This window comes from Paramormyrops kingsleyae, chromosome 18 (genome assembly GCF_048594095.1).
Source record: "Paramormyrops kingsleyae isolate MSU_618 chromosome 18, PKINGS_0.4, whole genome shotgun sequence".
NCBI lineage: Eukaryota > Metazoa > Chordata > Actinopteri > Osteoglossiformes > Mormyridae > Paramormyrops > Paramormyrops kingsleyae.
This window is the reverse complement of record NC_132814.1, coordinates 23,600,335-23,672,423: the sequence shown is the minus strand read 5'-3', so window position 1 is coordinate 23,672,423 and position 72,089 is coordinate 23,600,335. Positions and strand designations below refer to the sequence as shown.

The window sequence follows — 72,089 nt, the reverse complement described above, 5'->3', positions numbered from 1 at the left end:
GATATGGATGTGTCACAACAGAGGATTGTCCTCCCTTTACTTGGCAAAGGAGTACATTGCCTGTGATGTAGACTAAGTCCTCTGCCCTGACCCTCCCAGATCTGTGATCCTGAGGCAGAATGAACGATATCACAGTTGCACAACATTTTACTTCAGTACAGAAAAAGTGTTTTTCATGTGTTTGGTCTTATGATATGAAATGAAATTATATGAAATATAATTGAAAGATAAGAAATTGCTACATTTAAACAAGGACATTTTGCATTGTAATGTGGTATTAATGTATTCAGGTAGAATCTAAATGATTTTGTGAAAATGACAAATAACCTAGGCCTAATGGGTATGTTATATAGTTGTATGGAGCACAAGATCAAAGCCAAAGTAGAGGAGAGCCAAACTAATAATGACTCCGTACTTGATTTGATTATATTTTACTTCATGTTGGAAATGAGACTGCAGTCAACCCATCCACACATAGTTTGCATGTGCGTGAATATTATGGGCTTTAGTAATAAATATATAGTTTAATAGGCATGTGTCTCACTGATGTGTATATTTTCAATATCCCTCATGTATGATTACATTTTCTGGTTGTAAACTTCTACTAAATGAAGGACATAGTGTCCCAGGGAACAAGATGTGTTGTCTGTGAGTTTAGTAGCAGTTAATTATATTTACCCACTTACTAAGGTATGTGTCCTGAGAGCCACATCACAGCCTTTTCTGCGGTTATGATGCTTTCCAAATGGGCTCAAAATAACTAATTTAATTTCTATCAACACTAGGGCTTGAACCAACACTTCTTCCCAACAAATGGCAATGCAGCTTTCCCTTGGCTGAGAAGAGCGAATCTGGATTATCTTTCCCTGGACTTCAACTCTGCCTCTACCTCGCCTGTCCAGATGGTCAGTGTGAATTTAAATGAGCAGAATAAATCTCCCTAAACGTGAAAGAAATGAAAGTTCATAATTTCCTTTCCTTTTATCTGCATGACAGTGAGCAATTCTGTGAAGACAAGCACATGTTAAAATGTATGTGACCTATCATTTTTAGCACACAGTGGACATAATATATTAACATTGCTCCACATTGTCCAAAAATAACGAACATAAAGCCATAACCTAAAAATCATCAAAAATTGATTTCACATTTATATCATCTCCCTGTGACCTTATATTAGATAAGAGATTGGAGGGGGGATGGATGGATGTTGGTTTAATAGGTTGGTTCTCAATTTTTTTTCCTGGACATTTTTCAAGGGGGGGGGTGGTCCCAAGATAAATTTAACCCAAAATTTGTTAACTTTTGTAACATGGCGGCAATGACCAATGAGAACTGAAAAAACATTCATAAAATCATCTTGCACCGTTTCCAATTATTTGGAGATCTGCAGTTTCAGAAACGCTGGTTAAATATTCAGCAAGTTAGTATGAATTTTTTGTTATGTATGTTCTGTTTTGGTTGTATGCTGTTATGTGCAACAGACTATAGCTTTTCAACAGAACAGATTTTAAGCGTTTTAATTTGTCATATGCATAATTAATTCTGTGGATCCATTAAACTGTCTGGTTACTGTAGATAGCCAATTATTAATGCAATTATTAACCTGGTTTTTCCTGTTAACCGTATAATAAACACATTATTACATTTAATTAGTGTTAGTATTACATTTTGATTACATATATATATATATATATATATATATGTGATGTTCTTTTGTTTTCAGAAGCCCATTTTTGCTGATGAAGACAGAGTGGATTATGTACAAGTGGATGAAAAGAAGACACAAGCCCTGCAGAACACTAAAATGGAGTGGAAGGATGTCCGACAGTCTAAAGTGTAATGCGTCCTGGGGCACAAGAAGTATATGTTTCATATACGGTACATCAGCTACATATGCTGTACACCACAATTGTGATTACTTTGTAATAAAAAGTGATAATTCATATTTTCAAAATAAGAGAAATATCGAAATATTTGTATGCCGATTCTGTGGCAGTAGTAATCACAGTACACACATTATGGCTTGGGGCTGTACAAAATTGCACGGTTAAAAGAATATGAACCTAAGAGACACTTGACACCGACTCATAGATATCACAAAAAGCTAGCAGTGCGTGTCCTGTGATATGTAAATCAAATTCTAAAACATATATCATTTCTATGACAAGTCATTCCATCTCGGTCTTTCACACTTACCCATCTCCTCCGAAAACCTAGATCTTATCCACTTAATATCTGTTTGCGAGATGAGAGCCATTTGTGAGAAAGTCACACAAGGCAATGATTACAGCACACTGCGTCTTCCCTCATAGTCTGCTACATCATTTAATGTCATAGTACATCAATGGTGTATTACTGTAACGCTCACACTCAAATTCCCTTTATATTTAAGGGAGTTTTTGGGTTTCTTTCAATGTACAGTGGTGCCTGTGGTTCACGAACACAATCCATTCCAGGAAAGTGGTCGTGAACCAATTTGGACGCGAACCAAGGCAATTTTTCCCATAAGAAAGAATTGAAATTTGATTAATTCGAATAATCCCACCAAATAATAATTTTTGTTAATTAATTTTATAGTAAAAACTTTAAAGAAAAATACAATAGTGTGTGCGGACCGAGGCATGGTGGGTATATCTGGTCCGATCCTCACGTGTATTTAACGTGTGTAAATCTTCCACCGTATGTGCATCTTACAGTTCGGCGTCTTACAACCTTGCGTTCCCCGTCTGTGTATTTGGGCTCGGTGCTCTTTGGGTGCCTGTTGTGGTCCTACTATTTACAATTGCACGTGGGGCATGCTGGGACATGCTGGGACATGCTGGGGCATGCTGGGACATGCTGGGACATGGCCCCGCCGGTGCTACACTAGTAAAAAAAAATAATCTGGTTGAGGAATCTGTTCGTCAACCAAATTTTGTACGCGAACCAATGCATTTTTTTCACAAAATTTTTGGTCGTGAACCAAATTGTTCATAGACCACAGCGTTCGTGAACCGCAGGTACCACTGTATTATATAGTATATTTTTAAATATTAATTATATATGAAGGAAAATTCTTGCTTATGCTTATGTGCATAAAATAAAATGCAAGTATATTAACTAAAGCTACTTTGTTCTACACATATGTTACAATGTTCTCATGCCTGAGACTATAACCCTCTCAAAAGGTATTACTGAGCACTGGAAAGGGTACATGATGTTCTGGAAATGTTTTCTAATCTATTAAAATATCTATACACTGTTAAAATACATATTTATTTCTTTTGGATTTTCACTTTGCCAGTAGTAAAATGTATGTACAATACTTATGTTTTTAACAACTAAAGAAGGTTGCTGATAGTTTAAACAGATAGTTTAAAAATGTATCAGCTCTATAGCATACTATGATAATGATGTGGGCAGCTGATGATTAAAAAGCATTCGCCATTAAAATATTTTCACTACACCATTTTTGTTTTATAAATGTTGTATTTTATGTTATATGGTACAGAACGCTTCACAGTTCATGTTTACTGCCAAAAAGAGGAGATGTTTTCAAACAGTACCTAAAATAAATTTTATTTTGGCAATGATGTGTAACACATACAGTACATAACTAGTAAATATTTTTTTTAAAGGCTATGTAAGTTACAAAATTTAAAAACTGTATATGTTTATAAAAAATAAACAATATAGCCAAGTCTACTGACTCTTGTTTGATCTATCTGTCCTGTGGAAATATACAAGGTACAATGATGTCAGATGCTATTTTTCTGTAGAAGCAATGCTTAATCATGGGGTAAAATGGGGGACAAGAGTTAATTAATATGAATTCCCATAGACATTTAGGTAATTAAATTTTTTCCAAATACACTGTAGCTATCATCAATACTATAATTGTAAGGCACACGCTATTCCCAAATACAGACAATTTGGCTACTCCCATTCACCTTAGCGTCTTTTTGCACTGTGGGAGGAAACCAGAGAGAACCCCACAGTTCCCTAATTTTCGGATTGCAGCTGTCCGCGTTTCCCTCGGATCGCTCCCTGTTTACTGCTCCCGCTCAAGTGGCTGACTGCTGCGTGCGAGGCTGGGGCATTTTTTGTGTCAGTTTTACCACAGAGATAAAGTGGGTGTTTGACCGCTCTACTCATGGCAGAGAGGCAGCAAGTCAATTTCTCCGGCTCCGTCGGGGCAGCCAATCGATATCTGATTTCGCGTTTCAGACCCTAGCGCTCTCTACTGATTGGAATCGGCAGGCTCAGTTCGATGCCTCTTATAACGGACTGTCGGAGGTCATAAAAGATGAATTACCCACCCTTGAACTGCCAAGCACTTTTGAAGATCTGGCCAACCTCACAGCACAGTAAAGAACGTTGCGGAGGAACTGAGCTCCTGAGTGTCACCAACTCAACTGGGATGCCTCCCATGGACCAGACCCATTTATTTCCCGCTGATTGGCAACGGTGATGGTCCTCCAATGCGCGTCTGTACTGTGGGCAGGTGGGGCATTATATTGCAAACTGTCCAGTAAAAGGACGCACCCACCAGTAAGGAGGAGGGCCCTGGTGGGTGTAGCCCCAGTTTTTCCCTGTTGTCCTGTGGTGATATCCAGCAGCTCCTAGCAACCCTTACTGATTCAGGGGCGGACGATATTTTTGTTGACTCACTTGTCTACCAGCGGGGGCTGCCAACCAATTCCATACAGACGCAGCTGGTGGCCCATGCTCTCGATGGGCGTTGGATGGCCTCCATCACCCATGCCACTTTCCCGGCGAGTCTCGCCATGGGGGGTAATCATGTGGAGGAGGTCTCCTTTTATGTGACTGACTCGCCTCATGCGCCTTTAGCGTTAGGTCACCCTTGGTTTGTAAACATAATCCCCACCTAGATTGGAAAATGGAAGTCATTTTGGGCTGCATGTCCATACTAGAGATGTTCGACTGATAGTCAACCGCAACAGACGGTATACAGAGCACAGTTTTCCCATACCATATAAGGAGTACAGTGCAGTTGTCAAAGCTATTCCACAGAGCCTGATTCCGCTTGTGAAAAATCATATAAGTGTTAATGTAGGATAAGCATCTGCTGTCTATTCAAACCTGTATATAAATGGAATAGTGATATATGATAAAAAATGTACGAATAAGCATATCCGCCAAACTTTACAGTATAGAAACAAAGCTATCCCTAGAGGGAAATTTTTCTGGAATTCTCATTTGGGGGACATTAATTGGAGGAAGGCCTGGCTTCTGCCTCATAAATTTTGTTTCTCCAATAAAGTACAAGAAGTTCATTTTAAGATTTTACGTAAGATATATCCAGTTAACTTGTAAATTGCCAAATTTGTAGACATAGACAGTGGCTGTACCTTCTGTGGCCTGGTGGATGAAACGCTTACCCACCTTTTCTTCCAGTGTGACGTGATTAGAGCATTTTGGTCTGAGTTGTATTCCTATATATTTCAAGCTCCTCAATCTATTGATATCTTTACCCTTATAGATATAATTTGTTATTACTGTAATGCCAACGATAGGGCATTATGTGATGTAATTAATTTCTTTATTTTAATGGGAAAAATTTTCGTTCACAACCACAAATTTGCAGGTTCTTTGCCCTTATTTTCCATCTTCTTTATTTAGCTAAAAAATGTTATTAAGTCGCTTTCCTTGATTTAAAAAAAAAAAACAAGAAAACCCAAAGATTTTTTAAATATTACAAGGACTTGTGCTTGCTTGCTTAAGCTCAGTGTCCCAAACTTTAACTTTTTAAAGAAAAGCCAGAGCATGCCGAATTTTTAAGCAAGCAAGCAAGTGACCAAGTAGACGTAGCCATGTAATTATCTGTCGCTCCACTATTTAAAATTGGACGAAACATAGCAGTATTGCGAAGTATTGTTGCCATGTACTGGAGCTATACCGAGCATTACTTTGTCTTGTGTCTTCCCCACTTGTCTCGCCCGTCCTGCCCGTCTCGCCTGCCCTGTCAGATCCTATTGACGTGACTATTCCAGAACTCTTTCTTGTAAGCCATTCCTTGGTAGATTTACTGGAATGTTTTGAGTCATTGTCATTTGCATGATCCACCCCAACTTCAGCTTCAACTTTTGGACAGATGATCTCACATCAATAGTGATATGTTGATATTTCTTAATAAAGACCTAAACATTTAATGGGGTACGTGTCCTAATTTTCCCAGTCTTGCTTTGTTTCCCTGCCCGCGTGGCTGAAAAAAGCCCCTTTTGTCTGTCTAATGTCTGTATATTTTAGATTGTTAGGTGTAGCAACACAGACGGCTCACAAGAAGTCATCCTCAAACAAGGGCATGAGTAGCATGTGGTGCAAAATGAAAGTAAAGCTCAAGTAAAGGAAATTCAGTAAGGTGGCCTTACTTACACATTCCAAAGTAAGGTACTGTAAGTAGAGCTTTGTTGTGGGTATGTTTAGGATAGGTTTGGCACACATTGTGAAAATAAAATATAGATTTCGTTGAAATTTGTGTTTTTTTCTGAGAAAATATTATGAACCATATTTGATAATGTATTTAGAACAATGGGATTGTCCTCTGAAGTATTTCCTGTCACATTTTAGCCATTATGGGTATGTTTTGGATGGGTTTGGCACACAGGGATACGAAAGTGCATCATTTCCTCAGTAAAGCTTGTTAGGTTCCATCAAATGAAGTCAAATATCTCCACTGTATTAAAATATTCACAAAATACCATAACACAAAGGTGCCATTTTGTCTTTGTTCAACATTTTTAATTTTCTACTGTCCCGATCTCCCGATCTTCCCTCCTGCATGGATCCACCCGGCTTGACGTCTCCCCGTCTCGTCGCTACCCGTAGGACTGACCTTCGCGGATACTGGACCTTGGCGATCTCCCCGGCTATTCTCTTGGATCATCCCATCTGGCTTTGGTGTTTTCGGTTATAATAATAACGGCTGGTTGTACGGTTGTACCGCATATTGGGGTCCGCTCCTGTTCTGTCCTCTTGGCGTAACACTCAGTATTTGCTCTTCTGACAGCGTTTCGTTCGGGCATGTTTGTACTTGTTTAAATTCCGTCTGCTCTGCCTTTTTCTTTAAAAAGTTTATGTGTTTTAGCTTAAAAAACGTTAAAAGCGCTGCACAGCCCTAAATGCTATTATAGCATAAATTATAAACCCTCTAAATATCACATTAAGAAATATAACCATTGTTTTTAATACAAGGCTTAAAATTACTAATTTTATTTTTAGCTAGGATTGTGGAGGAGGGGGTCGGAAGGAAGGGGGGGGGGGGGCGCTTTTAATTACCATGCCACTTTTGTAATCGGTACATCATCTGTGTCATGATTTAACCTTAGTTCTAGTTCAGTTTACAGTCATGTGAAAAAATTAGGACACCCCATTAAATGTTTAGTTCTTTATTAAGAAATATCAACATATCACTATTAAATCTTCTTTCAAATCATATGTGTAGATAAAGGTGATGTAACTGTATCAAATATTATGAACCATATTTGATAATGTATTTAGAAAAATGGGATTGTCCTCTGAAGTATTTCCTGTCACATTTTAGCCATTATGGGTATGTTTTGGATGCGTTTGGCACACAGGGATACGAAAGTGCATCATTTCCCCAGTAAAGCATGTTAGGTTCCATCAAATGAAGTCAGATATCTCCACTGTATTGAAATATTCACAAAATACCATAACACAAAGGTGCCATTTTGTCTTTGTTCAACATTTTTAATTTTCTACTGTCTCTAAATTATGGAAAAAAGTTATGAGTTTCAATTATTCAAGAAATTGAAATAGATGTACAGTTGTCAGCTTTGATTTGAGAAATTTGAAAATTGGACTAATTCATCATACACAAAAATAGGCTAGGTAAAAGCAGAACACAGCAACATTATATTACAGTACATTACCCTGGTAGAATAATAATAATAATATGGACAGCATTAATAATTAACCTGAACAGTATGATCAACATCTGTCATATGTCTACAAACAAATTGTTAACATTCTGTAATGCTTTAGTCATAATTATTTATTAAGAAAGGCTTGATTTTAAAATGATTAAATACATTAGATAGATTCGTTTGTGCTATTTAATACAGCCCGGGTCTCCAGCTTGCTGTCCTGGATTTAGTTCATGGTTCATGCCTGGACCAGGAATCCAGGTCATCATAGATCTTTCTGGGTGGCAAACGTTCATATATTTCACATATTTTGCAAAATCGCTCTGACCAGCTGTGGTACCTTTTAACATCATAATCACTGCGCCAACGGAAGTATGAGTCGTATCGCTCTTTGTCTGAGGCTAACTCGTTTAAGAAAGTGGCCAGTTCTTTAATGGAGGCGAAGTCGTCCACATGGATGAAGGAGTCTTTAGGAATGTAGGCCTCGTAGTTAGCACGAGGTGGGCCCAACACCACCGGCACAGTGCCAGCCAGAAAGGCATTGTACCACAGCTTCTCTGTTATGTAGTCTGTATGCACTGAGTTCTCAAAGGCCAGGTAGAAGTAGCACTGAGAAATAGTAGGTAACACCTGGTCGTGATTTAGTGGCTTATTAGCCCACCGTCCATAAACCTCCACAGGGATCAAGCTCTTCAGACTCATGTACACTTTAGATCTTTTGTGACTTGACTGGTAGTTGCTGACCACCCAGCAGGCCAGGGTTTTCTTAGCAGGGATAGTATAATTGCCTTTGGTTCTTCTGGGAACCAGCTTCCCATAGGGTACGGAGATGTCAGCATCACTCTGGTATGTCATGGTCCAGTTGAACAGGCCTCCATAACGTCTCAGGTCCCCATTATGGGTTGGAGACTCCAGGGAAAACCACACCCACTTTTGTGCTGGTGGGCGAGGAAGGTCAAGGGGCAGCTTGGTAACTCCATGTTGCAGTTCACGGTTGTGGTAGATCACCACGTCAGCCTGAGAGAAAAGACTGCGGTTGTTCACAAGGTTGCAGTCAGGGACATGGTAACTGTCCCAGCACTCGTCCTTCCGCAATGTGGAGATGACTCTAACGGGCCAGCTCCAGATCAGAATGGTGACCTTGCTGCGTCCTGCGTCCTGCGTCCTGCCACTGATCAACCACTTGTATGAGGCGCTGTAACTGATGACAAAGACCAGGACGAGAACCAAAAAGACATGGAACTTTCTGCATTTCTTGAAATCCATGGATGAGACAGCAGAGACAGCTTTTGACACTGTGGGGTATAGCAGGATGTGTTAGGAAGCAGACAGACCTTTGTAATTAAGGTCTAGACTTCAAGTAAGAGCATTTCTGTAGAACAATATAATTGGGAAACTTTATCACTTTTGACATTCTGAAAAGTAAATTCTTCATTCTCATAATGCCAATTTGTACCATGGACACAGCATTTAATGGAGAAGACTTTTCTGAATTTTAAGAAAATCAGTTCAATAAGTGTTTTGTAATTAAATTTCCATTATAATAATCAATTCAATTCAGTTTACTTTTATATAGCACCAGTAACAACACAGTCACCAAGACACTTGATAAGAGAGTGTGGCAATCCATTACAAGACTACATTGTTTGAACAAAATGGTGCATGAAACAGGGGAAAGAGAAAGAGGGAAAGAGGGAAAGCCAGAAGACAACAGAGTAGAGGAACCAAAAACTACCAAGTAGGGAGAAAAAAAAACTCTAAGTGTCTAAGGTCGACTGGCTGCCCAACATGCATCATAGAAAAGAGAGAAGATGGGTCTGCTTTAATAAGATCAAAGTGCAGCCTGTGGTCACAGTCATGGTCCATCAGTGAGCCAGCTCTCCATGCAGGTCTGTGTTAGATGATAGACATCTAAGTTGTCATGGTTTTTAAACCACATTCACAATGTCACGGACAATAAGCCACACCCACAATGTCAAGGTCTGTAAGCCACACCCATGAAGTCATGTGTTGTAAGGCACAGTCACGCTTCCCTGATCGTCCCGTCGGTTTATCAGATACACCAGTGCTTCATATCCTGTTTGATCAATGAAATATTACTTCTTTCCATCATTTCCTTGTGAAGTTTTCTGAGTTTCTGCCATAGTGAGTATTTCTGTGATTTCCATTGTTAGCTGCCTTTCTTTATCAGCCTTCTTCCTGTTTCTTTCCTTTGTCACTTGAATTCCGATTCTGCTGTTCTGTCCTGTCCTGGTTTTTGATGATTGCCTGTTTGCAACTTCAAGTATTGGATCCTGTTTTGGCTTTGGTTAATAAATGGCCATGAAATGCTCCACCTTTGCCTAGTAAGTTACTCCATTACAGTGATGCATTTATGTGGAGACAGACTATTGTGATTAAGCTTAGCTGGGTCTGGTAGTATTGAAAAACAGGAATGCTCAAGGAAGCCTCAGAATACTCAGAGACACTTTAGCAACTGAGGTCAGCAGTGCAGAAATTATTAACTCATTAGTACTTGAATATGACATTTTACAAGTGTAACTTCGTCAGGGAAATCCCATTTTTAATAAAATAATGAAGTGAATGATTTACAAATTATACATAACGAAAAAGTTGTAATGTGTTTTTCCCATAATATGAATATATAACCTCATAAAAGTGAAGGAAGTATTACATTATTTCTTTTACTGTAATATATATAATTGTTATGTCCTGTTGGTCACGTCTGCCTGTCTCCTCCCTAATGTGACCCTCATAGGCTGTGCTTGTTGCTTGTTAGTCTTTGTATCTAAGTACCTATGTGTCTCATTATCCCCAGTCTGGTCATTAATGTCGTTCCTCCTGTAAGCCCCTGTCCTTCCCCATACTAGCCTTCTCGTTTTGACCCCTCCCAGTCTTGCTTTGTTTCCCTGCCCGCGTGGTTTAAAAAAGCCCCTTTTGTCTGTCTAATGTCCGTCTTTGAGTCCTTCGTCCTGCATGTCGTGACAATAGCTACATGTCATTACTTTCATTTTTAACATAAATAAAATTCACCTTCTTTTTGTGCAATAATCATGTACTTTGTTTTATTACCTCCATTTCAATTACTTGAAAAGCAGAACTTCAATATAAGTAACTGATCAGCTCTAAGTTGAACATGAAGGTGGCTTCTCTCTGATGAAGTGTGTAATCTGTACCTTCCTCTCTGCTTACCTGCTATTTCCCCTTTGTGCTGATGACCAGTCTGTAGTCAGTGCCTGGACTCTGGGCTCCTTTATCTTGCTCAACTCAGGTTATGGGCTTCCAGAGAGGAGCTGAACATCTCATCACACATACACAACTGAAAAGTGTATTCTATGGCATCTTAATCTCTCTCTCTCTCTCTCTTTTCTCTCTTTCTTGCTCAACATAACTCAAATACCACAAGTGAAGAGCCAAACATAACCATGGAACTTGCTGTGCTAGTTATATGAGTTTATATTTTTATTTGTACTGTATTAGACTTTCTTTGAAGTCTAATAATGGTATATCATTTAAAAAATCTAAATCAATATCAAAGTAATGTAATTTCTGAACTTATTAAAGAAGTGTGAAACATCGATAGACAAATGGAACTCTTGTGGAACCAGTTTCACAGTCACAAAAATGGTATGGAGACACACTTGTATAAGACGGGGATGGTTCAGATGCGGGGCAAATCTTAGATTCAGCTGAAGCTATTTTACTAAAAATTCAAATAAATGAAAATGAAATAATATATAGATAGATAGTTCGATAGATATCTAGGAATTCAGGTAGTGATACCCCTTCCTGGCTGGTGCAAGAGCAAATTTATTGATTAGTACACTATGCCCTTCATCAGAAGAGTGTTGGTTTGAATCCCATGGGCCCTTGAGAAAGGTCCTTAACCCCAATTGATAAAAAAGGACTGGTGACCCTACTTTCTCAGTTGTTCATTGCTTTGTATATACGCTCCATTGTTTGTCTTATATGAGTTGATGGCCAGTATGGGATTGTAGAACCTGTTTGTTCCAAATTGTTATTTGTAAAGTTCTTTGTCACTGGTATGATAAGGTACAGAGTGTAATGTGAAGTCATACTTGCTTTGCTTACAAGGTGATGTTTATGTTGACTGGTTGCCAAGAAATGGACAATTTATGCTGATTGACTACTGAGAAGGTTTATATTTGCTAATCTCTGCCAAAAGAGAAAAGATTAATGCAGTTCTCCTAAGGCATAGTTTTCCTGTTTCTCCTGTTTCCCAACATTGTCATGGGGCCAACGTAAGTATGACTCAGATCATATTTCCCGAGTGGTCATCAGGTTCATGAAATGGGCTGCATGTTTAGTGGATTTGACTCTCTGGGAATGCTTCATTAGTAAGCTCGAGGTGAGCACCTTTGCTTCTCCTTTTAACTGGCTCGCTGTAGGAATGAAGATGTCTGAGGCAGCTCAAGGGGCAACATGGGTCTGTTTGAAGGGCACCACATTAGCCCAAGGCAGGGAATGCTACTGCACCTCAAAATCCCCAGTCTGTTTATGGTTGTGACAACTGATTAAACCTGTTTGTACTTTTATGACTTAACTTATGAGAAGTAAGCTGATGAAATAAAATTGGTTGGTTTTTAAAATACATACCTTAAATGCCATTCTCATCCTTTCACAAATCAGCTACTATATACAGAGGGACCATTGACTGGACACCAATAATGAACTTGGGTGCGATGTCAGGCGGGGAGGGGTCGGGTTGTGGCGTTCCTTACAACGTAAGTTTTTTCAATGCTTGCATCTCCTTACGCGCCCGACTGTCCTTGAACAGCGTGTGGAAGTAACCGCTCTTTTCTTCACCCAAATCACGCACGGCAGGGGTGGCCAATCTTACCCGCAAAGGGCCGGTGTGTATGCAGGTTTTCGGGATAATCTGTAGGTCAGCTGTTCAAACCCAGTTGTGAGGACTCTTCAGCCAATCAGTCCTCTAATTAGTAATTTAATTAGGGAGTTGCAGCGAAAACCCGCATACGGACCAGCCCTTTGCGGATAAGATTGGCCACCCCTGACGTACGGTATTCTCATTCCAAAACAGCAACATTTATGCTGCTGACATATATTCACCATTCTCTCCCACAGCTGCACGGTCACGTTCCACTTCATAAAGGTGGTCCGTTCTTTACCATCGTTAGCATTTTTATACTGCATATCCATACTAGAGATGTCCGACTGATAGTCAGGTTCGGTGCTCTATTTCACCATCGCGGTGATGATAGACTTTTTTCCCATTCCACTACCGATAAACTCACCAGATGCAGGTCGCCTTCTCCAGTGACCTGAAAGATTTGCCCCCCGATTCCGCGAACAATCTGGTCTATACTTGTCACTTTGTCGAGAGTTTGTTGAGTGATTCGCTGACCTCCTGTCGAACTTACGAAGTTCAGTTATAATAGTAACATTAATGTCATCGTCAGGAGTTTGACCGGGATGACCTACGGGGATGTAAATATCGGCTGTATGTGAAAACCTGCTCGCCCCAACCTCAAAAAAGCTTTTTATATTTCTTAAAGCTTCTTCAGATAACATTAAAGAAAAATTGGGGTCACCCTCACTGGACTGTTGCGGGGCTCAGACATTACCCCTCCCCTCCCTGCCACTTTCACAGACACAGACACATGGCCAAACTGCTGCAGGGGGGTGCAAAGCGTTTATTGGAGGATAGCGTCAGACACACCTCTAATTCTATGCTCCAACTCTCTAATTTTCCCAGAGTTTCTTTCAGACTCGTGCAACACCGGGAAAAGCGCCAACACCGCTCTCAGAATGTCCAAGTCCTTTGCAGACACAGCCAGCCTCAGAGGGCAGTATTATTCCTTATCCACAACATTTCCAGGCTCCAGGCCGACGGGGACATCATTCACCAGCATACGGTCACACTCGATCAGGTAACCAGCCCGCACAGCACCGCCAGCCATGCCCCCCGTCACATACTCCAAAATCAGAGGGTCGTCCTGGATCATGTCAATAATCACCGTAGGACAATCATATTCCGGTACAGACACCCCACGTCAACAACTTCACCCTCATAGCACGGGCTGTTCAGACAAACCCCATTCTCTGTAAACCCTAGTGATGGTTGCGCATGAAAATCCCAATAGATCAGCAGTTTCATACCAGCCTGTCTGGCACCAATAACAATGCCACATTCAATGTCAATTAAATCACCTTTCTTCCTCATTCTCTGTTTTGATGTGAACATTAACTGAAGCTTCTGACCTGCATCTGCATGATTTTATACATTGTACTGCTTACATATGATTAGATATCTGTTTCAATGAGTATTTGAACAGGTGTACCTAATAAAGTAGGCAATGAATATATATAAGCAGCTATACAGTATACACCAAGAGCTTATGACAAAAGGTGAAATAAGTCCCAAATAATGTTGCATTTCACATCACTGAAAGTGTTCTCTTTTCAAAATCAGTTTTAAGAATTAATGATTAATTAATGATTAATGAACATTTGTCTTTAGAACAAGAATATTTAAGTGTAATAACTGAACAACACTTCTTACACTGTTAGAGTATATAGCCTTTATTTAGTGTGGATAATTTGGGAGTTTAACATTTTTTTAATAGATACATAAGTTTTGAGGGGAACAATGGAGCTAAAGATTAGTGAAATGAGTCTAGTTAAGGATTTATTGTAAATACTGTGATATGTGCAAAACATAACAGCAACTAACATGGGATGCAGATATATGCTATTTGAAATGTCTAGAAAAAATTAAACCACTAAACTGAACACAAAATTATTATTATTTACACAAAGGAATTTATAAGTTGCAGAACTGGACAGAAAATAAAAATATCATTACCATTTTCTTTCATATAATAGATATATTTAAGAATTAATTTTCATAAAACATACAAAACACACTCGCTGACAACAGAGCTTACTGTTTAGGCAGAAAGGTCAATTGAAGATTAATAAAACACAAAGAAATAGCTTTTTAGCAAAAAAAATTGATAGCTAATAGTTGTTACAGAAGTTTCAAACAAGCATGAGGATTGCTTATGGATATTTTACTTAAAACATCTAAAGAACATGCTTCTTGATTTTCAATCATGATTCACAAAATGACAAAATAAAAGAAAGAAGGCCTAAGGTTTCTCTTAAAAGTCTGGATCAGGGGTGGCCAATCTTATCCGCAAAGGGCCGGTATGTATGCGGGTTTTCGCTGCAACTCCCTAATTATATTACTAATTAGAGGACTGATTGGCTGAAGAGTCCTCACACCTGGGTTTGAACAGCTGACCTACAGGTTATCCCAAAAACCTGCATACACACCGGCCCTTTGCGGGTAAGATTGGCCACCCCTGGTCTGGATTGTTTTATGTTTGTCTTATATTGTTTTATATGTAATATACAGCCAACATTAAATTTGGGCAGTGTAGTAATATGGATTATATCATCAAATGAGCCACAGAGGCATTCACATACATAGTTAATTCACAAATTGCAAGTAATGCCTTTAATATAGCTTGATCAACAGCCAAAACAAAAACAATGTCTTGAAATGAATTTTACAACTTAAGTATTTATTTACGTTATATTTAAAACTGTAAAATATTATGTTCTGAAAATTACAACTGAATATCAAGATTTTATATCAAGATTTTAAATTATACTCGCCATTCCCAAACTAGCTTGGATTTTTTTTTTATTACTGCCATTTTTAAAACTTTTTTCTCCCAATCTTTTTAAGAGTAAGAATGATTCAAACCTATTCAAAGAATCATTTTGTTTATCATTTACAACTTACAGTAGCTACAAAAGGCCGAACAGACCTTAAATATATACATATACTTTGCAACCCTGACCTGGATAAGCAGCTAGAAGAAGATGAATGGTTATCTATGTGCATTACTTTACACGTAGTATTTTAATTATAAAAATTCATTTACTACTGAATAAAAAAATTATTACTGAATATTTTATATCTTTTAATTAGAAACATGTCATGCAAAATTGAAAATGGCAGAAAATAATAATAAAAATTATGCACAATTTTTAAGCACTTGAGGCAAACCTGAGATATTGAGGCAGATGGTTATCTTTTGTAGTACAGTCAAATCCCGTTATAGTGGACTCGCTTATAACGGAATATCGTCTATAACGGACAAACAATTTGGTCCCCAGGGCCGCTTTTAGCTGTAGTTTTCTTCGGTTATAACGGACATGCAGCTCCGCCTACAAGGTGTGTGGCGTGCCGGTGATATTCAGCGCAGATACGGAGTCGGGATTATTAATAGTCACGCATCTGGTCAGGTAAAGTTGGATTACTACATGTACAATACATAATAATCTATACCACAAGTGTGTCTGCTGGGGTGTGGCATGAGTAAATGGTGTGCTGTAGTTGTGTTCTGGGCATACAGCAACTCTGGATATAACGAACTTTGGATATAACGGACTGTTTTGCCAGGTCCCTTGAAGTCCGTTATAAATGGATTTTACTGTAATGCATTTTACTGTTCATCCTGCAAGATTAAAAAGGAAGAAAAAATATTGCATTTTAAAATGTATTTTTTTAATAAATTGATGCTAATATGAATAAAAAGTGTCAGGTAAACATATGATTAAATAAGTAAGGGATAAACCGTGACAAGGTGTGTGGTGTAACCGCATACCTGGAAGTGGTTTATCCTGCCTATTCCTTAGCTAACAAACAAAAAAATTATAGAATAAACTACTCATGGTTAATTTTTCAAAAGTAAATTATTTCAATTATTTAAAAATTGTTTCAATATGCTTTTAAAAATATAGTCCCTAAAAGGGTAAAACGTCAGGTTAGGCTACTCACTGGAGGCAAGTTGGTGAAGTTACCATAGAAACCATCAACAGACAGTTTTGAAAACTAAGATTGATTATACTGTTCAGAATGACTGCTTATTTATGAGTAAAAACTCACACGGTTTTTATATTTACATGTTTAATAAAACATCAAAACGCATTAATATAGAACTGGACTTAGGCTCCCGCGGAACTACCTATGCAATTACACAAAAATAATCAACACCCACATGGCATAAGAAATAGTATTTACTAAAGCTGTGGCATAAGGAATAACAAATATTTTATCATCAGTCCTTTACAATTTATGCAATACAGGGTTCAGTTGATCTTGGAGCCTATTATAGCGGGAACACAAGGTATGAGGCAGTGGGCACTCTGGAAGCAATGCCAGTCCATTGCAGGGCACACAGTCACACACTACAGGTAATTTACAGACACCAGTTTACCTGACTGCATGTGTTTGGACTACAGAGGGAGATCCAGAGAAACACCACAAGAACATCCAAACACAAAGACCCAGCAGCCGGAATCTAACGCGCAACTGAGTATGAAACAAGAGTTGTAACCAGAGTGGGATGATCCCATGATATAGTGATCTAAGGGTGGCTTTCCCGAAAGCTTCGTAACGATTAGTAGTTCGTTATCTAGTACTTAAGATCAATCGTTAATTAGCGAGTGTTTGCCGAAACCCTTTGTAGCTAAAGTAGTCTTGTTTGTTATCTCGTTCGTAGATTTACGAGTGCTCTGACTCACTCGTTATTTTCTATGTCATTCTTTACTTGTACATTTGCTTGTTGCCCTGTCACAGAGATACAGAAATCAGCCAAAATACATGACAAAAATACATTGACACTCTTTTTTTGTACAATATAACAATGCTGATGATATAATAAGAGGTCAATATTGCAGTAACTTCAGTCCTGGAGAGCTGGAGCCCTGTGTGGCTTAGTTCTTTCCCTGTTCCACCATAAATGATTCAGCTCAAGAACTGTGTGGTAATTAGCACAAGGAGTAGAATCAGGTGTGTTAAATGAGTGGAAACCCAAAAATGTGCAGGGCTCTGGCCCTGCAGGACTGGAGTTGGGCTCTCCTGGTGTAGAGTATAAAATAGCGCAAAAGGGGCTCATTGTCATAACACCTGTATGCAATTTCAGTACATAACAGGGTTGTGCACCATTCAGAACTGACTTGAGAATGACGTTGAAAATCAAATTCAATTCATAAACTGGTTGAAAACACGGTGCAGAATCGCAATTCAACTTTGAATATAAGGAAGCACAATTAAAATGGAATTGATTTCACATAAATTCCTAAATACACTGAATCCTGCCCATGCCCCCCACCATGCAAACACGAATATTTATGGCAGCAAGAACTACCCTTCGGCCATGCCCAACCCTGGGTCAAGCACCTGCCAGAATGGTCTGTGCATCTCATTGTTATTTATAATGAATACCACATTTGAAGTGTCACCAACAGAATAAATAATTTAACTGTCATTTTGTGTACCATGGTGAAAGAGCACTTCATACAGTCATACAAGTACCCATTCACAACCCTATCCATCTGACAACCCACCGGCACTCACAAGAAAAGCTACTACAGACTCCTCACAAATGGTAACACACAGAAACTGTTAAATATGCAAAATCAATAAATATATGCCCATGGCAAATACCTTAGAGGGCTTATATAAACCAAGTGCATAGTTCACTCACCAGTACATATATAATGTCAATATATACATGTACCATCTTGGAAGTAAATCTGTTATGTAATTATTCATGGTTTGCTAGATTAAATGACATTCATGTGCAGTATGATTACATTGAATTGAAATGAATTAAATTCTTACTGTCATTCCAATTCATAATTTTACAGGGTGTGGCCAAGTCAATTCAAAATCCAATTCATAAATTCTGAACAACCCTGGTAGGCTACATAATGAGCTAACCAATCAAACTTGATATGTGTTCAGTCATATCTTTTGAATTGGGAAGGTGAATCACCCCTCACGGCCAGCAATGGCAGAGAATTGTGCAAGCCAACAGAAGACAGTATTTGAGACAGCGCCATCCAGGAAATCAACTTGATCATGAACTCTTTGGACTGTCAGTAATGAACAATTCATAGAGAAATACAGGCTGACCTGGGGTGAAATAATGAGCTTCCGCGGTTGGGTGCTGGATAAATCGTACACAGGAATTTTGCCCTCAGTGCACCATGCAGCTTCTGACAGTTCCCTGCTTCTACACCCGTCGTGGGTTCCTGCAGACCTACAGAAGCACATGGCCTCACCAAGGCTGCTGTGTCCTGCATCTGTGCATTGATCAAATTTCTGTTGCACCGTGTGCACAAATACCTACAATGTCCAGCAGGCGGGGGTGCCTTACTTGACACTAAAATTGATTTTCATGCCATTGCAGGTGTACCTGGCATTGTAGGTGCAGAGGATGGAGCCCTCAGCCCTATTCATACCTGCAGCCTATAGAATCCCACTTGCCTGTCAAAAAGGGTTCTTGACACTAGGCCTTAATGTCCAGGTGATATGCAGCCACCAAGGACATTTTACAGACATTGATACCAAGTGGCCTGGGAGTCCACAAGATGTTTATATCTGGTCCAGCTATGGAGTGTCAGATGGCAAAGGATGGTGTGTTTGCTGGTGGCTGGTTCCTGGGAGACAGCAGGCATCCTCTTAGCTAATAGCTGCTGATTCCAGTGTTGAATCCCCAAACGGTGACAGCACACCAAAGAACACACACTGCTGTAGAGAGGCTTTGGGCATGTGGATGATCCGATTCTGGTGTCTACATGAGTCTTTGGCAGCTCTAAGTTTTCCCCCTGAATGTTGCTCTGCTATTCTTGTTATGCGTAGTATGCTGCACAATATTGCAGTAACTGTTTTACTAAAATATATTTTTGACCCCCTCAACAAGTTGTTTTACGGCTTCTTTTGAGAAATGTTACTTCCTTTTCCTATTGCTGCTCACCATTGCACTTTTTTATAAGGAAGCAACATTACATTTTGAGCCTATTTATATTTTCAACAGACGGGTTGAGGTATTGTGGTCTTAATTATGAGTGCTTTGATGTGTTTTTATTGATTTTTCTAATTAGTTGGTGTTTTTTTACATTTGTATATATGTGGTATGACAAACATAACATATGTCACCATTCAAATACATGGAATCGGTGTTCCTGTTAACGTCAGTCTGTGCTTTTCTCATACGGAGGCTGGGGAGAAGCCAACAGAGTTTGTCTGTTAATTCTGAAATAATGAAGGGTTTTGGGAAACACGTAGACCTCACTCATTCGTTACCTACGTCATTCTTTACCTTGTTCGTTATTCATTAAGACCGATCCCTTTAGGGAAAGCCATCCTAGAACAGAACACACTTTTTCCCTTCAATTTTAGAAGGTTTGTAATGTTTTAGACACGTCAGGATGGAAAACAAAGAAAGAGGAATGATTTGTAGTATGCCTGAGTATGCTTGTTTTTTTCTACTAGTGGAACCTGATATATGGAAAGCTGATAATGTAAAGATCAAATCAATCAATGAAATCAATCAAAGAACTCATATAAATGGCATAAAAACAGCAGCTAGCATAATACCTGCGTAACGTGAAAGAGCTTCTGGGGAGAACTAACCATGTGAATCCTAAATAGTGATCAGATTCCAGTCCTGACAATTTACACTGGACTGAGCAGTTCAGAGCTTGCTGTATAGCAATATGTGCTTGCATGTGAGAAAATCACTTTTGTGATTAATGTAGCCAAATCAAATAATGATTAAAACTGACATCTCTTCTGAAGGGATTTCCAAGTTAGTGTTGCACTCTGGGACAGTCTTTTCAAAAATAAATAAAATAAAACTTTAACATTTTACTTGAGGGGACACAAATAATGTATATTCTTCAGTCACTTTGCATTACTTTTAAGATAATTACAATATTTTTTGTTGGTTTCTAATGAATGCATTTTTCAAACACAATGTATATATTATAACAATATAAAATATTATATCCCATTATATTTTCATATCCATTTAAAAATTTATTAAAGTTACTGGTCTATTACAAAAGATCGATTATACAATATTTTTCATGCTTTTAAAATATATTACTTTCAATATGTGTAACATGTATGAAGTAAAAACATATACTATATGATACTGTACTTATCAACAAATCCTTCAAAAAACAAAAAAAAATAGATCTAAGCAGCAGAAGGGAATCCTCAGACCTCTACTGCGATGATTGCTTCATGAATTTTGTAGAACCATCTAGTTAAGTGGCAGGCAGAATTGCAAAAGCTATTGAAAGGCTACAGTTCTAAGTCTAAGAGAGGCCTGGCAATTAAGGTACCTTACCTGAACTGATTTAAAGCTAAGCCTAACAATGCAAGCTGTAGATTTGTCTTTGGATTAAAGTGCCTGCTGAGCAAATAAAAACAATTAGGTAAATTGGAAATTTCATGGTAGCAGAATTTAATACTTTTTGAAAAGCCAATAACATAGAACCAATATTGCTGGCACATACAAGTAAGTAATTCAATCTGAAAAAAATACATTTTTAACTTGAGCTGAAACTTCAAAACGACTTGCATAAAAGTCACAAATGTCATACTCCTGTAAAATACCCTGTCATCTCGATTAAATATACCTGTAATAAAATAGGATTTACTATGACTGGTGTTTTTTGACAGAAAAAAATTAATTTTACATGGAATAACTGCATGTGAAGCTGTTCATGCAGAAATCATGGAAACAGGAAACATTTTTGCAAAACAAACTAACAAATAAATAAGCTTGAAACAATACCAATATAAACTTTGATTTGCCAGAATCAGCCTTCACAAATAATGACAAACACAGAGCGAGAAAAACAGGAGCAACAAAAATGTCCAGAATTTTCACAGTGGGCTAAAGTGCACAACCAAAATGGCACAATCAATTCATTGATTAGTGCGTTTTTATCTTACAAGAGGGATCTGACAATTGTTAATTAAGAAAATAATGCTGAAGTGTTTTTGTTTCCAATGTCCATAGGGTACAATTTTCACAAAAACAGTCTCACAAAAAAAAATAACATAGGTGTTTTGGTTAAGATTCTAAAAGATTCCAGGGATATACTTTGATATAAATAGCAGCTGTAGTACCAGTAATTCACACTACGTAGCCAGAAATTCAATAGTACAGTCACAAATCAGTCATATTTTTACAAATCTCTATCAATCCAAATAGCTTTGGTCCTTGTTTAGGTCTTCCCCTTGAACTCGCAGCACATTCTCATAAATTCATGTAGTTCTTATAAAATATTTGATATCTGACTTCTTGATTTCTATTTTTTAAATGGTGTTAACCTTTGCCAGAAGGGAGATGGGCTCCTTTTAAAATCATTTATTTCAAAAATTTCTGATTGTGCCAAGCTGCCTGGTAACATGTACTGTCCTGGATCCATGGTGCTCCCAGATGGGGCATAAAAAGGAGGCATTGATCTGTTTTGACTTACACCTGGATTTGAAGAAGAAAAAGAAACAGACGTGTAGAAAAAGAGACAGAGCCAGAAAAAACAAGGAAGACCAAAAAGAACACTGTTATTACTAATTGAAATGTATACATATATACACCCATATACATATATGGGTGTTTCCATACTGTATATGTATATATATATATGGTGGAAAATCGTCAAAGAAACAGACAAATAAGCATTTAGGCAAATTTTGATTACAATACTTAGTATTGTATGTCAGTAGACACCTTCAGTTTTGCAGAGCACAGAGGAAAAAGCAATTCTTCACTGGTAAAGGATCGCTACATAAAATATTCTGGGTGTTTCTTGACGCTTTTCTGTATTCACTTCTGGATTATTACTTAATAAATAATCACAAAAGTGAACTATTTACACTATTAACAAAAAAGTCTAAAAGGTGCCATGGCATCTTAAAAGTATATTATTCAGAAGTTTTTGAGCATTAACATTTGTTGTAACTTCCACTAAATTTATATTTAAAATCATAACAAAACTGTACACATTTACTTATACATGTACTGGGCCTAATAAATTAAAGTTACACAGGGATGCTCCGTCCTGGTCTTCCCAGACCTTTCCGGTTTTGTTCAACTCTGCTTTTAATATATGAAATTAATGACATTATTTTGAATGATAAGATTTCCTACATGCTATTTCATGTATCAGGGGAAATTGAGAATAACTGGACTCTCAAAAGCCAAGCCTAGGTGCCCCTAATGTCCCCATGATGTGATGTAAACCTGTTGTTTTGACTTGTGCAGATGTTCTTTCGGCACCCACAATGGGACACTCCATTTTCTAAAAATCTTAGAATTAGATAAAAAAACTTGCATTTGTATTGGTTACTTATGGTTAAGGTTACTTACTTGTGGTTAAGGTTAAGGGCTGAGTAGGGGTTAAGGTTGCTATAGTTGGGAATAAGGTTTTGCCCATAGAAATGACTGGAGAGTCCCAACAAAGCTATAGATACCTAATCTACTTGAGTGTGTCTCTGTGTGGAGAATGAATTTCTCAGACTACACAACAGCTGCCATGGCATCTTGATTAAGCAAAGTTTTATAAGCAGGGTAACTTACTGTCTACAACAGGGGCCGCCAATCACTTCATTATTGTTTGCAAAAATTGCTTCAAGATGAACATGTATTAATATGTATTAATAGAAATGTGCTCAAGGTTTTAGCTAAACAAATGAAAAAAATGTAAAGTGAGTCTAGATAGAGAAGAATTTTTTTCTGCAATATGTAAATCCACATATTAGAAATTATTAATTATTAATTATTAATTCTGCCTAATCTGACCACAGCACACATAAAAAATGAAACTGTTCCTTATCTCCTTTTGGCATATTGTAAAATGACATAAGAGTACGGATATTTTAATTTCCTCAATATTCAGGCATGGATTTTCTATTTATTCATTTTTAACAACTGGTTATCTAATTAGGGTCATTTTTCTATGAGACTACTCTAAGATGCGAGATCCTATTCCAATGGAGGGTTTTGGAGCTATGTAAAAAATCCATAAAACATACTACTTAGAATATCACAAAAAAGATGTTGGTCTATTTTTTGATTTTGAAGCTGATCAGTTAACACTGCACTGTTTTCTACAGACAGCCCAACTGAACTACTGCTTCTGCACTTTCCCACAATTCCCAGTTTTAATTAGTTATCTAAACTGTGTGTGTAAACAATAAGCTTTTATTAAAAGTAACTGCATTCCTTCAAACTAAAGGACAAGCGAATCTCTAAGATATTGTGGAAATATCACTCACATTTTTTGAGACACTTGATATGAGGGGACTTTTGAAATGGTAATAAAATACAAATTGTGCAGCCATGCTGGTGGGACAATTTTTTGTTTTCACCAAGCTCAGACTTCGAGTGTTTGAATTTTTTGCAGAGCAATTTACATTGTCTGAACTTATTAGGTATATTAAAATTATGTAATTTATATCTCTGATTTAATAATCACTTTTCCCGAAATTGGCTCTACCACTTCAGTTTTAAGATCAAATGACACAAGACTAGATAAAACATTTTAAACCATTAAATTTTACTGCAAGTAACCCACCACAGACAATCAATTAGTATAAGATGAACGTTAATTTCTTTAGTTGTTTTGAATTTTCAATAGTTTGAATCTGCAGGCAGTTAATTACAACAGTGGCAAATTTGACTTGTTAGACAATAATATAATAGGAGTCTGTTGTAAACCAAAAAGAAAATAGAGAACCTTGTTATGTTACGGTAATAAGCACAAGTATATGCACTGCGACCATGATTTTTTACTTTTTTTAACTGAAAGAATTAGTTTTAATCAACCAGTCCATATGCCTAAGTGATTTGCCTACTAGGCATGTTGACAAGGCAGATTTCACTTGAATGCAGCCTAATGGTAATATACTTGTATTTACTTATATATTTAAATGTATACTAGTGTATTATGTAATTCTTACATAATTGTATGAATTATTCATATGCGTTTTGGATTTTAACATTTGTTTCTAAATATATGATGCATGTTAGAAGGTTTTGTCTGGTTATATGTTCAGCTTTCTGAAAACTGCAATACTGCTTTTGGCCATGTAGAGGCGCGTGACTTAATGCAGACCTCCAGAGCACATACTGAAAAATGCACTTAAATGCAATAAATTCAGTGGCAGGATGCATTTAGGGGTCATTTACAAGCAACAAGCCCATATTTTGGTGTTTCTCTGCCCAAACTGTATAAATCGCTTAAGTGCACTTAAACCCTACACTTAAGTTGATCGGAGGATACACTTAAGTTAAAAAAGCACGGAGCTAGGCGCTTTCTTGACTTGAAGACCTGGGAGAATTGACCCTTAATGTTTTGCAGTTTGGGGTTGGCCCATTTATTTGCCCAGGAGTGTATGCATTGTTGAAATGGAACACAAAAAGACTAATAAAAATATTATGTAACTCATTTAAAAAGATGCTTGTTGTAGGAACTATAGGATGAAGGGGAGTTAAGTTTTGCTTGAAATTGCTTCCTTTATGTAGACAGTTATGAAACTCATTTTTAAAAGATACATATTTCATAGGTTAAAATGAATTTCAATGTTACAATAAATTTGAACATTCAGTTTCACTGTTACCTATTGTAATTGCATGGACTAATAAACAAATGTTGAGTATATTATTATATTTTTTTTAGCATTTTCTGTATTTTATCAAACAGGTTCAATTGACACAAAACACAATTTAAAATAGTTCAAATTCATTGCTCCTCCACTCAATCCATTCAAAATGTGTGATGATCAAAGTGATGCTAAATATGCCAAATTATTTTTATTTTGCTTCTACATGTGATGTTGATTTTTCACAAATCCAATGTTTCCCTGCTGTCATGACTGAAGTATTGATGTATTGGCGACCCCCACTATATATAATACTCTCATGGTAAATTAATATACCTTTATCTTTTTCATACCATGTCCATAAAAAATGTCCATCTTTCTCAAGATGATATCTATAAATGAATCTGAAAATTCAAAAAAATACTTCATCTTGAGTTGCCCATGTGCAAAAGTGATTACTACAATCTATTTGGTTAAACCAAATTATTACTGAAAGTACATACATTTGTATAAATAAATATACTGAGATATAGACACACACACATAACAAAAAAAATCACATAACCAGTAACAAGTCTGAATAGTTATTTTACAATCATCTACATAATGGCATTGTACCCAGTAAACTTCAATTATTGGTTAAGTAAATACAAGGGCTTGGTCTTTTCATTGCTGTTTCAGTGCTGTTCTACAGTTTTGGAAGGCTCTGTATTGCAGTTGTCATTTCTTTTTAAAAACAACTGAACATACTACCAATATTACTCAGCTATCCAATATGAAAGGAACACCTATCTACAGTGGCGTATGGGAGATCCATAAAGCTACACTGGGCCTTCAATGGCAATTTGTGGAACCAATGATGCCAATATTGCAACCTGAGTAACATGCAAGCCAACATAGATAATGGTTTCAGTGTTAAGGAGTCGTGTGACCATTAGCTGAACGTAATGCCCTACACCTACCAAATACCAAAACTGTACGATTAGCACTGCTGCTAACATTAACGGTCAGAGGGATGGAAAACTGGGAGTGTTCAAATTAGCACTAAGCCAAGGCTGGATGGATTAGTTGACTAGCTAACTTTAGTGAAAACAACAGGCATTTTTATTAACAGTAAAACATACATTCAAGTTGATCTCTGAGACTAGCCTACAGATTTTCTTTTCTTCAATAGTCTGCTAGCCATGCCGAAATAGAGCACTTACCTACCGCTACAGTCTGCTATGATAAATGGTGAAAAGAGTAACGTTATTTTAAGAGATTTTGCCCTTTCTTCTTTTTAGCCTGCCTTTTCAGTGCATGCTACCAAGGTTTTCAGTGCTTGATATTTTATCTTCATCCTTTCTATACTTTTGTTATTAAGGCTTATATTCAGGGATTGACATAACTGGTACACAAGTACGCATTCATCTTTAAAAGCGATACGTGCGCCAATCAACTAATGTAACAGTGCAAATACGTACGTATTTTATGTGCATTTTTACCGATATGACAAAAAATTACCGTGCATTTTAACTTCTATACCACAAATGAAGTACGAATTAGCATATTCGGTTAAAATGCATTTCTTGTCATATCAGCGCAAATGCACATAAAATGCGTACGCATTCACGCTGTTACAACAATTGATTGCCGCACGTATCACTTTTAAAGGTGAATGTGTACTTGTGTACCAGTTATGTCAGTCCCTGCTTACATTCATTCATGAAAGTATTGCATAGTGACTTGGCTGGACAGCGAGATCTTAGGTTTTTTTTTAGAGTAATTGCTATATTCAGTGGGCATTTATATTTTTCAACCAGCAAATGTTTGCTTAACAGGAAGGCTTGAGTATGACCAATTTAAAGCCAGTTGCTTTGCAGTACACAGATGTTGATAATTCTGGAGTGCACATTACATACAAATCTGACCAGGACTCTACTCCGTGTGATGGCCCCCTGCATTGCAGAGGCTGTGTTGGTGTCACATACGCCACTGTCTATATTGGTATCTTGAAATACACAGTTGTGGCCAAAAATATTGACGACACTGGAGTTTTTCCATGTAATCCAAAAAAATACTAAAATCACAAATATTGGGTGTTAGCATATTCGTTATCTTTATTTGAATTAGAACACAAAGAAAAGCCGAATTGAATCGTATTTCACACAGAACTCCAAAAATTATTCTGACAAAATTATTAGCACTCTAGACCTAATATTTGGTAGCACAGCCTTTGGAAAGAATAAATGCAAGCCAGAATTTCTTCTAGCCATAAACGAGTTTCTTGCACCTCTCTGCTCTCTTCTTTTGCAAGCTGCTCCAGGCCTCCCAGATTTTCTTCTGATCTTTTCACTGTTGTTCTAGGGGATTTAGATCAGGACTCACTGTTGGCTCATTCAAAATAGGCAGTGCTTAGTTTGAAACCATTTCTGGGTGCTTTTTGAAATGCACTGTAAGTCATTGGCCTGCAGAGGGACCTTCAACAGATTAACAGAGACCAAACTTTCTGATGCTGGGTCCTACATTGTGCTCCAAAACGTCTTTATACTCTTCAGACTTTTGTCTGAAGGTCAGCTTGGCATCTGTTTGGCAGATTAAGGTTCTCTTTCCACCATATGGGCAATACTTTGCTGCAATCAGTTTTTTTGCTGCCATACGTCCATGGAGATTGGCTACAATACCACAGACCTTAAACTTCTTGATAATGTTGCATACAGTGGACACAGTAATGGGAAGTTATCTGGAGATAGTCTTGTAGCTTTGCAGTTGTCCATACATTCTATGATTCTGTTTCATCCCTCCTTAGGCACTTCTCTACTCTTTCGTCTTTTCTCCATGCTCGGTGTGGTACACACAGACATGCAAAGCACCTGGATCAACTTTTCTCCAGGTAAATAGGCTGAAATCAGGTTGCCAGATCCCATAAACTGTCACAGGTTTGAATAAAAACTGAAGTACCACCACCTGAAATTCAACTATGGCTTACAACTTCATTCATTTATGGCGTTCTGTGTGAAATAAGATCAGATTCACCCTTTTTGCCAGTTATTTTGTGTGTGTGTGCGTGCTGTTCCACTGCACATAAAGGAAGAACGTGTTATTACCAAAACAACGTCAATATTTTTGTGAAAGAATTAGTGCATAATACGAAAAAAAACTGCAGAGATTTGCCCAATATCTTTGGCCAAAGCTGTATTCCACACTCTGAAAATAATAATGGTAACATTATTAGTAGATATCTATTAATTTCTAATGAGAAACTGAAGAATCTTTGCTGCACTAAATTCCCCAATAAATTGCTGTGGTTGTTGAACTATGTCTAACTTGGAAATTATTTAAAAAAAAAAGCCGAACAGTGAAGACACAGTCCAAAACAGCAATTAAGAGACTGGGTGACAAGATCTGAAATAATGCCAAAGAAGAAAAAGTACTGGGGATCACCTGGTATCTCTTTGTTGCCTCACCTTTCTGTTTAGCTACTTTTCGCACTGTCGTGGCAGCTTGCTGCTTTTGATATCCCGATATTTCAAAACCTGTAAAACAACCAAATAAAGACGCTTGCTCAAAATTGCAGTCCCAGTTTGCTTTATTTTCCTAATTAAAATTTTTATATTAAAATAACAAGTAGACCAACATCACTTTGGTTAACAAAAAATCATTTCTCAACTATTTCCTGTCCTTGACCAGTTAATTACATTTACAGTAATCTGGCTTTAAGGCTAGAGTTTCACACATTCCTGGATTGCAGTGCATATTCTTGGTCACAGGATTTATACAAAATAAACAAGCTATGTGATAAAGCATTTCAAGGTGAGAGAAATCTATCCTTTAGCGAACACTGGAGTGATTAATTGGGAGAAGCGAAAGAATTCCTGATGGGTCACCCAGGTCACAGGCTGGTGACGAGCATCAAGAAATAACTTTATGTAAATGCTATAGCAGGGATTACTGAACTAGTTCGGAAGTGGATAGTGGTCATGACAACTGTCAAGCTATCAGCCTCCAGATCAAGAATCCAGTTCACAGATTCCACAGAGAACCAATTAATTAATCTCACATTTACTATTTCTGTGTATCTTAAATGCCATCATTGTTCAATGTCTTATTGCAAGATATTGTGAGTTTCTCCTTACTGAGTATCCTTCTAATTTTTTCTGATTCCTGACTTCCTTTGTGTCACTGCCTTCTTGCCTGTGGTTTCCTGACTTTGATTTACATTTGGTTTGCCCTCTGCTCACGACCCCAGCCTGGTTCTCCAGTTTTGATTCCGGAATTGTGTTTTGGCTCTGTTGCTATTCATAAACAGATTAAGGTAAACGTGGATCTTGCTCCCGGACCCCGACTAAGTTTATTACAGTGATGCTACATCCATTGTGTAACAAATAAACTAATTAAATAGCATTTTCATCTCAAAAATTATATTGGGGCTAAGATTTTAAAAAAGTTTGTTCATTAAAAGGTGATGACTTTAATCTAAAGGTAACTATGATTATATGGCAAAAATCTGGTCAGAACATAATTTCTATGGTCTTGTTAATCAAATATGATTACCTTAACAGTGTTACCCACAGTTATTCATAACTAATGTTTATTGAACCATAGGGTTATCAATAAAATTTCCAGACTGATTTTACCATTAAACAGTGTAGTATGCTGTCAGGCTAATTTGAAAAACAATAAAAAATCAATAACTCACAATACATCTGATACTGTTCAAACATACTTGCCTATTTTTTCATCTTCTTGGACCATTTTTCGCTCCTCTTGGAAAGCTCTGAGCCATCGAATCTTCTCTTCCAGCTTTTTGGCATGGAAGATGTGGCTTTCTTCAGTGTCCTTGTTGCGCAACTTGAAGGCATTTTTAACACTAACGTTGAAGTCGTCATCCCTGCCATCTTCTATGTCGGTCACTTCATACCTGTCCATATCGATGCGACCTTTGTAGTAGAGGACATCTCTGCGTATCAAGTCCTGAGGTAAATTGAACCGAATGTGTTAATAACTGACCCAAAATCTGGTGACTCACAAATATGCTGATTTAAAAAAATATTCAATGTTACCTTCAGATCTCTTACTGCAGCCTTGTAGCCTGAAGGGGTACGTTTTTGTCCATGCTACCCACTTAATTAGCTTTGATTAACTGCTGGCTGAATAAACGTGCATAATTTGAATTTATAAATTACTAGGGGACTTCATGTTGTTCTTATACTATTTTTTTTACTTATGGAATACAAGTAATACAAAAATGTAAATGCACTATTTTTATTCCATGTTGTTTGCCAAAATCTAAACAACAGACAAAAGGAATGTCTCGTTGATTATTCAAGCACATTATACAGTATTGTTCATAAATGGGAAGGAATTATATACCTAGATTTTTCAAAATACAAGCTTCAGTCCTTATACCGTAGCACAGTATTCCTCAGCAACTGGTATACCACAAGAAATGTTAGTTTTCAGCCAAAAGCTCCATCAAAGTTAATTAAATCTCTACATTCTTAGGCCTGTGAGCCTGGAATTTTATGTTTTGTCTGTTCCTAAGCCAGTACGTTGTCTTGAATTTGAGGATATATCAGAGAAATTAAGTTTAACAACTCAATTTCTTTTATTATGCTTTATAATTTATTATACATAACCACCCTAGTAATAATGCATAATAAAGCATAATAAATAAATAAATGCGTAGTAATAATATCAAGAAATAATGGCAGGGAACATACTGAAACGGCCTACCTTTTTGAGGGACATTGTCACTGTGGGATGGTAATGATCTAGCAGTTGGTATTTTAAATGTTTCCTACTTTTAGAGGCAGCCATACATCTGCCACCTCAGGTGTAGATAAATACGAGAAGGGCATTCGTATCCTAACGTTATCCACGTTACAGATCAATTTTTTAATTCCCTAACGGCATACCTTTTTGCAGAGAACCATCTGATGATCAAAAAGAAAGAAAACTCTCTGCTGACTCCTCCCATAGGGTTGATAAACCCAGGACATCTCCCCGGTATAAACCAGCTCAGAGCTTCTGTCCAAAATGTCGTCCCCCTACAGAACAACAAGAGCTGGAGTCATAAAATCATCCATTACTTTTAACCAAAATAGGATCTAGAAAATGGGGTGGCAAGAGACTGGCATGAAAATATTCTTTCAGATGTGCAGGTACAGCATATACGTATGATTTATCAGATTGCTATTAGAATTTACTCAATATTATCAGCCATACTGGTATTTTAAAAATTAAATATTGCGTATTATTATTTTTTTTTGATATTGCTGAAGGGAAGGACGGTGAGATGGAGCTAAAGTGAAACAAGCCATAATTTACTAGAGAGGTAGCCTACATAGTCCTCTGAGTTCGGGAGAATGTTAGTGACATGCTTAAGTCAGGAGAACTCATACTGTATGAAACTTAATTACTAATTGTATTGCGTTTGATTTATATAAAAGTTACCTCACTCAAAACTGCGTTGGTAGACGGGCTGGCAACCCAAAGGAAGGCGTGTTAGCTGCCAACCCATAGATCTAACACTGACGACTAAATATGACCACAGAGCCAGTAGCTGGAGTGATGTGAGCAAACACTATGGATTTTATGGTAGTAAATTTATTTTGTGAAATTTTTGTAATAATGCACAATATTTCCCAATGCAACTTGGTCGTATTCTGGTAGACCTGGCAGTTGTCCATGCAAAGTTTCAACCAATTTTCTAGCAGGAATTAGGCGCTATGGTAATACTAATTCTTAATACTGAGCAAAATCTTTATAATTATGCATGTAATGCATATTATGTCTCCCATTCCAAATTGATCCAGCAGCCTGAGCTTCTGTCAGTCTCTGAAAAATTGAATGCTGAACTGAAGTCAATGAACAGCATTCCTATGTAGAAGTCCTTCTTGTTCTGGTGCGAAATGGCCAGGTTTAGCCAAAAATATGGCATCAGTGCACCAGCTGGGATGACAGATGAACTGGAGAAGATCAAGTAAGGTTGGGAGTGTAATTTCCATGTACCTCATGACTTTTTATGTAACACTAATTGTTCAAAGCACTTCATCATGACCGGTGTGAGGGCGACTGGGAGACAGTTGTTGTGGCAGGAGCCAGTTAACCTTTTCAGTATAGGTATGATGGTGGTGGCCTTCAAGCATGTGGGGTCGACTGCATGCTTCAGCAAAATGCTGAAAATGTCTGTGAGGACAAATGAGATACCAAGATGGTGCGGCAGTGACCACCCCAGGCTGCCTCTGACCAGCCAGGGAGGTGATTCGGAGGTACAGTATTTTAGCACATTTATTCTATTCATGTATATTTTTTGGTTGACTTGCTTGAACGGCTTGCTTGCTGGAATTACTTCCAATCACACCATTGCATTTCAATAGGACTGAGACCAAGACTCTGACATGCACATCACAAGCACCCAGAACCATGCATATGACTGCAAGAAATTCTGGACATCCAAAGATAAGGCTCAATTCACCAGCTCAGAATACCAACAGAGGACATATCTCTGCAGACACCAGCACAGGAAACCACGGAGCTGCTTGCAGTTGTCCAAACGGCATGGATGGAAACGCAAAAGGCGATAAATTAAAGATGCTTCCAACAGGCTACTGAACCACTGCACCTTGCCAGCTACCCCGTCCCTCTTCATATCGAATGTTCACTCTCTGGACAACACACTAGATTGATTTAGACTTCAGCGGACAACCCATCATGAGATGAGGGACTGTTGAATTTTCATTTTTATTGAAACATGGTTCCATTACAACATCTCTGATATGGTTGACTGCCTTCTGCACCAACAGAGGAGCTTCAACATCCTGCAAGATTCACAGAGTTGATTTGTGCATCGAATAATAAGGAATTTTGTGCATAAACGCTGCAATACTCACAAGTCAGGCAGTAATGCTAAGGCAGCTCTGTGCATTCTCTACCGAGCCTTCAGTGAACTCCAGACTAACCATCTCAAAGGCGTTTTCGTTGTAGCTATAGTTTTGTTCAGCTGACCTGGAAGCCATTTCACCCAAATTTTACCAGTACATAAACTTTCTGACCAGAGTAGAGAACAAACAGGACCCCACCTCCAGCTCAGCCTCTCAGACCACATCTCAGTACTGCTTATGTCAGCATACAACACACTGCTAAAATAGTCCAGACCAGTCCAGCAACAATCTGGCCAGAAGGAGCCGGCTCAGCTCTACAGGATAGTTTCAAATTCCCAGATTGGAACACGTTCAAAGAGGCTGCTGCCTTTGCCCATCACTGCTTTGCGTCAAATTTTCTGTCCTGCCAAAAACTGCATTCTGTCCTTGACGCTTTTCTCAGACAGTTTCGCCCCTTTTAACACATCTCCAAGATGCCAAACCAGCCTAGATACCCTACTTGTAATCATCCTTCTAGCTAAAGTCATTTTCCCTGAGCTAATAAATTCTTCTGACATTTTACACAGGTTTTCTCCCCCTGTCATTCAAAGGCATAAATGTCAAAAGGTGGTCATCCCTGCATGAGGTGGTTTTAAGTCTTCAAAATCCTTTACTTTTAGCAATATCACCTGCAGTTTCAAAACTCTGACCTGCTCTCTTAATAGCTGATAGAGAAATGGCAAATTTCTCTATCATTTGGGCCTTGTAAAGGTTACTTTTGTGTACAAGGAGATTATTCAAGTGAATTTCCTAGTTTATGATTTTAGCTAAAAAAAGGCTTAAAAGTGATGTGCGGCTCTGTGGGTTAGGACTTTGTGATGGGAAGGTCACCACTTCAAATCCCATACTCAGCAGAGGAGTCACTTCACTGACAGACCCATAAACAAGGCCCTTTACTCCAACTATATGTCTCATAGGAGAGCAAAATGGGATAGGTGAGGACTAATGAATTGTACTACAAAACGCCAATGTACACAAGTGCATAACCCTAAATAAGGTTTAATGTGAAAGCTACCACATAATCATTTTTAAAATATTTGGGAGAGTATTTATATACCATAACCATTATTTATTAAGTAACCAATTAACTAATATAAAAAAGTATGGAGCTATTTCATATTTATATATCCAAATATTCTTTTGTGTCATCTTCTAAAGCTTAACAAAAAACAAGTTTCATAAAATATTTTTATGATAAATTGCTGGACTTCTGGCCCTGATATGGGATGGCGTCCCATCCTGGGTTATTCCCAAACTTGCGCCTGTAGCTTCCAGGATAGATTCCCCCGCAACCCTGCATAAAACAAGCAGGTATAGAAAAAGGATGGATGGATGTTACACTTCCATGTGTCAGTTAATAGTACAAAGACTTGATGTACTACCGGAGTCTGCCACCAGGGTGCACCTAAATCACTTTATAAGAAAATGCAAGCTGATGCAAGAATCCCTTCTGATGCTGAATAGCTTAGACTAAATATTAAGTTAATCTATATTCAAAATGTAAAAAACAGGACTGCTTTATTTATACCACACCGTTCATCTTCTGTCAACACTGATCTTCATTTGCATCATAGCAAGCTTTCATTATTGCTAGAAATAAAAGATGATTGGTGAGACTATAAGCCATAAACATTTTTCCTTGTTAATATTCATGTAGAGTGGCATGATGGTTAGCACTGTTGCCTCACACCTCTGCAACTGGGGTTTGGATACATGTGTGTGTTGAGTTTGCATATTTTCTCCATGGTGTCATGGGGTTTCCTTCAAGTATGGGTTGTGATATTCTGCCGATGTCCTCCTGTTCCACTGCTGTAGGGTTGCCTGGTAGAACTTGGAATATGTCGGTTCCTCTGTGCGTCAGTGTTTAATTTAAGGTGTATGTAGTTTGTGCAAGACTGTACTGCATCAAAAGATTTGAAACTGCTAGGAAAGTAATCACTAATTTGCAAAATCTGAACAGCTCTTCCAATGCAGAGATGCCAATGCTGGCTCAGAAATTGTAAACCAAGGTGAAGGAGATGGGGAGACCTAAGTGTTAAGCTAGTGCTGCCCCCCCTCTCCTCCAAGCATCTTCATAGTACGGTCTTTGGCCAGCAAAATGGATGAGCTTCAACTCCAGACTACATCGCAGAGAAGGTTTATGGAATGCAATATCATAATTTTCATGGAAACAAGGCTAAACAACAATACACAATAACAGTGTTCTTGAGCTGCACAAACTCAGCGTCTTCAGATCCGACCAAACAACTATGGACAGAGTGTAGTATTATTGGGAGACGCTGTTCTGTTTATCTGGAATACATGATGATAAAATGTAGGCCCTTTTACCTGCCAAGGGAGTTTACAACTGTTGTTGCACCTGCAATGGATATACTACCAGACACTAATGCTAGGCTAGCCATGACAGAGCTTCACATAGCTATTAGCAAACAATAAAATGCACATCCAGATAGAGTCTTTATTATAGCTTAGAACTTGCAAACCAACTTGCGAAATGTACTCTCTAAATTCCAAAAGAATGTCTCCGTCAACACCAGAGGAGACAATACTTTGGATCACATTTATATTAATATTGCAGATGTTTACATAGTACAAAGTCCATCAGTGACGATTAGTAAAATCTGGCCAGTAGGTGCTGATTTCATTCTGCATCGTGAGTTTGAACACATAGACTAAAGGGCATTTGCCACAGAGGGCACCTCAACCTCCTATACAGATATTGAACTACACACATCTTCTGTACTGGATTATATCAGCAGCTGAATGGCAGACCTGCATCTTTACTTCCTGAGGAGACTGAATTAAAATGTGGTACCTCCGATCCTGACCAGCTTTTACTGGTGCACCACCAGGAGTATCTTGACCACATGTACCGCAGTGTGGTATAAGGACCTCCAGTGGAAGGGATGTATCAATGGAGACTCCTCCCACCAAAACCATATGCTTTACAGAACTGCCATTCTTCTTTACTGCAATCAAAAATACTGTATATACAGGTAGTGTCTAGGATTGTCCGACTAATAGACAACTCGTACTTACGAACAAACTGAACGAACTGCCATAAAACGTATTATATTAAAATTTTGGATTAAACACAATGATTCGTAATTACGCCTTTGTTATGCTCATGAAAACATTGCATGGCTTCAATAGTTCATTGGTTTGAGGTACAGTACAGTACCGTATGTAGTTACTTTTATTAATAATGGATTATTACTATTATTAATATTCTGTACTGTAGTATTATTATTACGACTTACCTACAAATTCTACTTAAAGACAGACTTAGGGGATGGATCTCATTTGTAATCTGGGGACTGCCTATACTCAATTTATACCACACCATACAGTATATACCACAGCGTAGATGTACATTTTTGCAATTTATTTATCACATGTGTATATCATACTGCTGCTTCTAGAACTTTTGCACTATTTTGAACTTTTCAATTAGATGCCATTCTGCATTTCATTATCCGAGTACTTCTACTTTGTGCAATGACAATAATATTGAATCAGTCTAATGTAATCTAATGGAGAGAAACAAAGCAAAAATACCCCCATAAACAAAGCATCCACCATGTTTTAGAGGAGGAATATTGTTCTGTAGGTAATGCACCATGTTTCATTTTTACCAGATATAACATTCTGCATTAAGGCCAAAAAGGGTGGGGGCTGAATTATTCTCTCAGTCCAAATATATGTATTCTCATTGTGATTTTGTTTGTGCACCCTGCACAGGACTAGCATGCCATGCAGGTTAAACTAGAGGCACACACTGTAGCTCCATCCATCCATTTTCTTATCCTGCTTATCCTATTCAGGGTTGCGGGGGGTCCTGGAAGCTATGGGTGCAAGGGAGGGAACCACCCAGGTTGGGGCGCCAATCTATCGCAGGGCAAACTCACACACCATTCACTCAAACAAGTGCCATACTATAGCTCATCAAATCTGCAGATTTTCCAAAGCCAGCAGAAACACTATATGGACAAAAGTGTGTGTATATAAATATATATACACACACAGACATAATGAGGCCCAAGTAGAAGTTAGTTTTAGAAAACAAAGATTGGCTCAGCCCTGTAATAATGTTATTTACCAGGGGAATTTTAAGCAAAGTAAGTTTATTTATGTAGCACATTGTCAAACACAGAGGTCATTTAAAATGCTTTGCATGAAATAAAATCTATGTGAAATATATAATAAGAATGTCTTGTACCGAAATGGTTAAAAAATCTGAGAAAACATCTGTTATTTGATTAAATATTTAGTTAAATATGTAATTGGATCTTTTTTTAAAAAATAATTAAAAAAAAGCAAATGGAGTGAATTAATTAATAATCTATCAGTTCATCCATTTTTCAGAACTGTTTATTCTACACAGGGTTGGAATGAGACAAAATACTAGGGAGGACAAGACAGGGGATACCCTAGACAGGTTTACATCCACCACAAAGCACAACATTTATTAATAATTCTATAGTCAAATATGAGTATAATTACATTCTTTGTTTTAATATTTAAAGGTGCCTAGAATTGCAGATTCCTTCTTGGTCAGTGTATCTATTAAATTATAAAAGCTAAGGATTGGAATACTAGTCATTATTAAAACCTATAAGTAAGTTTAGGGAAAATTTCTTGCTTACTGTATCACTTTATTTTATGTTTCAGTATAAAGCAAGAATTTTGTGCCCTTTGAGAGGAATTGATATAAAATTTAATGTCAATAATGATTACTTGTACTTCATAAATCTATACAGTTTATATAATCTAGTTCAGGGTTCTTCAAATCTGGACCTCGATTCCAAATCCAGGCCTTGTTTTCAGTTCTCCCAGGTAGTTAGTTTAATAATTACTGATTCTGATTGGTCAGAGGCTTCTCACCTGACTGACAGGTAAAGGAAGGCTGGAAAACCAGCAGTGCTCGGACCTCGAGGACCGTGATTTGAATAACCCTGATCTAGTTTATATATAGTTTAATGGAAAAATGCGCTGTTTAAATTAAGTTTGCGTTAGGTTATTAGAAGTATGCCTGTTGTAAATTTTGTATACTTTTTATTTATTACAGTGAAACCATGATAGTTCAGTCCTGGCCAGTAAATTTACCATATGGTCCTACATTTTAATTAGACACAAACTAGGGAGGGGGGTTACGTGGCAAGGAACTAACAAGACATGAAAGATGCTGTTGGCAAAAATGCTCATTAAAATTCCAGTCATAAATCCAAGCCAGTATCTATTTTGATCTTCAAAGAGATTGCCCATATGTTTTTCTTTTACTCAAAGGGGGTTAAATCATCTTATGACACAAAAAAATTAACTGCATATTTTCAAGGTATAAGATAATTATATGTTTATTTATGTATGATTCGAAAATATTTAACAAAAACAAGCTGACAAAAAAAATCAATTGAAACAGTATTTAATACTATTCTAAAAGCATACTACAGACAATTTTACGCTGGCATACCTTCCTTGAACAAATGGTTATAATAATAAAGGCAACTGACTGAGAAAATATGTGACCCATCCATTTAGCAAGTAGTTAATAAAGAACCTCCTTTATTGAGAATAGCCTCTGACCAGCCTGGGAGGTGATTCGGAGGTACAGTATTTTAGCACATTTATTCTATTCATGTATATTTTTTGGTTGACTTGCTTGAACGCCTTGCTTGCTTGAATTACTTCCAATCACACCATTGCATTTCAATAGGACTGAGACCAAGACTCTGAATTCTATTGTTTGATTTACTCCAGTGTTCTGGATCATTCCTATGTTACAGGAGTTTAACAGTGTCAACTTCTTTTTGCATTTCATATCACAGATAACAGAAACATGTCCTGAAGAACTGCTGTAGGGTTGCCTGGTAGAACTTGGAATACGTCGGTTCCTCAATGATTGCATGCCATCCAGGCCCCGAGGCAGCAAAGCAGCCCCACACCATTATACTTCCTCCACCACGATTCACCTTTGGAATGAGTTTTTGGTGCTGATATGCAGTATCTAGTTTATTCCAAATTTAAAGTTGTTTACTTTTCATTTTTAACTCATCTGGCCACAGTACAATACTCAAGGAGTGTTGTTGTGCATCCAAGTGGTCTTTTAAAACCTAACGACAGGCGGCAGTGTTTTAAAAAATGTTATTTATCTATTTTTCTTGAAGGGCAACGGCTCCCTTCTTGGAAAACCTCCATGAACGCCACTATTATTTAATATTTTCTTACAGCAGACTCCTGAACACAGACACTAGCAAGTGCAAAAGACGTCTGCAGATGCTTGGCTGTCTTCCTAAGGTTCTTATTCACCGGAGAATGAAATGTCCTTACACTGCTCTTTTTAGGACAACCATTCCTAGAACCAGTAGCAAAGGTGCCGAATTTCTTCCATTTTTAAACAAACTGTCCGATTGTGGAGTGAGGGATGCCCAACGTTTTAATAATCCATTTTGATGTTTTCCAGAAACTGTTTTTCTGGGGCTCTCTGAACTCTCATTTAATCGGTACACACGGGACTTGAATTCTGTTCTGAAGCTAAACAAAATAGTTTAAGTATAGCAGGATGGGTTAAATCTGCACCTTTTTCAATAGGTTGCTATCCTACAGGTTCACATACCTTTTCTCTCAGTGACGCCGATTGTTTAAACCTTTTGTTTCATTAAGATATGGCAATCTAGAATGTTATTTGTGTATTTCCTTTTATCATATCATGTATTACAAGCTAATTTTGAAGAAATCTGGGTAACCCAGAAGGGTTTCCAATCTTTTTTTTCTGCAGTAATGCAAAATAATAATTTAATGATACAAGCAAGATGTAAAAATGTTCTAAGGCAGTTTCTAGTCAACACCTTATGACATTTTTGGTCACAGTTCATCTTATAAATACCAGTCATCTCTCATGAACGTTAACTGATTTCATATGTTCCTATTGGATTTAATTCCAGCAAGAGTTGTCATTGACATCATTAATTAACATAACTTCAGTTGTATACGAAAAGGAAGTGCACCTTTTAAACTTGCATGCAAAGTATGTCATTTAAAACAGAAAGCCGGAATAAAAGTAAATTCTGCTGTTAGTGCTTGACAAGCCCACTGCTGGATATATCTCCCTACCTCCCAGTCCAAAACAGAAGCCTGCCACTGAGCGATCTTGTCAATGTTCTCCAGTCGTCTCCTGCGCTCATTTATCTGCTGAGTGACATTCCTCATGACAGCCAAAGCCGCAGCGACATAGCGGTAGTCACTGCAAGAGACACACAGGGAGAGTTTGAGTCATTCAAGTGTGGTGTCACATTTTAACCTAGAGAATTTTCATTTTGCTATGAAACACATTTCATTCTCATCCACCCTTGAATCCTTGAATCTGAAGGGTGTTGATTAATTTTATATAAGCACACATGTAGTGCCGGCCAGGCAAATCATAGCAGTAAATCAATGCCCAATTATAATCTTTAATTTACTTGATGAAAAATATAAATGCAAAGAAATTGGTACAAATCACACAGACAACAACAGTCCTTCAAACTAAGGACCAAAACTAGGACCTGTGGTCAGTGATTAAATTAATTGTCACAAAGTCTGCTGCCTCAGTTTTGATGATCGAGATTTGCATATACTCCAGAATTTTATGAAGAGTGATCAGAGTTTCTGAAAAACAGTCATTTTGATTGTTTACAGCTGTTTTTACTGTTTTTTTCCCATCTTTTTCACTAATTTGACAGTCAAAAGCTTGTTTATGAACACCATTTTATTTTATATCTTTATTTTATATATATAATTTCTAAATCATTACATTTTTACTTCTTATAATAATATTTGAAGAATACAAGTGCATTAAGCAACTTGTCTGAGACGCAATTTTAATTTTGTACAGAAATTCGTACAGACCGAAAAAACTCTTTCAACGTCCGTTGATGTCAGTTTAATGGATAGAATTGCTTTGTGCAATTTCTGGAGATTTTCAGTGTACTGACCAGAGTTTCTGAAGAGCGTGAATTCGGACTTGAGCCATTTGCCTTCACACTGCAATTTATGATCCATCTTTTTGAAGCAACAAATTCAATTCATCTTGAAGAGACAAGTTCACACTTTCATTTGACGACCGTTCAACGACTTCTTCTACATCGTTTACTCCAAATAGACGAGACACTAGAAGTCCTGCGAAATTTAGTGTAGTGTTTGACGGGGCGACAGACGGATCTTGAGACTGCGCAAAAAGTTTATGACATCCTTGTTGAATCGCTCTTCAACGCGACACTTCAAATTTTCCATGAGCTTGGTACTAATGTCATTATTCAGGCTAGAGAGCTTGTTGAACATGAATTCTAAAATTGTGTCAGCACTCATCAACATCGCGTCTTCTCGACTTAGATTCTCGACAGCAAGTTTCACAAGTTCCATTGCCTTCAGAAGACATTATTTCGAACAGTTGATTTTTTGATGAATTTGACCAGCTTGCGTGATTTCTTGAGCAGATCATGGTAAACAATGTCTCCTTCTCATCGCTGATCACTTCCAAGTCCGTACCTGCTTCAAAATTGTCCATCTCATCAATATTGTCACTATTCAGGTTTAAGTCGTCCATCTCAGTACTCTTCTTGTACAATGTGTCACATACTCCAAGGTGCAGACCATGGTTTAAGCAGAACTGTCCGATGACATCGATGTGGCAAATGTATTTGTTATTTACTGCAGCGCAATCCTGAGTAGATCCAACCAAATCCCTCTCCATTGTTATTCCAAAAACGTCATACCGAGAGCACAAACCAAATATGCGAACAAGACCCATCGCGATTGTTGTTTTATCGCCGATATCATGAAGGTTGACTCCGAAGAATCGACGTCCTCTCACGGTTGTGTATTCATCCACAGTCATGCTAAACTTTACTCCTCTCTCGAGTTTTCCCTTGATGTCGACAATCATTTTGTTTCTTTTCGTCATAATCATCATGCACCAGCTTCATCACATCGCTTTCGTTCGCTGGAAGTTTGAATCCGTCCCGTGAGGAAATCGGCAATCGTTTTCGTTCACGGGCTCTTCCTTGGAGGTACACAGCAGGTTTACCTAAATCAATTCCATGCATTTTCAGATGATTCTTCAATGTTGTCGTGGAGTTTCCAGAACATTTGATGATTTTATTACATCGTCCACATTGACCTTAGCAGAAATGAATTATTCAGTGGTTCTTGCGTATAGCCTATAGGCCTACTCAATACTAGACCGAAATATTATACTAAAGAATAACAGACGCTGGAGCCATTTTTGTTCATAGCCGGAACTGCTTTTTATATTCATAATGCCATACTAACGAACATAGAAAAGTGTTTGTTTTTGCGTATGTGCAGTTTAAGTGCTGTGTTTGCTTTTTTTTACCTTTAGTTAAGTGACTGTGTTTCCTGAATGTCCCATGCATGCAAGGGTTAAATTAGCGGAGAATAATCAAATATAAAACAATTATCACAAGAGCTGTGACTGTGTTAAGCAAGTAATAAAACAATTCCAGTAATATAAAAAACAATATGGATCAATGCTGCTTGGACCCCAAATAACAGGATCTTTCTGTAAACAATCTCTGACCATGAAAAAGGTAGATAATTCACTTACAGCTAAACAGGAATCAATATTTTTTCGCACCATGAATATAACATTTTCCTTGGGCTTCACGTGTTTCTTGTTTGTGGGCATATACGCAGCTGCCTTGGGCCACTCCTGTTTGGTGAGCATGACTGGCATGTGAGGAGCATGGCCTTCTGATTGGTCAGCATAATTGGCAAGCGAGGAGCATGGCACTTCTGATTGGTGAGAATGGCTGTTACACATGGAGGATGGCATGAATTTGTTAAACTGTTCTCCTGACAGTTTTAAACCCTGGGTCAGACATGCTGTTTAATACATATCTCAAATTGCAGCCTTTGCAATTTGCCAATTGTGTGGTTTCAGATCACATGTGTGTTTCTGACTGTACACACACAAGCTCAATTTAGAGGCCAAAATTGATTGCCTCAAAAGAACAAAAATATAACAAAAAGTTGTTAAACTAGCACTTTAAATGAAGTTAAATATTTATTAAAACACTAGATTATAACACTAACACTACACATTAACTAACACTATTAAGAGCATGCATACAAATGGCAATGAAGCTAACAAATAATGGCATCTACTGTATATATTGCCTGGCTGGCCCCATTAGCCTCCTCTCCCATATCTACTCCCTACTTTTCCCTTGCCTCCCAACCTCTCTAGTCCACCCCCAGAAGGCTTGGGCAGTACAGAATTTTTCATACCGTCACACCATCTGTACAATATACCACAGTATATAGTGTTTTGGCAGTAGTTTCAAAAGCAGTTCTAGCCATGCTTAATTTAGGTGAGCAGGGGATTCCCTCACGATAAATTTCACAGAATGCTGTAGAATAGTGAGAAAATCATCTCACACCCCTAGACTGAAAATCTTTTAAAACTGAAAAGATCTGACAAATTATTTTCAGTTATCATGCTGTCAAGATCAAATGTCTGAAGCTGCCCTTCTCTTTTCTATCACTAGATAGCAAACAACATTTAATCAGGTCCAGATATTCACCTTTACAATATGTCTGTGAAGGCTGAAAACTTTGATCATTTCCAGATCTTCACCAATACAATGTATGTATAAAAGATATGTGCAATACTTTTAGTTACTTTGTTCAGAAGACCAAGTGTCTTCTACAGCCTTCCTTCCTTTGCTGTCACACAGTGTTTTTTTTTTTCAAAATGAATTAAGGTGTAGATCTTCATCCATAAAGTTTGAAAAAGATCTGTCAAATACTTTTTGAGTTATACTGCTAATGGGAACAAGTGTTTGAAACTGTTCTTTTCTTTGCTATCATTATCCGGCGCTGCTTTAATTTTGGTGCGATCTGTCTCCATGTACACGATCAAGGTATTTTTAATAACAAAAATAACAAAAACAAAAATGGGAAAACACCCATCAGGCTTTGCCTTGAACAGCCAGAGAACAACAATACAAATGTGCTGGCACAGACCAGGAATGGAGACAGGAGTGCTGGTGGTAGCAGGACCGGAGACAGGGGCACTGCTTTTCCCATCTGAAGTCCTGTCAATGTCAGTCCCTGTCCTCCAGGTTCTGTCCTTGTCCCTGTCCTCCATCTTCCCAGTTTCCTCGCCATCCTTGGCACTGTCTTCAATCTCCTGTAATCCGGGGATTCTGGGCAGCCGCCAAATGTGTTCCAACTGGTTCGTGCCACCTAAAAAGGGGTTCCCACCAGGGAGTGGAGCACTGTGGTTGCTCACATCTTGTCAACCATCCAGTTTTTTGTCCTGTTCCGAGGCCAGCACAGGCCAGTAATCCAGGTACTGCAAGCAGAATCCAGGAAGTAACAGTCCGTGCCATCTCCAATGGGTTGCCCGCAAGGTGGCAGAGCTTTATGCTGTTCCCCGTGCCTCAGGAGGGGGGTACTGTCAGGTTTACCTATTTAGTCAGTGTATTCCCCTGTACTTGCCATGTGTTATCTGTAACACCGGTGATATAAATGGCAAGGAGGATGCAGATGTGGGGTCACAAGGATTAAAAACAAAAATACCTAAATCAAAGATGGAGAAAACAACCCTTAGGGTGTAACCCTTGCATTAAACCCTAAATAGCCAGAAACCAACTATATGAAGGATTGAGGACATAGCGTGGGGGCAGGATGCTGGTTAGCTGTGGGCGGCGGGCAGGCAGCAGCAGGGCTCAGACAGAGCAGAGTCACTGCTGAGGATGGAACCTCTGAAAAGGACCGGCTGAGTGCGCAGCACCCGGAGGAAGCGAGTGCTCTGGAAACCAGGAACAGAGTAAAACGCAGCGAGCACAAGGGGAAGGCGCAGACTAAATAGGCAGGCCTCGCACTCAAAATTTGATCTGTTCCAGTTCGTCGCACACAAGATCAGTCTTTAAAATTTGCGCAAAAATCCAATAAATACCTTTTCTGTATCTGTATCAGCAGTTGTATCAGAATCGGATCAGAACTGAAAAAATGTGAATCAGCCCATCCTTAGTCTTCGTGCCTGTTCCAAGTCCTCCTGTTCCAGTTCATTTATACCTTTTGTGCATTAAATGCAATAAAACTACTTCTGTTTATTCACCAGGCCTGCCCCCCTAGTCCTTCGTCCCGATGGCCATGACACCTGGTCATTGGAAATGACCTAAACTACACTGTTTGAGACAGGAGCTTGCAAAAATCGATTGTTTTACATATAGGAGAAATATGTCATTTTTTATATAACATGAGGGATCATCTTCGAAGACTCAATCCATCTTGCTGCAAGTTTGACAGGCTGGATCATGTGAATATTAAGAATGATAATTTGAGTTGTAATAGTATGCTGGTCTATGATGACACATAATTGGCGAATATTTAGAAATGTTAGAATTGGGAGCTCGATGACATCAGAAGCTTTTCCAGAATAGTATGTAGTATACGTAAGTATAAGCTGTGCCCTTGGCAGTGTAACCAGCAGTCTTAATTATCTTCATCCAGAAACCAGTAGAAACTGTCAAAAACAGATATTCCAGCATCTATGGAGCCAAGTGAAGAATGACTAGTTCAGAGTGAAAGTGAAAGATGATAGATTCACCTTGTCTTGAGACATTGACTCTCACTGGGATTTTTATAGAGTAGAAGACACCCTTCACCAGTCTCCAAAGGTCTTCGTCTAACATGATCGTAAAGTGTCAGGTGTATGATTACCATATTGTCACATAAAAAGCACATGGAGGCCGAAGTAATCAGCATACGATGCATTTGTTGAAGTAATCAACAGACCTCAGGTACTCAATCGGTAGACACCGTCTACATACGAACTGCATGATCGATTCCCCTTCCCAGAAAATTCTTTCAGGGACAGTGGACCTTGGCTCTGTGTTACCATGGGGAAGAATAATTGAGTATCCCTAGAATAGACATTTGTTGCCTATGCTGTTTTGTCCTATTTAGGGTTGTTAGGATCTGGAGCCTTTCCCAGAAACAACATGCACAGGGTGTAACCCAGGAATGGGTTGCCAACTCATCCCAGGGGACACACACACCATTCATACCTACAAGAGCCCAGAAGAAACCCCACAACAGAATGGGGAAAACATTCTAACTCCACACACATAGAGCTGCAAATCATACCCTGGTTTACAGAGGCGTGACCACACTAAACACAGCACCACCATGACTTCAGTCCATCAGTATGTAAGTTCTTTGCATGAATGCATTATGATTACTGTAAGGAAAGACAAATTGACATTTTTTCATAGATGTTTTGAATGCATGTTTGCCAAATCTGGTGACTCTCCATGAGCCTGGACTCCTCATGAATATATCATTTACTGTATGGCATCTGTTGTAGGCAGAGTAGTACAGTGTCAAAAGGTGAAATACATTTTTTAATCAAATGAAGCACATCATTTTCGTTTTTAAAAAAAGCTGCATAAACTGATTTAGTTGATGTAATTAATGTTAGCTTCTTTCTCACACAGGCTGTTTTTTGGTTCTGAACACACGACATGCAGAATACTCTTCTGCTTCAAAACTTTATACCCCCAAAGACAGTCCATGTGTGAACTGATCCAGACTTGTTCGGTAAAAAAAGTATATACCCAGGTATTCTCTAGCATGGTTTGAAAAATTACACCCACAATTTTTATGAATTTCCAGCTAAATTTGTGGCTATAAATAAGACCTCCTACATTTGCACATCCATAAAAACATTATGAAAATAAGCCTTACCAAAATTGGTCTGTATATGTTTGGCATACCTGTGCTCTTGGACGGTGTACTTCAGCAGCTCCGCCAGCTGCAGTGGATATTTGCAGATCTTCTGAATCGGTGTTAACAGAAAACCATCAATGGCTATGTCAATCATTTGCTGCAGGAGACGACAGGCTTCAAAGAAGTGCTGGTATCGGCTATCCCTCATTAGCTTGGACAGCTCCATGCATGCATCCAGGTGATTGTTGCAGTATTCAGAGTAAATCCAGAAGCCATCTTGCTGCAGAACAAGAGACAACACTCAGCATATCATCTGGAGAACCTGTGTATGTATGATCCTTTATCGGATAACTGGTTGATAATTATTGATAGCTGATGTTGTGACAGAGATGTCCTCATATCTGGAATTCGAGTAACAGGCATGGTGAAGTAACCAGCACAATTCATTTTGAATAGGAAAAATAAAAACTCAAAATTCACAAGTTATTATACTAGGTTATAAAAATTTCACATATATATATATATATATAGTAGACTTAGGAGTCTTCTCGACTACTTTTTAATTCTCCCAGACTTAGGTGATACTTTTACTGCTAAGGGGCTTTTGTGAATTTGTGAATTTAGGACTGACACAGCCATAATTTTTAGGAGTTTCTCCTAAATTGGCAAGTTAGAAGCTACTTTTAGCCTCACAACCATGCTTGAATTTGGGATAATGATAAAAGTTACTAAGTAAATATTATGACTAAGATATACATATTTATATATTTCTATGTATATATATTTAAATGTATCACTTGCAGTATTGAATTTGAATGCTTGCTATGTCATTATAAAGCTAAGAGTGTCTACCAACTGAACAACTACTGAGAAAAAAAGAACATAGAAATCTTCAGTAACTGAAACTGCAGAACACTTCCAAACAACTTATAATGCTCACAATCTGCGTCAATTTCATTCTGATAGCACAGTTTCCATTAGTTAAATCCTGAATACATGGAGAGAGCTGTAATAAATTACTGCAAAGGTTTTCACATATTTTAAAAAGAAAACTCACATGTTCTAGGAAGCAAGGCCCGATTTCACTGAGATGTGGTTCCTCTGTGTTATATTGCTTCTCCAAATCTCGAACAAACCCCATTTGAAATCTGTAGATGTCTTCAATATTCCCAAATATTACTTTAAGCTGTTCATCACTGAACATATCTCTTCTTTTTTTGCACTGTTTCAGATAGCCCTGAAATTAAAACAAAGTTAAAAAGTTCCAGGCTACAACAAAAGAAGTCCACAATAACATTAGTAACTCTAATACAAAGAGAGTTCGTACCATACAAAGAAAAATAAAACACAAACTAACAAAATGATTTTTTTTCCTCTGTCCAAAGGTTTTGCTAAAATATTCAAATAATTAATGAAAAACAATGAAGTCAATTAAACGCATCAAGTACACTTAAATAGCTAGTTAAGCATATAACGGTAATAACACATTTCTAATGCTTACTAAGTTTTACTATGTATAATACAAATTGCCAAAAAAAATTAAAATGAGGAAATTATCTTGGTTGAAATACTTTAAAACATCTTTAAAAACCTACCATCAAATGGAAGACCATTTAACGAAATGTAAATGGAGAGTGTGGAGAGTGCCTATTCCATACTCTAACTACACGCTGTGTAAAGAAGTGTTTTCTCAAATTCAGTTTAAAATGTTCTGCCGCTAATTTCCACCTATGGCCACGAGTTCTAGTATTTAAACTAATACTGAAGTAGCCATTTGGCTGAACAGCATCCAGACCTGTTAGAATCTTATATACCTGGATCATGTCCCCCCTTAGTCTCCTTTTATCGAGGTTGAACAGATTCAGCTCAGCTAACCTCTCCTCATAAGACACTCCTCTAAGGCCAGGAATCATTCTTGTAGCCCTACGTTGAACCTTTTCCAAGGCAGCAATGTCATTCTTAAGGTATGGTGACCAAACCTGCACACAATATTCTAGGTGGGGTCTTACCAAGGAATTGTATAATCATAGCATCACCTCCTTGACTTAAACTACTACCTAGAGATGTAACCCAACATCCTATTGGCCTTTTTTATTGCTTCCCCATACTGGCGAGAGTAGGACATGAAAGCATCAACATACACACTGAGATCTTTCTCATAATCAGCTACCTTTATTTCAGTGGAACCCATAAAATGTCTGTACTTTATATTTCTGTTCCCTGCATGGATTACCTTACATTTACCTATGTTAAACTTTATCTGCCAGGTATTAGCCCAGTCGCTAATTAAATCCATATCCCGTTGTAGCCTCTGTGTTCCTAGTTTAGTATCTGCTACACCACCCACCTTGGTGTCGTCTGCAAATGTAATCAGTTTACTGTATGTATTGGTGTCAATATCATTAATGTAAATTAGGAACAACAGTGGTCCTAAAATTGAACCCTGCGGTACCCCACTATGAACGCAGGCCCACTGTGACATTGTGCCTCTAATAACTACTCGCTGCTTCCTGTCTGTTAACCAGTTTTTGATCTAAGCTGCTAAAGTTCCTAAAACCCCTGTAGCTTTGAGCTTAAGCAAGAGCCATTTGTGGGGGACAACATCAAAAGTCTTCTTGAAATCTATGTAGATGACATCGTAGATGACCTTTTTGTGATCAATTTCTCTTGTAGCTTCCTCAAAGCTACAATTATTAGGTATTACTTCTATTAAGTCAAGTCCACCAATACTTTCTGAACACAGAGAAACTGTGTGGAAAAACACAGCTTTCCCAAAACTCCTTCATTTCCTATTTCAATTTTGGTAGCAATTTTTTATTCATTTTCTCATTATTGAAAATATTTTGTAATGCTTTGGGGGTGTTGGGGAGTAGCTAACTATAATTAGCGTTGCTACTAACTTAACTGCTTCTTCCAGTAGCTTATAAGTAGTGCAGCTACTTTTAAAATGCTATAGCTTTTCTAGTAACTTTTTATTTTTTTTACAAATAGCAATGTAGCGTCGCAAAACGCTACATGATTAAAAAAATATTACAGGTCATTGTCGACTTCCGATCTAATCAATTTACTGACAACCATTTCGAGACTGCAGATATGTGGGCGTGATTGTGCAGTGTCTGGCAGCACGGGTGTTAACCCCTTGTGCGTGTATGACATTTTCCGCCTCGACTTTGGGCAGCGCGAGTATCTGCGTGAGACGCCCATTTCTTCATCTCCTGAACAGGCTACTGTTCGCACAGTACAGTATACATTCATATCCATTTGTGTAACAATAATGAATTTAGAAAATGGTCATAAAAAGGTTAAAAAACACCAAACGAATTGACTTAAACATGTAATCATTTATGCATATAAAATAAAGAGGCGACATGACCAAATCGACTTACGGCCAATCGGAACAGATCACGGTCATAAGTCGATTTTTGTTTTATAATGTCTTTCTAATTAATACTTCAGTAATGGCCTGTATTATTTTTCTTTCTTTACAAAGATGGGTATTTTCAGGTACCAGTTTCTGATTGGTGTTTTTTGCTTGAATTGTCTGGGGATGGATGTTAAGAGTTAAAAAATACTTCACAGCTAACAATATTTTAGACACTTTAATTAAAATGCATAGAAGCACTTTGGTTCTTGGACAGATTATCAAAATCTTTTTATGTTGTAACCCTGCTAATTTTCGCACAGCAATTGTGAAGTACTCTGTTTACACCAAACAAAGAAACTTTTTTGAAACCATACTGTGATTTGACATTACATTGTGAAAAAATAGATTTCCATATTACTTTTATAATCATGTTTCATGATTTTTTATTAATTTGCTTTAAGAATATCTTGCAGCACAAAAATAAGTAATACTGGATGAAATAGCGTTGATGTATTTAGCTACTTTTTCTATGTAGCTTGTAGTGTAGCTAACTACTACATTAAAACAATAGCTTGGCTGTAGCTTAGCTACTTTTAATCATAAGTAGCTTGTAACTTGAAAAGCTACCATTTAAAAATAGCTTCCCAGCCTTGGCCATGGGTGCCTAACAAAGATGACAACCACTGGGAAGAACAGGGACCGAGAACTAAAGTTCAGGATTATGGTAAAAACGACAATAATACAATTTTAAAGCAGTTCAAATACTGTAATCATGTGATCTGCACAATGTACTGATTAATCCTGTTTAGCTATTCGACATTATATATTATTAGACAAGAGAAATTCTGAAATATAACTTAACTAAATAAACACGCAGAGGAAACTTGGATGATTGCGGTTTGATTACCTCACATATGTCCTTTAGGTGCTTGATGTAGTGTCTTTCTGTGCTCATTATTTCATTGATCACATTGGCTCTCATCTGGTCCCGATTCTGGAGGGGCCGGCCCACACACAGACAGTCATTGCTGGAGTCCAGATGGCCGTTTTGCACCTCATTTGTGTCCACGGTCTCCACAGCTCCATCTTCCTGGTTCACCCAAGGCTTGTGGCAACAAAAGGTTACAGATAAGCAGAGCACAGGACACACTTACAGAAATATCATGGACACAAACAGTCCTACCAGCAGCAGAATCATATTGTGCTTCAGAATCTCTCTGTATTATTATGTCAAATAAATGAATGAATTACATTTCATTTTTGGAATGTTATTTCACATAAAAACACAGAGCAACAAATATTCCTCACCAGATGCAAATCTGATGAAACTTCAATTAATATGTTAAACTGCGCACCTTTCGCTTGAAAACAAATGATTGGGAAGTAGTATCCAAGAAATAAACCATTAAGAAAAGCATTAAAAATACAGAGATTGTGTGTTGTACAATTAGGCCCAGCTTGAATTGAGGCCCAGAAAGAATTAGCACAATTAAATTCAAATACCCTATGACTGTGACTAGGATAAGCAATTTGAGTTTAATACTCTTCTAGTAAAGCACAAGTGTTAAGCCTCCTTATTTTCTAAACCAGAGCAAGATGTATCAATGAACCAACATGAGGAATAAGTGCAATCCAATGCTGAGGGATTTTTTTCCCCAAATTCGGTAATAGCTATACGAGTTTTATATGTAACTCCCTAGTTTTGGTAGCTCATTATGTATGGGAGGAAGACATTTCACAGCCTCTCAAGAGTGCTTTCCATTGTTTGGCACATTTAGCCACATTACTTTCCAAATACTTATAGACTATTCCTGAAGTAAACCACAAAGAGCAGTTATGTAAACCCTACACCAGTGGTTTTCAACCTGTGGGCCGCGGCCCCCTAGTGGGCCGCGACGGTATTGCAGGGGGGCCGCCAATTATTATTAATAGAAATTGTAATATTGTTAATATAATAAAAAATGTCTAGTCAAAATCAAATAAATCATAATTTGATATATAATGAAATAAATTACCAGTTTATTCAATAAAGACAATTAACAGCCTTGCTTCCGAGTACTTAGTTAACCCGACACAAAAAGCGGGATCGTTTAAATTCTTTTGCAGTGGGCCGCGGAAACATATGTGTTTGGCTGTGTGGGCCGTGAGTTAAAAAAGGTTGGGAACCACTGCCCTACACAAATATCACAATTATTTAGAACCTAATCCAGGAATGAAATTTATATTAAATATAAAATCTATATTATATATGATATAAAATTATTTATATTATTTATGAATAATATTATATTATACTGTAGTATAATGACATAGAACGCAACCTCTAGTCTTCCAAATTTTTAATTGTTGCAGGTATAAATATTGACTCTAGATAGGAGCATCGGAATAAATTGTACATCCTTACAAAATAAAAAACTCTGAATTATAATGTTATGACTGAAAGAAGTCTCAAAAATAATTTTAATTAATATTAAATATGCTGCTTATAAAACAGGCGTAAAATTAATTTCACTCAGCAAAAATGAATGGTTCCATTCTTTGTGTATTGATTACAGTCAGTTCTTCTGAGCATTCAACTATTACTTTACAGTCCTTTTTCTTCACAAAACGTTCTAAGGAAAAAGTATATCAGCAGGTCTTAATGGAAAGACAGGAATGTTATGCAAATATAAATTTATATTGCAGTTAGTGTCCAATTCATAGGTCATTATTTCCAGTTTGCAGAGTTTTAGAGAAAATGCTGCAGCTAAAATGTAGACCTGTCTATGTGAGATCCAAGGGATATTTTATTGAAGTGTTCACATTGAGGCTCCTTTGCTGAATGCTTTGAGACTGAAAGATTTTCATTTACCACTTCAGTTATGAATGATTATCCATCCCGTTACCTATAATTTAATAATCTGTGTTGCTTTTAGGAATAATGTTTATTGTAGTGATTTGTAAGTTTATGTATTTGTTGTTTGATTATGTTTTCATTTTCAATATTTATAAGGCATAAAGAAAAAGGAATTCAAGCAATTAACACATAATGATTGTTCTGTTAAAACGCACCTTGGCAGCTGTATTTTGAAGTCTTGGAGTTGCTATAGGGTTGAGATAGAAAACTTGTTTTGTTTGAGGTTGCGGGGGATGGGGTTCAACCTTTGAAAAGAACAAAAAAAACATACACTTTGGTTAAAAGCTCATAAGATATATCTAAATATTTTCTAACATTGGTCATTTTAGTTATTTGTGCCCCAGGACTCTGATTTTGTTAACCTTATGCAAATCATGTTCCTTTGTGTTTATGTACTCCGGTTTGGTCCTTGGCTTTAGTGTCTTTGTTCTTGGTTAATGATGTCTGTGTCTAATTTGTATTTATGTCCTGTGATTCTTGGTTGGTGTTAGATGTTCCCTGTTGTAACCCCTGTTGAATCTTTTGTCTTGAGTTTCGTTTGAAATAAAGTACCCTGAGCTTGAAAGCTGCATGGTGGACCATCAATCATGCTTAGACATGACACAATTTATGCATATAGTACAACAGTATGATTAAACTGCAAAAGGCCATACATCACACAAAACTATTAACTCATGCCTCAAAAGAAAATAATTCTATCAATAAATTACTCAGTGGCACTAAAATGAAAAGTAACTTCAGGATCGTTTTTACAATGAGAGTCAAAATTCTTACTCATATTTTTAGCGTAAACATGCTCCAGAGCTCCACAATTCTGAATGACAGTCATTTCTCACATTCTCATTGTTACTCTCTGATCATTCTTCTTTAGCAAAGTGATACTTACTCATGTCACAGACACCAATTTCTACATTGCAAGGCTCTACATTACAATATATAAAGTTCACTGGTAAGAGAAAACACTTTCATGCAAATGTAGCTTCTTCAGATATCAAGACAGTACCTTAGCAAATAAAACACGCACACACATCATTTTGTATAACACCAAAATAGCAAATGGCAATGCAAAAACAATGAAATGGCTACAAAGTCATGTGGTGGGGACCACAAATACAACAGTGATGATAATTATACAATGGCATTTGCATACATGTACTGCAACATTTGCAATTAGTGTGAAACAATGAGAAATGATGTGACATTATGATGTGGGGATTACACTTGCTGTTTTGAAAATGTTATTTTCTCTTTGAGAAATATGCCAAAGGTATTGAGAAAAACTGTAAAGGATTTAAAACAAAAAAGACAAACTCAGACACAATAATGTTAATGTCCTGTCATTCATCCCACTACAAGTTATGGAATATACACTGGAATATACACTTGCATCATTCTAAAAGATTGGTGAACTGTTTTGCATCTAGTGGTTAACACAGCAATCAATTACATATATTGTTTTGGGTGTAAATTACTTCACTGGTAAACTGTATAATCCACTGCTAATTATGCCAAATGATGACAACTATTTGTATATATGCACTAAAACATTGGCAATTTGTAGAAAACAATGAGAAATGTGTTTCATGGTGTGAGGATTACACCATGATTGTTTTGCAATCGTTATTTGAGAAATGCACCAAGGCATTTGGAGAAAAAAAAAAACTATAAACGAAAGGGATAAATATCTTTAATGTGCAACTTACCCTGACAAAGCTGGCAGGAAACCATCCCTCTTCATCATCAATCTGCCCCCACCACCAGTCCTTGTTAGATGCATCCAAAACTTTGATGACGTCCCCAGCCTTAAACGCCAACTCTCGGTCGGCCATGGTGACATGATCCCATACTGCTTCAGCGTTAATGACTGAACCTCCACTAATCAGCTGGATGAGACAGGAAGACAGAAACTGATGCCGTGAATTGAAATCTAGCATGTTGTCCGTTGAACAAGATCCCCTGGTGTTTTGCCTCACAATGAAGTGCTCTCTGTGATCCAGTTTAATAAAAAAAAAGAAAGACGTTATCTTTACAGACTTGTTTTTAGGGGAAACAGTCAGGGTTAAAAAAAGGTATTGTTTTATGAACTGATTGATATACGAACAAAAACACAGACAATAATAGAGTCTGTAGAATGGAACATTATAAATGTAGACATTGTTTTTCTTGCTTAATTATGTTTTGGTAACCATAAGGCATCAAGCTTATACCAAAATTATAATCAACATAACTATAATTAACTCTGCGGCACAAAAACAGAATACAATATGCAAAAAAAGATGTACAATTTTGAAGACTTCAATATTATTATGTAACTGACCATGAGCAAAAAATGCCAAGAGGTACTACACATGAAAACAGACTGCTGCTGGTTATTACTACTGCTCTAACCTGCTTAGTAACTATGACCCAAGGAATTTTTATTTTTATATCAGTTTATATAGATAATTATCACAATATAATTCAAGTCATTATTTCTTTACTTCAAGGCTCCGTCTCTCATTAAAATACCCATAGGATTCCCCTTAAAAGATCCAGAACATGAAAAAGATGACAAACTGAATGAAAGCAAACCGAAACCTAACTTGAATAAATAAATCATGCAAAAACAAACTTCGTCACAGGGCATAACACTAGAAAACAGCGACAATCCGGATTGTTGCTGGGTTTTTCTCTGACTGCCTCGCTGCTGGTTCAATGGAACAGGTTTGACATTGCTGGTAGTTTATTGCTCCAATCCCATTTTTAATCGATAGGGGACACATGTCCCATGCTTCTTCAGATTAAAAGTGGAAGCCCTAATTGCTGGTGTTTGTAACTCTAGCCACTTGCATTTTGCATGGTATACTGGATAGCAATGCTTCACGTGGTGAAATATGTATTTCCAGTTTTAGTTAGTGCAAGTTTTCAGCACTAGTCTGTGTTTGCTGGACTTTAAATGGCCCACCTACTGCTGTACCACCAACATCTCTTTAACATTCTTTTTATCCAAAACATCTCTTTTTTAATAAAGCTGTTGCGGCTGCTGCCCTATTGCTATTTGCAATAAGTCAATAAGTCGCCCAGATTTACTATGACCCAACTATCATCCAACAGTGCTGCTTACTGAGCCACATTGGCACCCTTTATTACTTATAACTACTAACTACTACTATAACTACTCCAAGGAAAATTCAAACCACGAGCAAACATCAAATACATTATGGGAAACAACGCTGATTTCAATACCTGACATGGTCAATGGCGGTTCAAATATAATAAATAATAATAAAATTTAATACATTTTCAAAATTGTTGTTTTTCTAAAAAATTTTAACTGAAAGCTCCCAACAGAAAGCTGAGTAATATGATTTGGTATATATACCTTCCATTGGTATATATACCTTCCATCCACATTCCAACCATTTCCTATCTGGTACAGGGTCCTGGAATCTATTCCAAGCAGCCTAGGGTATATGCTGAGGTACACCCTGGGTGGGCTACCAGTCCGGCACAGGGCATGCACGTAATTTCAAGACACCAAAACACCTAAATGCATGAAATGAAGGGGAAGCCCAGGATACCCAAAGGAAATCCATGTTACGCAGAAAGAACAGAGAAACTGCATACAGAGAGTTGGAGCAGAGAGTTAACCCTGGAGTAAACAGGCCCGTCTACTGAGCCACTACTAGACATTTTAAAAATAAAAAAGTCAAAAAACACAGCAAAACTTATGCATTCCCAATAACTCATCAGTAATCAGCAAATGATAAAAGCTTTTCCTGGAAAATTGTAAACCATAACCAGATGCATATGTACTGGAAATTTATATTATTGAGGCAGATACAAGATGTTAAATTTATAGATGGTGAATATATATATAATTTTTAAAGAAAAGTGCTGTAGTGAAAATCATATAGTGTATTACAACATGCTATTAATTCCACACAATATAAAAGTATAAGAATTTAATTGTGCAGTGTAACTGTAATGCAGCCCCCAAAGTGCGTATTATGTTTTAATTGTTTTCAAAGAAGAAGTTAGGTTGAGGTTATTTTATTATGAGAGACTGTTCCAGAAAAAAAAATCCCACAACTCGGATACAGATGATAAACAGCAGCCATTAAATCTTGTCACAGATACTGAAGACCTAAGACATTGCCTTGACTTGGTCGCTTTTGGACATTGACTTCACTTCATTTTAGTGCTGGTTTTCCTTGGCTGCTTGAAAGTAAAACTATGTTCACGGTTACTTGTATACTGAGGTTTTATGTGATTTTTCCATCCATTATTTCTCTCAGGAATCATGCCCATTACACAATTCTGCAACTGAGCCCAATAACAAGAATGGTTTTCCTGCCTTAACTCTGTGTTCTTACTCAACTTACTGCAATTGAAATAGCTTCATAGTTCTTTCACCAGACTTTATACTATTTGCCAAAATTTTCATTCTCATCTCCATGTGCTTCAGGGTTACTTAAAATAGTAATTAAAAAACATGGTCATATTCAAATTTGTACCGTAACTGAGCTATTATATTTGAACAATTAGAATTTTTTTTCTCATTGTAACCACCAACTGTGAGGGGCTGGCCCCCCATCCTGGGTTGTTCCTTGCCTTGTGCCGTAGCTTCCTGGATAGGCTCTGGACCCCCTGCGACCCAGAAGGATAAGCAGGTTGGAAAATGGATGGATGGATGGATGTAACCACCAAATGCAGTAATATGCCAATAAATTGAATGATATGCTCTAAACAGATCTAAATGTTACATAATTTCCCAAAATCTTTAAAATGGTTGTGAAATTCTTCCTTGATCTGTACCTTTATAGAACGTTTTCCTCATTTTTATGATTGCAACAGTGGGCTATTACAAATCCATCCATTTATGAACACAGAAAAACGGAACCACATGATTTTTCACTAAAGACGAAAGTCCCTGAAACTCATACATACAGAGCTGAGAATGGGAACTAAAGCCCATCAACCTGGATCTCTGACGTTACAATTCTCTGCACCAACCCACTGCACTGCAAAGACATTAACATCAATCCATCCATCCATTTTCCAAACCGCTTATCATTCTTTTAAAGTAATATTACAGGCAGGTGGGGAAAACTTAATTAATTAAGCAAATGTACGAGTTTCTACATTAACATGGAAACGCCATATTACCTGTTATTTAATGTATAGAGTGAAAACCTACTATGTAGGGCTTCCTCAATTTTTCATTAAAATTATTAATTCATCCTAAACTTGAAGATTAAAGGTCTTTTTCAACCGAATTTTCAGCATCATTTTGCTTGTGGGGTCACAAATAAGTTAGCAACTCGGTTACTGTTCTAGTGTAAGTCATTTTCTTCAGGAATACTCAGTTCCTGCTTTCTCAAAAATGTATGTCACTTACAACATGTGCCTACTAAATAAGTAAAATGTGAAAATGCACATCACAGAAGTCCCCTCTATACCTCTGCCCCAGTTCACAATCCTTATGGAAATCTTCAGTTTCTTCAGTTCAAAAACTAGAATTTCGTACAAATTCAATTCAATTCAATTCAATTCAATTCAATTTATCCACAAGGGGCAATTAAAAAGTTACAGCCTAAACTGAACACTATATCAGTGAATAGTGCATAACCTCAGCTACGCATGTTGTACATTTCTCTCCATTGTTCATGAAAATTCTGATCATAACAACTGAAAAAGACTAATAATTAACTAAAAAAACTATAGTTAAAAGCTGACTGAAAAAATCATCATTATCACTGCCCCCTTAAAACTTTCAGGTGCCTCTGAGATAATAGTAAGAATGCCAGTCACGTTAATGGGCAGAATTCCCCTGGTTATTATCAATATAATCAAAAACAATCTGCTAAATGTATAAAAGCACATAGAACTATGAACTCTGTGGAAATATATCCATGAGAGAAAACTATACAAAGTGATCTAACATTACATTTATCTGTGTTGCTTTCAACAAAAGCATCTGTTAAATACTGATGAGGAAAAATCCAAATTCTATGTTCTTGAATTAACTGTTGCCTGACTTAGTAAATGTAATGATGATCATGCATACATGGCTGATTTCAGATACTATTCCATTTCATTTAAAGTATAGTTCTATTTATCAGAAATATCAATTCTATGCTATGAAAATCCAGTAATGTGTCAAACATAATCCTGGAGTTAATGTTAAAACTGTTTTTCATATCTATATATTTATACCTATGTTTAATTCATAATTAGGTTTTGGTGAAAAAATAAACTTTTGGTGAAAAAGCAAAGGGAAAACTGGAAATAAATTACAATTCTTGTTCCAGGATAAGTAACTTATAAACCCCCTTTGTCTGAGCATTACATAATTCTGGATCTTTTAGGGTCTTGACTTTTAGTGTGAATGCAAGTGACAAACTGGGCAGATTTAAAATAAATCTGACATATTTTTTTTAAAATGCTGTTTTGTTCTAAATCACCTTTCAGCTAATGTTATCAGCTGTCGATCTAGAACATACTGTACCGTAAGGAAGACACAACAAGGCGGCAAGAATTTATTGTTATTAAACTTGTCAGCTTCTCAGCATAAAAGGGGAATAGGATTATTGTGTTTAGTTTTGCAATTAGTCTAGCTAATTCCATCAGATGTATTTTGTATATACGAAGGATATAACAATCTGCTGATTAAGTTACTTTGTTTTTTGTGGTATTTTCCTGTCCATTTTTACTGATGCTGAGTTATGCATTAAAAAATGTTCAGTATTGCAGATTCTAGCTGAGCTCTTTGCCTGCGTCTGACAAAACATATTATGCAATATGCGCATGTTGTGACACTGAAGGCCAATCAAACTCAGTTTTACAACCGGAGGAAGAGTACAACTTATTGAGTTTGCTCAGATTGCAAAGGCAAAAACATACATGGCTTACTTGAATAGTTACAGAAAATACTACAACCTTAAAAGGGTGCAGAACAGCATTCTAAAATGTTTAATCAAAACAGGAAACAGAACAGCAAACCCATCAATAAATAAAGATAGCCTTAGAGACTAATTAGTAATAATTGTTAACTCAAGATGCTCCCACAACAAAGCAAATTTGAAATACGCCTATTAAAACAGTCATACGGCTGCATTTTGTACGTATTTTTTTACTAAAAGTGACTCAAAATGTCTCATACGCCACTTACGGGATATTCTTAGCCCACGTTACTCCATACGCAGGTACCTCCAATGGTGCCTGCTTTTCTCTGTTTTGCCATGACAACCTGCTTATAGTTTCCATTAGATAACGCCAAGAACACACTAGATAGATAGACAGATAGATACATAGATCGATAGATAATTTATAAACTAAACTCATAAATGAAGTCCTATGTATGGTATAAAGACATACCTCGGGATACAGCAATTACAAGTGAAAAAAAACGCTGGGTAGACTGACATATAATGCAATCGTACAGTATTAAACTACAATTACGATATTAAACGGCATTAAATCACCCAATAAAGAAAATGTTCCATAAAATGAAAAACGCATTGTTAAACGTGTAGAGGCTGTGTCATCTACAGTGATGTCAAAATAATGTATGCGGGCAAGAAATTAGGCTCGCCCACTAGCCTGAGACGAGTGATTTAGACGAAGGACCAGGACAGAACACTGAACACTAGTAAAAAAAAATTCCCTGTCGGACTACATTTTCACTAAAGTAACCAAGTTGGCTAGCAGCAAAAATTAAGTTCCACCCGTGTATGTATGTCATATTATGTGGCCCATTTTAAAAACGCCCAAATACGGAGCTTATTGTAGGGTTAGTATATATATATAGAAGAACAGTAACTAATATTAAGTTTGCACTTCGCAAATCAGGGAAATCCGAAACACACATATGTTGAAAAACAAATAATCGAAATAAAAACTACTGTGGTGATATTAATAGCAAAAACATAAGGATTTTCTAAATTATTAAGAAAATACCAATGGTTTCAAACCGATAGCTCTTTATACCTACCGATGGTTCTTTAAATGCTGTTATCGGTTTATTTATTTTTTTACTTAAGTATGTATGAAAAACATTCATTACAAGGGCATAGTTTTTTAAAAACACCGATAATTTGCACGTGTATTACTAGCCGAGATAAATATTTTTTAAACCGAAATTTTTAAAAATGCAAAGGAAGGTAGGGTGTCAAATGCTAAGACGTAGCTCAAAATACATCCAAACATTATATTATCCTAGCATAATGATCGTCATCAGCACCTACGCTCACAGACAAGTTAAAGGACAAGACACGGCAAAAGATTTATGGACAGATATAAAATACCAACGTCATTAATATCACTGTCTGGCCATGTTGGAGTACTGGGTGTCCTCGCTCTATTTGCACGCGCACTTGCTCCCTCGCTCCAATGTATAATTGTGATATGTACCTCTGTGCAGGCGGGCCAGCAAGCGGCTCAATAGAAAATCCTTTAACGAGCACCCAAAAAGAACGTTAACATGACGTTCACAAGCAACAGCACCACGATCACTGCAAATATAACCACCGTTTGTGCGTCCAAGGTCATGGTGCAATGCAGGAGGCTGTAATATTCACGATGTTGGGCAGGCACATTGTTTTCAGTTGTTAGCCTAGGTTCTGTGTGACTGTCCATGCATCCACCATTATAATAAAGAAAAAAAAATATATATATATATAATATATATATACATATATATATATATATATATATATATATATATATATATATATATATATATATATACAGTAAAAACGACAGCCTTCCCTTTCGGATAAGCTTCTCTTCTCACTCTTTCTTATTGTAGCCCGTGTGTAAAGTTCGCCAACGAAGCATCGTCATCCTCACCATCATCATCACCAGATTCAGCACCGTTATTTTTCTCTTCTAGTCTAAAGCCAGCCACCGCTGATTTTTCCCTCGCCGAATCCGTAGATATACTGAGTGAGTCCGCTCATGCACTATTCCTGACGCTAGAGTAAGAGACCGCTGCTGCATCTTCCAAAATGTAGCGGCGAGCGGCAGCCGAGGCGGCCCTCCATGCATGCTAATCAGCGGCCGCTGGCTCGGAAGCGGGGGGATTCGGACGTCAATCAAAAGGAGGGGGAGTTTGCACAGTTTCGCTGCGAATTTTTAACCATCGAGCTCTCAAGCACTATACAGGAAATCGGAATAATAATATTGAGAAGAATGCTGTACCAAAATCGCATTATTATTCCACATTGTATTAATGCAGTGACATGTTTTACTTGCATTGATACGTTCTCATAACAACACTTACAGCGACAATTTCCAGATTTTGAATATACTGCCAGCAAATTACAATTACTATAATTGTCATATGCGTTAGTGCAAATCTACGTTCAGATTATTTTTTTCCCTAATGTGTCGTTTATGCTTATTGTCTGGCAAACATTTTTCACGTATTCTTAAACTCTGAAATTTGAAACTGAGGGGAAAGGACAAATTGTAAAGATGAAAAACCACAAGAATTTTAGTTCCGTATGTCTATATTAGATAGCACAATGGTCACCAGGCAGTGATCTACGGCAGGGTATTTCAATGTACGGTACGTTTCTGCGGATGCTCTGGGGGTCCGAAGAAACATATATTGCAAATACCGCACCAAAATAATATTGGTTTGCGCAACGTTTTTCAGGAGAACCCAGCATCTCCCGAGTCACGGATGATGATGACTATTAATGCAATAAAAGTGATGTCCTTAAGCTGAAGAAGAAGGAATGAAAAAAGGTGCCTGTACGTTCAATGTTTTTTTTTCTCATTCCAATAGTTGAAAATTATTAGTTTGTTCATTTAAACGTAACTTATTTATTTATGTTTATGGTTGAACTCATTTTTTACAGTTGAATAAATGAATTACACTGAAGCAACTTTATTTCGTGTGACAGATTACTTAGATCATTTCAAGTTGATTCAACATTTCCAACATTTTATTCTTGCTAGTGTGGTGTTCAAATTAAAGTACGCCTGGAGATTTATGACATATCAGAGCTACAATAATTTAAAAGCAGTAAATGAAAAACCATCGATCTTATGGTTTTTGGGGCAAAATATTTAGAATGCATTTTAATAGACCATTGCATTAGGGCAAGTTGTTATTTTGAGATAAAGTTACAGCTAACAAACCATTAATAAAATTTCAAGGCATGAAGTTACAGTATTTTAAATAGCCTTTTCAAATACCTTAATCGGTGAATGTCATCACACCGTCAACCAAAATTATGTCATACATAAGTAATCGTTTAAACAATTTAATTCGCAAAACGATTACAGTCTGGTGTATGTTGTATTGCAATTCAATTGCATTTTATATAGGCCGTTTATGGTATTTATTTAGAAGGGTTACGGGAAATATGTCGAGTAGAGTGTGAGGGATCCCGTTCTAATGACTGAGCATGGTGCTGTCCTCGATACCAGCGTTCTGCAGATGCAAAACTGAAAACAGTTGCCACCCCCTCAGCAGATGCTCTGGGATTGCTCAACTGACAGCATTCTCATAAATGCAAATCTACCATATTTCTGTATTACTAAGGATTTCTCCATTAAATTGTTGTAATTTTGTCATTACATTTTTCCAATAAATGTTTTAGCGGTAATAAATTAGCTGATATAAAGGAAAAATATTTTTTTATAATAAAGTGTCTGAAACATTCTACAATTTAAGTTACCCATCAGGTAACATTTTTTCTGTGATTCAGGTATCGTTGGATGACCTTGGGTGTGTGGAACATCATGACCTTCACAATATTCCAAGATGGTTATTTTATACAGATACCACCTGCCCCCATAGTTTCCAGTTCTGGCCAGCAGAACATGTGTGGCTTTTCTGTTCTCTCATGGGTTTCATTATTTAATGAAAAATTACATTCAATTTGCCGTAAAATATAAATATGAAATGGAAATTTTAATAATTTGTAGTCTGTGAAAGATATACCTTCATACCCTGTGCACAAGACACGATTTTAGCTGAAGACATTATGAAGTGAGATTTCTGTTGCCTCTTCCTTTCTGCAATTTCACTGCAGCCTCCATGTGACATTTAAACAATAAAGGTCACATCAGAAATTCTAAGTGTTGTTTAAGAATGGAAATGTTAATACTTTTGTGAATATTGTACATCAATCAATAATATAGTGAATCAATATGAAACAATGATCAGTAGGGACATTAAGAATGGTGAATAATTTCATAGATGCTGATGAAATTAAAAGTGCAATAAATATAAAGCAACAGTTTTGAAACACAGCTGGAATATGTGTAATGCTTTTGTTTTGGCCTTTAAGGGCTGCTCTGGTTCTTTTCAGTAACTAGATGCTGTCAGTATGACAGCAATGTATTCCCCAGACCACCCCATCACCCCTCCCCCATATAGTCCCTATTCCTCCAGCACATCCCCCCTTACATTAGACTTAGGCATTATCGAAGTTTTCATATCGTTGATGCATTATACCGTGCTATATGGTATTTAGACAGCATTTTCAAAAGCAAAGTTATTCCAGCATCTTGTTGCAGGGGTGAGGTTCCCTGTGCTAAATTTTGCCAGGTGGGGGGATTCACCAAAAATAAATTTCTCGGAATGAAAAAAATCTTTATTAAAATCCCTACTTTGTGTGACTTGTCTCAATGTAATCAGGTTCCCCAGATCTCCACCTGTTCTTTCATGTGTCACCACTGACTAGAACAGGCATTAAGTTTCCCCATGATAAATTTCACCGACTGAGTAACAGACTTCTGTCAATAAAATTTGCCAAGCAGGGGGGCTGAGGACAAAAAAAACAATACAAACTTTATGGTAACATTTTCTATGGATGCCAGGTCCATAAGAATCTACAAACACATTCATAACACATCATAATGCATTCATAAAGCATTATGAATATGGCTATAAGTCTTTATAAAAGGCGTAACAGATTGTAGCCACCATTATTATGCATTATAAATGCTTTATGAAGCTCTCTTCTACAGTGCACTATAGATACCTTCATAATGCAGTACCTTTAATTCTTATAACGACCATTATGATACATTATGAAGGTATCTATAATACATTATAGATGAGAGCTTCATGGGAGCTTGTAAGTATTATAATCAGCACCTTAATGCCTTATGTCCACCAGTGAAGGCATCAGCCATGCACACCACTACAGCCAGTGCCACGCCGGGCAGTGCCCCCACAGCTAGTGGTGGCAGCATGTGGGTGCAGATCTAGCTTTGTACAGAATCACAGAGTAGCCTAAACTGGTAAATATAATGCAGAGGAAAGCAATGCTGCATATAATACAAAGTGATCCGAAACAAACCTGAGAAACCCAGAAGAGATGGTTGGGGAGCAGTATGACCAGAAAGTGGAGGAAAAACGGCCATTGAGCCCTCAGCATGTATGTGGGGGCTCCTTCAGCCTCAAGCAAAGGAGACTGAGGGGGGACATGATCCAGGTCTATAAGATTCTAACAGGTTTGGATGCTGTTCAACCGAATAGTTACTTCAGCATTAGTTCAAATACAAGAACTCGTGGCCATAGGTGGAAATTAGCGGGAGAACATTTCAAACTGGATTTAAGGAAGCATGATCTTTACACAGCGTGTAGTCAGAGTATGGAATAGTCTTCCTGATAACGTAGTGCAAGCTGAATCCCTGGGTTCCTTTAAATCAGAGCTAGATAAGATTTTAACAACTCTGAGCTATTAGTTAAGTTCTCTCCAAGCGAGCTCAATGGGCCGAATGGCCTCCTCTCGTTTGTATAGTTCTTATGTTCTTATGTTCAGGGCAAATGGAATAGTAGCCCTGGTGGCCTCCTCATGAAATTGGCGTAGAGGAGACAGCAGAGTCAGCCAGTCCCTGGAGTAACTGGGGTTAAGGGCCTTGCTCAAGGGCCCAATGGTGGGATCATTCCACAGACCCAGAGATTTTAGTCCCCCCCCCCCAGTAAAGTGTCTTTTAAATCATGTCATGTCAGGTAAAAGACGAGGAGAATCAACTGAAGCCAAACATGGAAAAAATGGTTTTGAATAGAAAAAGTCCAAAAATGCATTTCTGAACTGGTTTATTCATTACAACTGAAGCATAAAATAAATCCCAATCTGCTCAACATATACAAACACATTTTCTTGACAGAAAATCCATAGGGGGAGAAAAATTCCTGTAGAATTAAACAAGAACTAAATTAGAGCAAGAATGGTCTTGAAGTCAAACATGAGAAACTGATATCGAAACATTAAAATTCACTCTTCAAATTAAGAGCAGCAAGAAGTCATCCCACGCCAATTGCATATATACCTGACAAGAGAAAATAAAATTGTACTTTATTACACATATTTTTTGACAGCACAATTCAATAGTGTTATGTTCTAATGTATTTGGTACAACTGCAATTAAGGTTCTTGCCAGTAGGCTACGCACAGCCTGTGTTTTGGGATATTTCAAAGCCTTTCGAAACACCGGTTGTTTAAAATGTAAAAATTGTTTTGAAGATTCTAAAATTGTCATCTCTATAATCGGGGGTTGAGTTCTTTACCTTTTGTTTCAGAGGTTCCTCATAGCACTAATTTTAGGAAGGGCAGCAGAGAACCTTAGATAGGACAAGCGGGAGGATCGACACCCACATTTTCCAGCAGTTTTAAAATTCCTATTAGTGATGTCTGACGGCGCTGCAAGCAATGCAACTCAAAGCATTGCAATCCAGGAATTATGCTAAGATACTTGCACATTTCACCCATATGGTTTTCCTTTAGCCTCATGAACTGTCCAAATTAGCAGCATAAGAATACAACTCTGATTCCTACATTTTAAGCGCAATGGCGGTGATCAAGCCATGAGCAACGCTCATTGCTCTGTTTAACTAAGGTTGTGATCTAATTCCCACTGGCACAGAGGAAGCTCACAGCGCAGGCTCAATTAGCTGATTACTAATCAGGAACAGGTGTGATACTTGCCTCCATTTCTCATATGTTTTAGTCTTTGTGAGTCACATCTTTCTGATGTGACTCACAAATACAAGCTGCGTATGACTCCAAAAACAATTTTTAATGGTGTAAACAACCTAAAAAGCATTGCAGATGAATATACTAATATGGGTATATACTGGAGGAAATTTGGAAAGCTTCCATATTTGGCAGATTCTACATCCTTGAAGAAATAATAAATAGATAAATATATTAAAATATATGTTCTTCTAAATATACAACAGTGATAAGACAGAGAAAATATTGCGCATGAAAGTCCCTAATCAAAATGCTTACCTATTCGGTTCAACATGGGCTAAATTATCACAATTTTAAAATAACCTTTAACCAAGGAGCTAGCCAAGGCATTTAATTAACACTCGTTAAGGTGACATTCTGTCCAAATACATGGTAAAATAAAGGATTTACTGTGTACACAAGCCTTGTGCCCTAAGATCCTCCACATGACCCAAATCAGCACAAACAATCGAAAGATGGATAGATTGTTGTTTATTAACAACTGCTGTTTAATTTAACACATTCTGTTTTATAATAAGGTGTAGTTTCATTCAAAGTTATGAATAGATAACAGAATCATAATTAAATAGTCCTACCTATTTGACACAGCTGTCTAGGTCAAATCTTTTTTTATATCAAAAAATATTTTATTTTTTGGCTTATAAACAAACGATTTAATGGCTTATAAACAAAAATAACTTGGACTTTTATTTGTATTTCTGAATACTTGATCACAGTCTGTGAATGACATAGATTAATGTGGATTGTGAATGATTTGTGGGAATCAAAAATCAGAAAAAATTGCTTTAGTCAAGTAAGTCAGTTAAGAATTGTTGACTTCACAATAGCCTGGGAAACAGTAGGCTAGTTACCCAAAACTCACACAACCATGACAGATTTCATTATTTCATTAAAAAAAGGTAGTTTCTATGTAGTCTTATCATTAGCTTACAATGTCTATTCCACTAGATTGTTTCTGGTGACAGTTAAGCTATGTTATATAACATATTTTGAATGCATTACTCATTTAAGTCTGAATATATGAAATACAGCAGTTTGTTAACGCCAAAGTCCTCATGTTTTTTTCTTTGTATACCCATTAAAATCCCAAACAAATTTTGCTCTATATAACTTAATCCCACTCTGATATGAATCCCTTTAAATTCCCTACACTATTTATTGTGACACCCACATATTCTATTTCCAACCGGATATAATGATATCAGTCCGGTTGCTAGGTTCCATGCCAAGCTTATAGTCTCATTACACCAGTTGGAAAAATACTTATTTGAGTTATATAATGAATTGAATAAGAACTAATATCCCATCGAAAAAATAATTACACTGATGTCGTCTGAGCATAAACAAAAAATGTAGACATTAAAAAAATTATATCCAGACCTTAACTAAAGGAAACAAATAATAGCATTTTATTGTATTTTCTAAGATTTTTGTAGTCACTATTAAATTTACCTCATGACCTTGTATCGGATAATTGGTTGGAAGATTGATGTGGATCTTGGCATTCTGAAAGGGCTAACATAGCTAAGGATGGTAAATAGTATTTCATAACAATTTAATATTCATATATAATATATTGCAATAAACAAAGAGTATTATACTTTAACAAATTAAAAAGATGATTCACCATAGTCTATTAAATTGTACGTATAACTTGGGTTAGTCTGTTGTTTCACATTGAGATTAGCAGAATAAGGTTACATCATTTTTTATTCCGTGGAAAACAAAATCAAGAATGAGCACAGATCCTTGCCACCTGGCTGGATTGATTAAGTGTAGTTTCAGGCACAACAAAGACTCAAAGCATTCAGGTCAAATTCACATTTATTAACTTTCGCATGTCAAGGTGATCCTTCCAATACTTGTACAGGTTGATGAATGTGGGACGATTACAAATTAGATGGGCGGAGCAAGTGACAGGGCTGTCCAGGGAATACAATTAAGTTAATTAAGTGATAACATTTAACTGTCACATACACACTGGCACAGAGTGGGGAACCAGACACAGGAGTCGGGGAATTCGGGTGAACACGGGGTTTATTCGGAATAGACACACTCATGACCACGGAATGACATCAATGACCGGACTGGGGAAGCATTCACACAGACACTCAATTAAATATACAGAGTTAATTAACACAACTAGAAACAGCTGATCAAAAGGATTCCACACGAGGTAAACGAGGGGGTGTGGCACACAGGAGGATCGGAACGATCAGGGCATGACATTAAGAAATACATGTAATGGCTGGGATGCCTCCAAGCAGAGGTTTGGGATCCAAAGAGGTGTTTCTCTTGCCATCCAACAAGATATCAGTAACTTTTGAGAGAACAGAATAAAATTCTTGTTGATTTTTACTGTGTTACTCTTCATTTGTATTAAGAGTGATGCGGCATTTTTAACAAATACTCAGGTCTACCTACTCAGTATTCACAGTGAGCAATATATTACGATAAAATGATTGTACCTGACAAGTATGTGTGTGCATGATTAGACCAATAAGAGGAAAAGTGCTCTTGTCATTTGGTCTTAGTAATGCCACGGGTCATTAAAAACTGATAAAATATATGTAGTTGAGCCTGCAGCGTGATTTTTGTCCAGTGCTTGAAGTGGGGAAAAATAGATGCAAAAATAGGTACTCCCCTTGTTATTCAGTACCAGGTGCTGGTACTCCCCTTGTTATTCAGTACCAGGTGCTGGTACTCCCCTTGTTATTCAGTGCCAGGTGCCAATACTCCCCTTGTTATTCAGTGCCAGGTGCCAATACTCCCCTTGTTATTCAGTGCCAGGTGCCAATACTCCCCTTGTTATTCAGTGCCAGGTGCCAATACTCCCCTCGTTATTCAGTGCCAGGTGGCGATACTTACTTGTTATTCAGTGCCAGGTGCCAATACTCCCCTTGTTATTCAGTGCCAGGTGCCAATACTCCCCTTGTTATTCAGTGCCAGGTGCCAATACTCCCCTTGTTATTCAGTGCCAGGTGCCAATACTCCCCTTGTTATTCAGTGCCAGGTGCCAATACTCCCCTCGTTATTCAGTGCCAGCTGGCGATACTTACTTGTTATTCAGTGCCAGGTGGAGGTACTCCCCTTGATATTCAGTACCAGATGCCAGTACTCCCACTGTTACTCAGTACCAGGTGCAGAATAACAGGTGCCAGTACTTCCTTGTTGTTCAGTACCAAAAGATATTGAGAGGTCATGCCAGATGCTTGAGATTTGGCAACCCTAAAAACGTACATTTTTTGTTTCACCTGAGTTGATTTATATAACAAACAACATTACTTTATACAGTTGTTAAAAAGTGGAAACTTCAAGGAACATGAACTCATCAATAAACTATGTCTATTTATCCAGCATGTTATATGATACATATTGTGTTTGAAAACTTTACAGCTTTACGATTTCAGGACAGAGCAGCCACTCTGTTAGGAACATTACGGCTTTATGGTTGTGGTTGTCAGATTCGCTGCTGGTATTAACACTAATGGCACATTAGCGCAAACAAAGGGCTGCATATGCCGAACTACGTCTTGCTTGGCGGTCAAAGGCGTTTGACGTTCATTGGTGTGGGAAGCGGCGGTTCTAGTGCTAGACCACTACCGAAAAGACTACAAAAGCTGTGCCGGTTAAAATAGAAGCGCTCCGTCAGGTTTTAAATAATAACTTAATGTTTTGGCTATTGGTCCAGGTCCATATGGGACCTCTATCATAGACCCTTCTACAGAATATCTGGAATACCCTATAAAATTCCAGTTCCCCATATATAGCACTGGACTGGCCATCTTGCATACAAGGCATTTTCCTAGAGGGCTGATGAGTTTGTAGGACCAGCAAAATTGATTCTGGAGGACCTCCTCCCAGTTAGCAGAATGTATCTTGGGGGAGCACAAAGTCCAAGGCGGTCTTTAGTCCCTGTCCAGACCTGCCTACCTAACCCATTTTAATTTGTTTATTTTACTGTCATACATCAAGGTCAATCTCAAGGGCTCAAAGAATCTTCTGGGCTCTGTGAGATTACTGTAACTGCATTCTTTTTTAGTCAAACAGTTTATGCAAAAAATGTAAGAAAATAGAATTATTATATCAGTACTACAGTTTAGAATTGTTATACTTTATTTTTATTACATAGTTCCAGTCTATCGGGGTATTCAGAGAAATCCCTGAAGGCACTGACTTTGCACCATTTTCTTTTGGTTTGGATGAGGGAGAATGGTTGCTACAGGCAGGTCTCACTAGATTCACAGTGCAGCTTGTGTTGTCTTCTGCCAGCCCAGGGCAATATAAAGCTGAGCCCAGTGAAATTCAAGCAAATTTAGACAACTTTTGCCTCTTTCACTAACTAGGAGCTTTTGCAGACACTGACAGAACCTGCTGTGCAGCAGCTTGAGAGTATACAGGCGTCATGTGTCCCAGATGCTGGGACAGGTTCTCCGCTGTATGATGCCCCTTGCATGATCCTCTTTGAGCTCTCTGCTCCAAGTCATACACCCATGTAGTAATTTCAGAATGCTATGATGCTTATCCTGACTGGTGCTTGGGTTTTCTGCTGCAGTGTTCTTTTGCGTTCGCCCACCAGACCTGTGAGTGTTTCACAGAATAGACAAAGGTATCCTATGTGATCTCTTACTACAAGGAGGGCCCTGGCCTCAGCTGCAACCATCTGGGAGTGACAGGGCCTGGAGGTTGGACTTGTTCCTAGAGCAATTTGGGGATGAGCAGATGGTAAGTTCGTTCTTGCCTGCTGTCACTGCATCAGGAGCATGATTTCCCAGCTGACTATTCAGTACAATTCAGCAGAGAGTGGATCCAGTGAACTCTCCCTGGTCACTGGCTATTAGCAGGAT

The 72,089-nt window shown here is 37.5% G+C and overlaps 3 protein-coding genes and 1 long non-coding RNA gene across 14 annotated transcripts in view; 1 reads left to right on the top strand and 3 right to left on the bottom strand.

Annotated features, from left to right (window-relative positions):
• The window catches only part of gab3 (GRB2 associated binding protein 3), a 15,216-nt gene extending 11,531 nt beyond the window's left edge, over positions 1-3,685 (top strand). For all 3 annotated transcript variants that reach the window (XM_023834250.2, XM_023834249.2, XM_023834248.2), the window contains exons 9-10: positions 786-905; positions 1,727-3,685. In XM_023834250.2, the coding sequence (XP_023690018.2) occupies positions 786-905; positions 1,727-1,843 (237 nt within the window). In that variant the 3' untranslated portion in view covers positions 1,844-3,685. The remainder of the gene's footprint in view (positions 1-785; positions 906-1,726) is intronic.
• Positions 3,686-7,692: 4,007 nt separating this feature from the next.
• On the bottom strand, positions 7,693-11,223 carry LOC111855307 (alpha-(1,3)-fucosyltransferase 7-like). 2 transcript variants are annotated; one of them, XM_023834215.2, is made up of 2 exons: positions 11,085-11,223; positions 7,693-9,187 (listed from the first exon to the last, which is right to left on the bottom strand). In XM_023834215.2, exon 2 carries the CDS (start codon positions 9,156-9,158, stop codon positions 8,124-8,126), a length of 1,035 nt encoding a protein of 344 aa, XP_023689983.2. In that variant the 5' UTR covers positions 9,159-9,187; positions 11,085-11,223; the 3' UTR covers positions 7,693-8,123. The 2 variants fall into 2 exon arrangements, with proteins under 2 accessions (XP_023689983.2, XP_023689984.2); XM_023834216.2 differs by lacking the exon at positions 11,085-11,223 and adding an exon at positions 9,864-10,141.
• Positions 11,224-21,194: 9,971 nt separating this feature from the next.
• Positions 21,195-62,301, bottom strand: arhgef9a (Cdc42 guanine nucleotide exchange factor (GEF) 9a). 8 transcript variants are annotated; one of them, XM_023834210.2, is made up of 12 exons: positions 62,090-62,301; positions 54,961-55,140; positions 53,413-53,502; positions 51,269-51,466; positions 48,055-48,234; positions 47,045-47,277; positions 40,374-40,503; positions 31,257-31,388; positions 30,069-30,312; positions 28,806-28,874; positions 25,696-25,763; positions 22,101-22,237 (listed from the first exon to the last, which is right to left on the bottom strand). In XM_023834210.2, exons 1-12 carry the CDS (start codon positions 62,096-62,098, stop codon positions 22,232-22,234), a joined length of 1,539 nt encoding a protein of 512 aa, XP_023689978.1. In that variant the 5' UTR covers positions 62,099-62,301; the 3' UTR covers positions 22,101-22,231. The 8 variants fall into 8 exon arrangements, 6 of the variants coding, with proteins under 6 accessions (XP_023689973.1, XP_023689980.1, XP_023689977.1 ...); XR_002840851.2 differs by having other exon boundaries at positions 22,157-22,237; positions 28,783-28,874; XM_023834205.2 differs by lacking the exon at positions 25,696-25,763 and having other exon boundaries at positions 21,195-22,237.
• A 3,987-nt stretch (positions 62,302-66,288) lies between these two features.
• Positions 66,289-67,088, bottom strand: LOC111855223 (uncharacterized). Its single transcript, XR_002840830.1, has 2 exons — positions 66,777-67,088; positions 66,289-66,538 (listed from the first exon to the last, which is right to left on the bottom strand). It is a non-coding gene; the product is annotated as an uncharacterized lncRNA (long non-coding RNA).
• Between the last annotated feature and the right edge of the window lie 5,001 nt (positions 67,089-72,089).

Coding starts and splice junctions, on each gene's coding strand:
- LOC111855307 (XM_023834215.2), bottom strand. CDS start 9,158: ATGGATTTCAAGAAATGCAGAAAGTTCCATGTCTTTTTGGTTCTCGTC.
- arhgef9a (XM_023834205.2), bottom strand. Junction 48,235..51,268: donor ACCTAAAGGACATATGTGAG/GTAATCAAACCG, acceptor TTTTAATTTCAG/GGCTATCTGAAACAGTGCAA. Junction 40,504..47,044: donor TACACCGTCCAAGAGCACAG/GTATGCCAAACA, acceptor TGTCTCTTGCAG/TGACTACCGCTATGTCGCTG.